The following is a 72,089-nucleotide window of genomic DNA, read 5'->3' on the forward strand; positions in this document are numbered from 1 at the left end:
AATTCATTTTTCATTTCAATCTTCAGCGATTCTTCTATCATCTGTTACAAAACAGATGGACACCAAAGGAGAAAATACACAAATCTATTTGTAAAACATTTTAAATGTTTAAAAATGCATTAATATAATCTAGGTTCTTGAATTATAGCATTTATGCTAGTGAATTAATTTTGAAAACCGAAATCAAAATAATTTGAACAGGGCAAAGTCTATGGTAGCTCAGCAAGGCCTCTTCAGGAAGACTGTATCACTAAACTCTCTTTTACCTGTGCAGGAAATCTCTGAAAACGGGCGACAGCCTGTCAGAAAATTACAAATAAATCTCTCACCTTCCTGAGAAAGACAACCTGGGAAGAGGAGCAGTTGTGGTTAGAGATTTAGCATATTTAAACATCCCTTCCTGGCAACACTAAAGAGACTATTGAGATTTTTCAGCACAGTGTTTAAATATTAATAAGAGCCAAACTGCCTCCTCTGCTGGCTTTCTGACCTCTGTGTGTCCTGACTGGGAGACACCTGCCAGGAGGGGCTGACAGACAACTCATAAAGGAGAGCTTAGATTGACATCTGATGTGTACCCTTCTGGGATGAAGATGTCAGAAAAAATAACAGGCAGCAATCTTTGCTTTTCTGCAGCACCAACTGGTGATTCCCAAGCAATAAGTGTCTGAAGTGGACCTCCAGGAAACCAGCAGCAAAGGAGCCTGACTGCTACTAGAAAAACTATCAAACAGAAAGAAATAGTTTTACCATCAACAGAAAAGGTATCCACTCAGGGTCCCCATACAAAGGTCACTAACTTCAAAGACCAGTGGTGAATAAGTCCATGAAAATCGGAAGAAACTAATGCAAAAAAGATAAAAATTCCAAAAACCGGAACACTTACTTTTCTCCAAGGGACTACAACTCCTCACAAGTAAGGGAACAAAACTAGATAGATAATAAGTTTAATGAACTGACAGAAATGGTCTTCAAAATTGAGTAATAACAAATATCTCTGAGTTAAAGTAGTATGTTCTAACCAAAAGTAGGGATGCTAACAACCTTCAACGAAGGTTAAATAAAATGCCAACTAGAATAACCAGTGTAGAGAAGAAGATATGTTACCTAATGGAACTCAAAAGAACAGAATGAGAACTTAATGAAGCATACACAAATTTTAATAGCCAAGTCAATCAAGCATAAAAAAGATATCAGAGATTGAATATTAACATAATAGCATAAAGCAAGAATACCAGATTACAAAATAAGAGAGAAAGTAAATGAACAAAGGCTCCAGGTATATGGTATTATGTAAACAGACCAAATCTACCTCTGATTGGTGTACCTGAAAGTGACAAGGATAATTAAACCAACGTGGAAAACACTCTTCAGGGAATTATCCAGAATTTCCCAACCTAAAAAGGCAATCCAACATTCAAATCCAGGAAATACACAGAATACCACAGTGATGCCTTTTGAGAAGAGCAACCCCAGGACCCATAATCATCGAATTCACCATTGTTGAATTGAAGAAAAAAATGCTAAAGGAAGCCAGAGACAAAGAAAATTTCTAATTACCACAAAGAAAAGCCTCTCAGAATCGCTGAGGAGCTCTCGACAGAAACTCTACAATCCAGGAGAGAGTGGGGTCAATATTTAACATTCTTAAAGAAAAGAATTTTCAAAACAGCCAAACAAAATGAAGGAGAAGTAAAATGCTTTATGAACAAGCAAGTGCTAAGAGATTGCCTAACCACCAGGCCAGCCTTAGAAGAGCTACGGAATGAAGAAACAAACATGGAAAGGAACAACCAGTATCAGCCATTGCAAAGAAATATCAAATTTTAAAGACCATCAACACAATGAAGAAACTGTCATCAGCTAATGAGCAAAATAACCAGCTAGCATCATAATAATAGAATCAAATTTACACATAAAAATATTAACCTTAAATGTAAATGGGTTAGATGCCCCAATTAAAATACACAAACTGACAAATTGAATAAAGTATTAATAGCCTTCAGTGTGCTTCCTTCAAAAATGCAGAAGGTACATCTCATAATTAAAGACACACATAGGCCTCAAATAAAAGAATGAAGGAAGATTTACCAAGCAAATACAAAGCAAAAACAAACAAAAGATTGCAATTCTAGTCTCTGATAAAATAGACTTTAAACTAACAAAAATCCAAAGAGACAAAAAGGTATTACATAACTGTAGAAAAATCAGTGCAACAAGAAAAGCTAATCATCAAAAATACATCTGCACCCAATACAGAAGCACCCCAATACATAAAGCAGTTCTTAAAGACCTACAAGGAGACGTAGACTTCCACACAGTAGTAATGGGAGACCTTAACACTCTACTGTTAGCATTAGACAATCAATGAGACAAAAAATGAACAAGGATATGGAGGACTTTAACTCAGATCTGAAGCAAGCAGACCTGATAGACATCTACAGGACTCTGTATCTCAAATACAGAGAATATGCATTCTTCTCAGCACTATTTGCACTTATTCTAAAATTGACCACATAATTAGAAGTAAAATAATTCTTAGCAAATGCAAAATAACAGATAATATAACAGCCTCTCAGAAAACAGTGAAATCAAATTAGAATGTAGCATTAAAAAACCTATTCAGAACTTCATAACTACATGGAAACACAACAACCTGCTCCAAAATGACAACTTGATAAATAAATGACATAAACGTAGAAATAAAGCTATTCATTAAAACCAATGAGAATTAGGACACAACATTCCAGAATTTATGGGACACATTTAAAGCAGTGACTAGAGAAAAATATATGGCACTAAGTGCTTAAATGGAAGAAGAAAAGACCTAAAGTTGACACCCTAATGTTATAATTAAAGAACTAGAGGAGAAAGAAAAAACTAATTCAAAAACTATCAGAAAACAAGAAATAATTAAGAACATAGCATAACTAACAACAAAAAACAAACAAACAAACAAAAAAAGACAACAACAACAAAAAAAAAACTTCAAAAAAAAAAAAATGAATGATTCCAGGAGTTTAATTTTTTGAAAACATCAACTTAGTAGACCGTTAGCCATAATAATGAAGACAAAAAGGGAGAACAAACAGATGTAATAAAAAATGATAAAGAGAATATCACCACTGATTCTACAGTAACCCAAACTACCATCAGAGTATACTATAAACACTTCTATGCAAAAAACAATAGTAATAATATTTTTTTTAAAAAAAAACACAGAAATTCTAGAAGCAAAATGGGTAAATTCTTTAATGTTTATACTCTCCAAAGACTAAACCAGGAAGAATTTGAACCATTCAATCAACCAATAATGAGGCCTGGAGTTCAAGCAGCAATTAATAGCCTACCAATCAAAAAACAAAAAACAAACAAAAAAAAAAAAACGGTGCAGGACTCAATGAGTTCACAGTCAAATTCTAAAGGAGATGCAAAGAAGAGCTGGTACTATTCATTCTGAAACTATTTCAAACAAAAAAAGAAGGAATCCTTTCTAACTCATTTTATGAGACAAACATCATTCTGACACCGAAACCTGGCACAGGCACAACTAAAACAAAAATGTAGGCCAATATTCATGATGAACGTTGCTGTGAAAATTTCCAATAAAAAACTGGAAAACCAAATCCGCTGTGAAAATTTCCAATAAAAAACTGGAAAACCAAATCCAACAGCACATCAAAAATTTACTTATCACAATCAAATAGGCTTCACCCCTGGGATGTGATTCTGGTTATATATATGTAAATAATATACATAAGCCATCACATAAATAGAACCAAAGACAAAAAACCGTATCATTATCTCAGTAGAATTAGAGAAGGCCTTTGACAAAATTCAGCAGTCCTTTATGCTAGTAGCTTTCAATAAACTAGGTACATATCTCTAAATAATAAGAGGAATTTATGACAAGCCCACAGCAGATATCATACTGAATGGGCAAAATCAGGAAATATTATCTTTGTAAGTCAGCACAAAAGAAAATGCCCTCTTTCAACACTGCTATGCAACATGGTATTGAAAGTTCTGGCCAGGGCAATCAGTCAAGAAAAAAGAAATAAAGTCTATTTAAATAGAAAAAAAGAAAATCAAATTATCTCTATTTGCAGATGAAATAACAGGATATAGAAGACCCCATCATTTCAATCCAAAATTTCCTTAAGGTGACAAGCAACTACTAGGAAGTCTCAGGATACAAAATCAATGTACAAAAACCACAAATATTTCTATACACCTATAGAGACAAATAGAGAGCCAAATCATGAGTAAACTCACATTAACCATTGCTACAAAGAGAATAAAATACCTAAGAATACAACTAACAAGGGATGTGAAAGATCTCTTCAAGAAGAACTACAAACCACTGCTCAAGGAAATAACAGTGGACACAAAGAGATTAAAGAACAAAACGAAACAAAAGAAAAAATTGCATGCTCGTGGTTAGGAATAATCAAGATCTTGAAAACGGTTATCCAGCCCAAAGTAAATTGTAGATTCAATGCTATTCCCATCATGCTACCAGTGACTTTCTTCACAGAATCCAAAAAAATTAAAATTAAATTAAATTAAATTAATAAATATGTCTTAAACTTCATAAGGGGACCTCAAGAAAGATGTCACATAGCCAAGACAGTCCTAAGAAAAAAAGAAATTAAAAACCTACAGGTATCACACTACCTGGCTTCAAACAATACTACAAGCCTATGGTAAACAAAACAGCATGGTTCTGGTACCAAAACAGATCTATAAACCAACAGAAAAGAACAGAGGTCTCAGAATTAATGCCACACATGTACAAACATATGATTATTGACAAGCCTGACAAAAATAAGCAATGGGGAAAGGGTTCCGTATTTAATAAATGGTGTTGAGAAAACTGGATAGCCATATGCAGAAAGCTGAAACTTGATCTTCTTCTTACACCTTTTATAGAAACTAACTCAAGATACATTAAAGATTGAAAGGTAAGACCTAGCATCAAAAAACCTTAGAATAAAACCTAGGCAATACCATTCAGGTCATAGGCATGGGTGAGAACTTCATGAAACACTAAAAGCAATGACAATAAAAGTCAAAATTGATAAATAGGATCTAATACAATGTAAGAGATTTTTCACAGTAAAAGAAATTCTCATTAGAGTGAACCAGCAATCAACAGAATGGGAAAAAAATTGCAATCTACTTATATGACAAAGAGCTAATATCCAGAATCTACAAGGGACTATGACAATTTTACAAAAACAAAATCAAAAAATGGGTGAAGGATATGAAGAGACACTTCTCAAAAGAAGACATTTATGCAGCCAACAAACATACGAACAAAATCTCATCAACAGTGGTTATTTGAGAAATTCAAATCAAAACCACAATTACATACCATTTATGACAGTTAGAATGGCAATCATTAAAAAAATCTAGAGACAGCACATGCTGGGGAGGATGTGAAGAAATAAGAATGCTTTACACTGCTGGTGAGAGTATAAATTAATTTCATCACTGTGGAAGAAATCGTGTTTTTTTTTTAAAGAATATAGAACTTCAAATACCATTTGACCCGGGAATCCCATCACTGGGTGTATATACAAAGGATTATACATTATACTATTATTTTTTTTCTTTTTTAATATTGCATTTTAGGTTTTTGTGTACATATGAAGAACATGTAAGATTGTTGCATAGGTACACACATGACAGTGTGGCTCGCTGCCTTCCTGCAATCACCCATGTTATTCCTCCCCAACTCCCCACCCCGCTCCCCCTCCCCTGTTTCCACCCTATAAACCCCAGAGTGTGATACTCCGCTCCCAGTGTCCATGTGTTCTCATTGTTCAACACCTGCCTATGAGTGAGTACATGCGGTGTTTGAATTTTTGTTCTTGTGTCAGTTTGCTGAAAATAATGTTTTCCAGGTTCATCCAAGTCTGTACAAAGAACATGAACTCATTGTTCTTTAAGGCTGCATAGAATTCCATGATGCTTATTGCAACACTGTTCACAGTAGCAAAAACTTTAAACCAACCCAAACACCCATCAACAGTAGACTGGGTAGAGGAAATGACACATGTATACACTATTGAATGCTATGCAACTATTAAAAAGAATGAATTCATTCATTTTGCTGGGACATGGATAAAGGTGGAAACCATCATTCTCAGCAAAGTGCCACAAGAACAGAAAACCAAACACCGTATGTTCTTACTCATAAGTGGGTGTTGAACAATGAGAACCCGTGGACTCAGGGAGGAGAACATCACACACCAGGGCCTGTTGTGGGATGAGGGTGCTAGGGATAGGATAGCAGGTGGTTTGGCGGGCCAGGAGAGAGATATCAATAGAAAGAATATCTAATTTAGGTGACAAGGTGATGGATGCAGCAAATCACCATGGCACATGTATGCTTATGTAACAAACTTGCACATGTACACCAGAACTTAAAATATAATAATAATAAAAACAATAAGATAAAGAAGATTTGTCGTTACTTATTTTATTTATATGGTATTTGAAACCAAACTGAATTTCCACCTCCTCCTTATGCTGAAAGTGACAAGTAGTCTACTTGCACAATGCCTTGTACCTGCTTCAAGAAAACCTACACAACCTTGTTTCTTCCACTTCTATTCCTTCCAGGAAAGACACATAATTTAATAAATTATCTGTTCTTTCTGCATGTTGACCCAGTTTTTGACACGTCAAAAGTTTAATTAAACCTCAATTTCAGAAAAAAGTAAGCTGAAATTTCTCCTCCAGCTATGACTCATAACCTATTTTGTCTTTAATCTACGTTATGCTAATCAGCAGAAAAATGCATAGGCTTAAGTGTACTCTGAAACCTTTTGCCGTGTCTTTTCTTAAAGTTGCTTCTCTTCCACTTATAAAAGTGACCAAGTCCCCTAAGGTCAAAAGGGACTGAGTTACTTTTACAAGTGGAAGAGAAGCAAAATGGTTATTTTTAATCTCTAATCATCCTTATATCTTCTCAATAATTCTCATAAAATTGAAACACCAGAGGAGTCAGTTGATAATTTCTGCAGAAAGAAATACAACTTCCTTTTTGCTACAAGAAGAAAACAGAGTTTCTCCTAAATGAGATCACTTTCTTATATGAAATAGTAATCTCAAAATAAAATTGTTGTTTAATCACCCCTTTATTAAAATATAAAGAGAAAAAGCACAATAGTTTTCTACTCTGGTGCCTAGTTTGTACCTGCATGGTAGTACACAGAAACCTCTCTGGACAGAAGTGGAAATAAAGGAAGTATGTCCACCGGACACCTCAGATCACAGACACCAAATTTCAGGCCAATGACAACAGTGATACTCACTATGGGCTTAATAATTATTTTTAATTGCATTTTAGGTTTTGGGGTAGGGCTTAATGATTTTTAAAGCCAGTATCATAATCTACATGTTATCTCAGAGGCAGAACACCAAGTTACTTCATTCATTTTCCTTGTCCTATCATACGATTCATATTTCCTTGCTCATGTCTGTGACAAATGGCTCCCTGTCAGAAACTCTCTCCTGTGGTCAAGACCCCTACTCATCTGTTGCAGCTTTTCTCTGCTGCAGTCCTGGGTAATGGTTTGCTGATCATCAGCCTTAGTGACTTGAAATCCAAAAAGACAAGTGCTTGGTTTGGTTCACTATTTTATACTTAGCTTTGAGGAAACTGCCCAGGATAAAGAGGCTCTAGATCAAGTCTCATTGAGTGTTTTCCAAAATAGATTTATTCTGGAATCAGCAAATCAAACCTGTTAAAATGAATTGCCCCTTTCAAAAATTTTATACGATGACTAAAATCAATACATTTCTAACAGATATTTGGATGTGTTTGGGGGACGATGTTTCTCCAATGTTTGGGAGGCACTAAGAAGCGGCTTTACTTGAGAAAAACTCCTTTGAGATTTGAGGATTAAGTTATTTAGTCTCAGAAGAAAAGGACTGGGCTGTTGGCTCATCACTGGAACAAACTCAAAGCTGCCACAGTTCTCTTTTTGTCTCCCTCTGCCCTCAGCAAGGACAGCGAATACTCTGGAGGAGAATACGAATGAGAAAGTGGATCAGAGAAGTGAAATCTGATGTACAGTTTTCACGAAGTGCTAAATAAATTCAGTGTCATAACTTTTCCAAAGATGAAATGAGTTTTATTGTCCTAATTTCTTAAGAGAGAAAGTATACAAATAGATAGAAAAAAGAATAATATTTCAATGTTCCAATCACATTAAATACATATGTGTGTGTATGTATATATGTATATACTTCAAATGTACCTCAAAACCTAAAATAAAATTAAATATATATATATAATTGTACTTTAAGTATAAATAAATACATATATGTATATGTATAAATGTATGTGTGTGTATGTGTGTATACATATGTGTGTGAATATATATACATATATATGTAATGAATTGTCTTCATCTTACTTTGCGGATTCCTACTTATTAGCTGCTAAACCTGTTTTCTCTTTTCTTTGTATATATACATAAATATATGTATTATACATAATGTTTACATATTTACATCTTGTATATATTTAAATTAAAGTACAGAAAGTAATATAGACATAAATATGTATATTTATTTATACTTAAAGTACAATTATGTATATATATTTAATTGTACTTTAGGTTTGGGGGTACATGTGCAGACCATGCATGACTGTTGCTTAGGTACATACATGGCAATGTGGTTTGTTAGGTTTGGGGGTACATGGGCAGATCATGCAGGATTGTTGCTTACGCACACATACGGTAAGGTGGTTTGTTGCGTCCATTCCCCTGTTGCCTATATCTGACATTTCTCTCCATGCAGGTTGTTCCACGCCCCCAACCTTCCTACCCACTGCTCTCTCTCCCCTACTTCCCCCAGCAACAGATCCCAGTATATAATGCTCCCCTCCCTGTGTCCACGTGTTCTCATTGTACAGTACCCGCCTTTGAGTGAGAACATGTGGTGTTCGATTTTCTGTTCTTGTGTCAGTTTGCTGAGAATGATGGTTTCCAGATTTGTCCATGTACATACAAAAGAACAATAAGTCATAATCTTTTATACGTGAATAGTATTCTATGGTGTATATGTGCCACATTTTCTTTGTCCAGTCTATCATGGATGGACATTTGGGTTGGTTCCAGTTCTTTGCAATAGTGAACAGTGCCACAATAAACATACTTGTGTGTGTGCATGTGTCTTTATAAAAGAACAATTTATCATCCTTTGACTATATACCCAGTAATTGGATTCCTGGGTGAAATGGAATTTCTATTTCTGGGTCCTAAGGAATTGCCACACTGTCTTCCAAAATGGTTGAATTAATTTACACTACCATCAACACTGTAAAAGTGTTATTATTTCTCCACATTCTCTCCAGCAACTGTTGTCTCCATATTTTTGAATGATCACCATTCTAATTGGTATGATATTGTATCTTGACGTATTTTTCATATGTGTTTCTCAAATGACCAGTAAGGATGAGCATTTTTTCATATGTTTGTTGGCCTCATATATGTCTTCTTTTGAAAAGTTTCTGTTTATGTCCTTTGTGCACCTTCAAATTATTTTTTAAATTTTTTTCTTGTAAATCTGTTTTAGTTCTTTGTAGATTCTGGATAGCAGCTCTTTGTTAGATGTGTAGATTGAAACTTTTTTTTTTTTTTCCCATTCTGTTGGGTGTCAGGTTACTCTAACCATTGTTTCTTTGTTTGTATAGAAGCTCTGAAGTTTAATTGGAATCAATTTGTCTATTTTGGCTTTTATTGCCAATGCTTTGGGTGTTTTAATCATGAAGCCCTTGCCTATGCCTAATATCCTGAATGGTTTTGCCTAGTTTTTCCTCTAGGGCTGTTATGGCATTAGGTCTTACATTTAAGGTTTTAGTCTATCTGGAGTGAATTTTTGTGTCAGGTGTCAGGTATGAGTCTGGTTTCTGCTTTCTGCAAATGGCTAGCCAGTTTTCTCAACTACATTTCTTAAACAGAAAATCTTTTCCCAATTTGCTTTATTTGTCAGATTTGTCAAAGATCAGATGATTGTAGATTTGTGGTCTTGCCTCTGAGGCCTCTCTTGTGTTCCGTTGGTCTATATCTCTGTTTTGGCACGAGTACCATGCTGTTCTGATTACTGTAGATTTATAGTATAATTTGTAGTCAAGAAGCCTAATGCTTTCAGCTTTGTTCTTTTTGCTTAGAATTTTCTTGGCTATGTGGGCTCTTTTGTTTCCATATAAGGTTTAAGGAGATTGTTCCAGTTCTGTGAAGAGGGTGATAGGTATCTTGATTGGGATTGCATTGAATCTATAAATTACTTTGGGCAGTATGGCCGTTTTCACAATATTAATTTTTTCTAACTCTGAGCATGGAATGTTTTTTATCTGCTTGTTGTCTCTGATTTTCTTGAGCAGTGGTTCATAGTCCTCATTGATGAAGTCCTTTATATCCTTTCTTAGTTGCATTCCTAGATATTTTATTCTTTTTGTAGCAATTGTGAATGGAAGATAGATCTTGATTTGGCTTTCTTTTAATCTGTTATTGGTATATAGGAATGCTTGTGCTCTCTGCATATTGATTTTGCTTACTGAGTATTAGCTGAATTTGCTTATCAGTTTAAGATGATTTTGGGCTGAGATGATAGGATCTTCAAATCATAAAATCATGTCTTCTGCAAATAAAGACAATTTGAATTCCTCCTTTCCTAATTGAATACGTTTTATTTAATTTTATTTTCTGACTGCTCTAGCTAGAACTTTTAATGCTATATTGAATAGGAGTGGTGAGAGAAGGCATTCTTGTCTAGTGCCAGATTTTAAAGGCAATGTTTCCAGTTTTCCCCATTCAGTATGGTACTGGCTATGGGTCTGTCACAGTTAACTTTCATTATTTTCACATACATTCCATGGATATCTAGTTTATTGTGAGTTTTTAGCATAAACAGCTGTTGAATTTTGTCAAAGGACTTCTCTGCATCTGTTGAGATAAGCAGGTTGTTTTTATCATAAGTTCTGTTTATGTAGTGGAATACATTTATAGACTTGTGTAGGTTGAACCAGCCTTGCATCTCCAGGATGAAGTCTACTTGATCATGATGGATAAGCTTTTTGATGTGCTGTTGTAATCAGTTTGCTAGTATTTATTGAAGATCTTTATGTCTGTTCATTGTGGATAGTGTTCTAAAAATTTGTTGTTGTTGTTGTTGTTCATTTCCTGAAGGGTTTTGCTATCAGGATGACATTGGTCTCATAAAAAATCTGAGAAGGATTCCCCTTTTTTGTATTGTTTGGAAGAGTTTCAGAGGAAGTGGTACCAGATTCTCCTTGCACATCTGGAAGAATTATGTTGTGAACTCATCTGAACCTGGGCTTTTCTTGGTTAGTAGGCTGTTAATTGCTGCGTCAATATCAGCCCTTGTTATTGGTCTATACAGGGTTTCAACTTCCTCCTGGTTTAGGCTGGGTAGGGTGAAAGTGTCCAGAAACTTTATCCATGCTTAGTTGTTTATGTGCATAGAGTTTGTAGTAATCTCTGATGGGTAGTTTATATTTTTGTGGAATCGGTGGTGATATCCTCTTTACGGATTTTTATTGCATCTATTTGATTCTTCTCTCTTTTCTCTCTTGTTAATCTAGCTAGCTGTCTTTCTATTTTGTTGATCTTTTCGATAAACCGTCTCCTGTGTGTATTGATTTTTGGAAGGGTTTTTTGTATCACTATCTCCTTCAGTTCTGCTGTGATCTTAGTTGTTATTTCTAGTCTTCTGCTAGTTTTTTAGTTTTATATTTTCTTTCTTTCTTTCTTTCTTTTCTTTTTTTTTTTTTTGAGATCTTGCTACTCTTTTAATTTTGATAATAGGGTTTCAATTTTAGATCTTTTCTTGCTTCTCATTTGGGCATTTATTGCTGTACATTTCTATTTAGACCCTGCTTAAATGTGTCCCAGAGAATCTGAGACATTGTGCATTTTTTCTTATTGGTTTCAAAGAACATCCTTATTTTTGTCTTTATTTCATTGTTTATCCAGTCAACATTTAGCATCCAGTTGTTCAGTTTTCATGAAGTTGTGCGATTCTGAGTTAGTTTATTAATTTTTAGCACCAATTTGATTGTACTGTGGTCTGAAAGACGATTTGTTATAAATTCCGTTCTTTTGCATTGCTGAGGATTAATTTATTTCCAATTATGTGATTAATTTTAGAGGAGGTGCAATGTGGTGTAGAAAATAATGGATATCCTGTGGATTTCGAGTGGATAGATCTGTTGATGTCTGTTAGGTTGGATCCATTGTGTGTGTGATTGCTTCCCTTTGTGAGTTACCGGACTTTTCTCTGTGACTGCCCTTAGCATTTTTTTTTCTTCAATTCAACATGGAGAATCTGATGATTATGTGCCTTTCTGTTTGTCTTCTTGTGGAATATCTTTGTGATGTTCTCTGTATTTTCTGTATTTGAATGTTGGCTTGCCTTACTGGCTTGTGGAAGTCCTCCTGGATAATATACTAAAGAGTGTTTTTCAGCTTGGATTTATTCTCTCCAACACATTAATGCACACCTATCAAACGTGAATTAATTTTTTTCACATAAGCCCATATCTCTTGGAGGATTTGTTCGTTTCTTTTCACTATTTTTTCTCTGATCTTGTTTTCTCATTTTATTTTATTGAGTTGATCTTCTATCTCTGATATCCTTATTTCTGCTTAGTCTATTCAGCTATTTAAACTTGAGGATGCTTCACAAAGTTCTTGTGTTGTGTTTTTCAGCTCCATTAAGTCATTTATATTCTTCTCTAAGCTATTTATTCTCATAAGCCTTTAGTCTAACCATTTTTCAAGGTTGTTAGTTTCTTTGCATTGAGTTAGAACATGTCATTTTAGCTTATACAAGTTCCTTATTAACCACCACCTCAAGTCTGTTTCTGTCAATTTGGCACAGAAACAGACTGTAGTTGGTGACTTTCAGGTGGGGTCTCTGAGTGGATGTTCTTATTGTTGATATTGAAGTTATTTATTTCCGTTTTTTTTTTTTTTTCCTTCTAACAGTCAGGTATCTCTGCTGTAGGACTGCTGGAGGTCCACTTCAGACCTGATTGCCTGGGAATTTCCTGCAAATGTGGCAGAACAGTAAGGGTGTCTACTGGTTTCTTTCTCTATTGTCTTTGTCCCAGAAGGTAACACACCAGATGTCAGCCTGAGTTTTCCTTTATGAGGTGTCTCTTTAGATATATGGGGGTTGTGGAGCTGCTTGAGGAGACTGTAAGTCCCTTATAGAAGCCCAACTTCCCAGATGCAATCCCAATTTTTTCATTCAGAGCTGCTAGGAAGGTGCATTTATGTCTGCTGCAGTGAAAATCACAACTATCTTTTTAACCAGATGCTCTTTCCTGGGAAGTTGGGGCTTTATTCATAAGTTCTTGATGCACTGATGACTATTTTTAGAAGTGCACTGCCCAATAGAGAGGTAATCTAGTCATAATCTGCCAGCAGAAGTGTTGTTGAGCTGCCTTGGGCTCTGTACAGCTGCTTTGTGGAATTCCTTGCAGTTTTGTTTACAGAGTTACAGTTAAAACTGCCTGACTGATGGTGGTCTGCCTCTGTAATGACGGAGTGCCTCCGTAATGGTGGACTGCCTCATAAAAGGCAGATTGCCTCAGTAATGGTTGGCTGGCTCAGTAATGGTGGACAGCCTTGGTAAAGGCTGATGCCCTTCCCACCACCGAACTGGAGTGTCCTGGGTCTAGTTGCATTTCCTGCGAAACTATCAATTGGGAGAACACCAGATTGCTCGTCTTTGTTGGGGAGGGAGCCACTGAGCCAGATCATCTGGCTCCCTGTTTTAGCCCCCCACCCCTTTTTTTTTTTCAGCTGAATGGGGAGCTTGTCTCCCAGGGGTTGCAGGGGCCAATTGAAGCAGCTACACATGACTGTGTGAGTTTTTGTGCAGGTACCCGGGGTGCTGGCTGAAACAACCATGCTGGAAACTCATGTAGATTTTCTGCCCAGGAATCTCCTGGTGTGTGGGCAGTAAAAACTCATGGAAATGCTGTGATAACTCACCTTCTGTGTTTTTCTCTCTGGGAACCACAGTCCAGAGATGTTTCTCTTTGGCCATCTTAGACCTCCATTCCTGTTTTCTGTCTTAAGGGTCAACACAGCCCTGTGTTCTCCCAGATATTTAACCCATACTTCAAAGAGGGTAATGAAGAAAATAGAACCAACTATTTCTGAAAAGCAACTATATTACATTGATCCATGGAATTGATTCAATTGTTATTTTTTTCCACCAAACACTGTCTTACAGGATTAAAAGCACAGAACTGTGCTTTCTAGAATACGTTTTTTGCTCACATATCAGGACTATTACACTCTCTCCCTGTATCCAGTTACTTACTAAGCTCATTTAGGCAAGCTGCAGACAATGCAATTAGCTTCTAGGTTAAGACCCTGATGTCATAAAAATTCCTTTGTGTCAAAAGCAATTTGAAGCAGTAATTCCCCCCTCTTTAAATCTGCAAATAGCTCTGGCTGATTACACAGGCCACATAGACCATTCATTTCTGCTGATAAACTCCTTCAGTTCTTATCTCATATTTTTGTGAACTTACATACAGAAATAGTTCACTTCCCGATACCTAATGTTTTAACAGTATTTACTGAAGGTTTACATAATCACGAAAAATCAGCTCTTTGGTGAATAGCAAGTAATTTTCTCATTTGATCTGGATTTACTGGAAATAGAAAAGCTAATATTGGGGCACTGATATTAGCCCTGGTATATTTTCCAATTAGCCTATTAACATTGTCACTGTTAGTGACTCTGTTTACTCCTCTATTGCATAACCTTGCAACAGTCCTCATAAAGACTACTCTCTAAATCACATTGTGTGCACTTTTTTTTGAACTTCAAGGATTGCTAAATCGATGCACTCCTCCTACTTTTAAAACACATATTAAAGCCCACAGCTCATTGCCTGTCACATTGGCTTATGGCAATAGACAAGCATACCTACAGGTAACAACATCACTGCATGACAAAGACAATCAGTTGCATCAGTTCATTTTTTTAATCAAAATTGAACAAACTTATCTAAACAATTTTAACATACCCAGAGACTAGCTAAGCAAATTATCCTGAAATGCCCAGATTGCCAGCTAACAGAAACATTCCGTCGTTCAACAGGTGTTAACACTAGAGGACTAGAACATAATCAGTTATGAAAAATAGATGTTACATACATTCCTGAATTGGGAAAACTAAGATATGTATATGTATCCATTAATACTAACACTCATCTAATTAATGCACATGCCCTTCCAGGGGAGTCTACCAGACACCTCATTAATCATCTTATTTTAACTTTTGCATTTATGTGGCAGCCCATAAAAATTAAAACTAATAATGGTCCAGCTTATACCAGCTCACAAATTCAGTAACTTTGTCACACTTGGAATATTTGTCATTCCACAGGCATTCTGTATAGACCTCCAAAGATGGGTCATATTAGAACGTGCTCACTCCACTCTTAGAAATATTCTCAAAGAACAAAAAAGGGTGAGTATGAGTAAGGACCTTTCAACACTACTAGCACAGGCCTTATTTACCCTTAATGTTTTAAATTTAGATGACAAATTTCAATCAGAAGTAGAAAAGTACATTACAGAAATCTCTAAAGACATAAAACGTGCAGTTTCATGGAAAGATGTAAACATCTTATTTGTGGTCTAAATAAATTGCTAACATAGAGAAGAGAATATGCTTACGTTTACACCCCCTCAGGTTATCTTTGGATTCCAGCACAACATATAAAACCACACCATGGTATGACTAGAACTCAAGCTGGTACTGGAGATGAAGAAGCTGACCCTACTGAATCTTCTGCCTCAGATAATGCAGCTTCCTCTAACAACACAGACACCATTAATTCTAGGTAATTGTTTCATTTTTACTCTCTCACTTTTCCTGCTACCTATATCTGCTACACTCTATTGAGCCCATCTTCTATATCTGCTTAATTTCTGCACTGTTACTTAGAAAAACTCCCACATCCCAGCTTCAAACAATGTGACTGTTTAGCTAAAAGGGATTAACACATACCCAGTGGGGTTCCTTAAGAAATTAACATACCCAGTGGGGTTCCTTACCAACAGCAGGCGTCAGACTAAGGTGTCAAAACACTCTTCCGTTGTAAAAGATGTCCTGTGTTGTTTTCTAGTTTGAAAATGCAAAGCCAGAATAAGAAGAAAGACAGCCTCTCCTGTTAGACCTGTTGCTGCACACATATTTACCCTTCATACAATATAGCTCAATGCAGAAAAATAAAGTGGTTGGGGGAGACATGGGGATTTAGTTAGAATGATGGAAGAAATTGTAAAATTATGTAAAATTATCATAGTCCTTCTTGGAAAGCCAGAATGTTTGAATAGCCTTTGTAAAAGATTTGGCTGAAGGCAGTCTAATCCATTTTGCCTTGAGTTGATATCAGAATAGCAAATAACAGAAAAATATGATGAAGTTTATTTAAATAACTTGTTTACCCATAGGTTATAAAATTAACCCATGGATCATTCATTAGTGGAATGGCTCTCTCAGGGGGTTGGTGACCAAGCTAATTATCCTGTAATGGTGTTGACTCAAAGCCTGTCATTTAATGTGTGCTAAAAAAATGCTGGCTGGGCCAGTTGGTCAGGGCAGCTACTAGAACTCTTTTTGGTCAGTGGTCTGGCCCCTTAGTTTGCTCTTTCACTGAATATCAGTGTCTGATTATGTTAGTCATTAGTCACGCAGCTAGGGTCTAAAGTTCACAGAGAATGTTAATTAAATGACTTTCTTAGTTTTATATTCCCATAAAATTACTTTTTATATGTTACTTCTTCAGAAGTGCCAAACAATTAATTACTTTGAAAGTTCACTCTTAAGCTTTCAGTTATAGGTCTCCTTAATACTCTATATTTGACACATGTCATTGAAATGCCCCATTTATGCATTTTATTTTTATTCTTGGAATGTATGGGTCCCGTAATTAGCAAAAATATAAAAATAAATAAACTACAATAGCTGAGGAAATAAATTTAGAAAACAGAAAATCAAGTGTTTCTATTTCCATGGACTAAAAGTGCTACATGTATTTTATTACTGGAAAGCAGAAGAAAGGGTAGAAATAATCAGTGTATTTTATGAACTGATCAACTTACAAGGTATTGAAACTACCAGAACTAGGGGACTTCTGTATCTGATTGAAAGAAATGTGAGAGTATCAAGAGGAATGTGATTTTCAATAGAAGGTAATACTTAAACAATGGTTGCAGATGGTAAAGCCCCAAATTAATTCTGAAATGAAAGAATAATCCTACTAGTTACAAAGTAATAAAAATTTATTTATGTATTTGATTGCATATAATGTTGCCTCTAAATGTAGGATTTAATTTAGCTTATAAGTATTTAACGTAGAATATTTGCTTTTGTCATTTAACAATCTAACAGATATAGCCACAATCTAACAGATATAGCCAAGGGTGGTTTCCCACATTTACAAGCAAAAAAAAAAAAAAAAGAAAAAAAAAAAGAAAAGAAAAAAAATATATTAAAAAAACACAAAAACTATTAAAACTATTAATTGAATATAGGAAAAGTACCGAAAGAGAGAGCAAAAATAAATAGATGAATCTGGACTTCCAAATCCACCCACTGCACATCAAGCTAGACCATCATACTTTCTTTTTCTTTCAGCCCAACTCTGGTAAAAGCTGTAGAGCTGGATATATGGAATTTAGTTACCATACACAAACAAAACTATCAGATGTGAAGGACTGAAATTAACTGCAAAATATATGATTTGTTAAAGTATTAATCAACCCTCCAGATTATCTGTCTGCTGTTTATCTGAGAATAACACCTCATTCTGCTTTTTATCTTACTGTTTAATATTTCAAAAGCTAACCTCTAGTGTTTGTTTCTTTTAACTTGTACCTTCTATTGCTAGGTGATATGACTTTTTAAATAGAACTCTTCTTGGAAATAAATATTAGAATATTTAGACGTATATTTAGATATTATTTTCATCTCATTATGCTGAATATCTAAAATAAACATATATTACCCACAATTAAAAATTTCAACCCTCTCATTCAGCTCCGCTTCTCTACCTCTTAACAAATCCATATCTTAAAGTTTTCTTTGAGTAAATTTTCTTTTGTTTCAATCTGTCTAAAGATTAATTTTTAGCAAGCAAGATAATAAAACCAAAATTTATTTAAATAAATATACTTCTCCCTAATTTTCAAAAAACAAAATACAGACAGAGAATATCAATTTTATCTTTAAGAGAATTAAATTTGAGAGGTTATGGTGGCTCACATTTGTAATTCCAAGACTTTGGAAGGCCAAGGTGAGTGGATCACCTGATGTCAGGAGTTTGGGACCAGCCTGGAACACATGCTGCAACTACATCTCTATCAAAAATGCAAATATTAACTGGGCAGGGTGGCAAGCATCTGTAATCCCTGCTACTCAGAAGGTTGAGGCAGGAGAATCACTTGAATCTTGGAGGTAGAGTTTATGTTGAGCTGAGATCTTGCCTCTGCACTTTAGCCTGGGTGTCAGAGTGAGACTCCATCTCAAAACAAAACAAACAAAAAAATTCAGACTTAATTTGGAATCCTCTCAATCTGTTGGAAAGCAACGTTTCAACCTTTTAAACTAAATATTCTAGCTACATAAATACTGACACCATCAATTTCTAATAAACTGCATTTCCATATATTCCTAACATTCCTTATGTGATTTATGGTATTTAGTATCAAGAGCTTCAACACCTCTCAGTTCTTTATCTAAAAAACAAAACAAAATAAAATTGGTGTTCTGCTCCATTGCCCGGGCTAGAGTGCACTGCTGTGATCTCAACTAACTTGACACTTCACCCCTTGGGCTCAAGGGTTTTTCCAACCTCAGTCTCCTGAGTAGTAGGCACACATGACCAAGTTTGGATAAGTTTTTGCATTGTTTGTAGAGATGACGTTTGCCATTCTACTCATATTGGTCTTGAACATTTGTGTTTAAATGATATGCTCACCTTGGCCTCTCAAAGTGCTGAGACTACAGGCATGAGCCACAATGTCTGACCTCATTAACTAAACTTTGGTAAATTTTTCAGAAAGAAAAAAAAAATTAATGTGCATTCAGCATTAAAATCCCCATGGCTTTTAGTGGTGGCAGTTATAATATTTTAGTTCATAGGTAATTCTGTCTCAGAATTAGCAAGCTCATGTGAAATCCTAATTGCCTAGTCCATCATTCCATTTAAGTTTGCACAGAGCAAGAATTTACTAACTACTTATCACATGATAAGAATCAAACTGGGAACTGGATCTAAAAATGTACACAGATATAAACCTAATCTCTATTGTTCTCAAAATGTGGTAAGGGAGAAATAATCACAATCAAATATAATAATTTTGCAACTGAGTTAATAAAGATTGCATGCAGGAATGAGACATAAACGAGTCATAAAGTGGCATCAGGAAAGGCATCTCAGAGGTGACATCCAAGGTGTGACTTGAAGGAGAGTATAGTTTAATCTGAGAGAGAGGGGAATTGAAAATTCCATTGAGAAAATACATACATACTGCTTTATATGTGGATGACAATCCTTTCAAAGCCTTCATCTACTCTCAGTTAAATAGAAATCTAGTCAGTCAGCCATTTTGAAGATGAAGTTATTAGTCTATAAACAATTCTATGATTTCAAAGATCTGTGCTTTCAACACTCATTTTTGTACTCAATGTAAGCCAGATTCCCAGAAATGCTATACAAGAGGGTGTCCTTACCATGAAACAACTAGGTTTTATTGAGAATCCACAAGATACAGTGGACACTTAAGAGGAAAGCCTTCCTACTTGTAACATATGACAGCAGCAGTTCTGGATGTATGTAACAAAACTGCTGTGAATCCATTCTGGTTTAAGACATATTCTTGGAATAAGAAAGTGATTTTCTAAAGGAATAGATCTAATCCAACTTGCTGACATGGACTCCCTGCCACTCCTCATCCTCATTGACTTTTGTGCAATTACTTTACCATTCACCAGGTAAAATGGCCACATGGATGATCCTTGTGACCATAGCGACTCCTTTACCCCAGGGATCTTGACCCTTGCTCATTTTCATGACTCTGTCCAATGGCAGTACCATGCATTTGGTTTTCAGTTTTCACCTGAAACCTCATCCTGCAACTCTGTACTGCTTGGCAATCCTTATTCTTCTACCTGAAAAACTCTCCATATGTAGTCCTTGATCATTGAGACTGCCATTCAACCCTCACTTTCTTCTTAGGTTGGCAGCCACTTTCCCTCTACTCTGCTACCCAAGACAGCCCCAGAATTATCAATTAAGTAGCTGCCTTTATAAATTCAAAAAAAGTGGGCTCACAAAGCTGCAATATTTAAACATCTTCATTTTTACACACTCATGGAAAGGTCCAAAGGGAGAGACACTTATAATTTATTCCCAGAGCTAGAACAGGAAACTCACCTACAAACACATGGTTTGGTTTCTCTCAATTCCAGGATCCCACAACCACAGCTGGCCCCTCAATCCAGGTTATCATGCCTCTCTGTCTTAAGGAGCTATTCTTTCCTTACACACCAGAGCTATTTTTTCCTTCCAAGCTGCTCCCTTCTAATCTTCCTGACAAAATGGAGGTTATTTAGGGTATGATTCTCATAACCCAAACATGACTCTTTACTTCTGCAATTCTTGCCTTTTCACTAAGCTCAGAGAATGCAAATCTGTGTATCCTTTTCAAAGCCCATCCCTCTATTTGCACTCTTGGTCCAAGTACGTGTTGCTCTAGTGACATGTTTCATTAATTGTGCCACTTAATGCCCGAATCTTGTGTCAAAGTAGTAGTAGCTGTAGAAAATAGCCAACCAGGAAACTATTTATAAATACCACCTCATGGTGCTTTTTACTTTTACCAAAGATACTTTTTTCCTGAATATTAAAGGCTGTCAATTTTGCTTGACAGGCTTTCTCAAAGTTGTTCTAAAATAGCTAATTCCTTCCCACATTTTGCTTTCGCTTTCATTTTAAATTTTGTTATCTCAGGGTCTTTACAACACTTCAACTGCAAATCTATCATGAACACACACAAACACACAAAAATATTCCAACTATTTTACTACAAGAACAGTAACAAATTATTTTTCTACAGCAAGGCTCAACATTAATGCTCTCCACAGATACATTATAGTTACTTGATTGTTAGTTTTATCTATTTCACTGTATTTGTAGGACCCACTCAAATCACGTAAACAAATGTTATCAGAAATAAAAATATTATGCGCAACAGTAGAGTATCCCAACATTTATTAAAAGTTCTAGACTTTTTTGATATGTTAAATATTAACCTTAGAAGACAGGTGGGTTGTGGTAGCTCGTGCCTGTAATCTGAGCACTTTGGGAGCATAGTTGGGCAGTTCACAGCAACTGAATTTAGATACTGTTAGGACCTCCTGGTCAAACACGGTCTTGACTGAAAAATACATAAAAGAGCCAGGTGTGGTGGCACGTGCCTGTAATCCCAGCTACTCAGGTGTGTGAGGCAAGAGAATCACTTGAACCTGAGAAGTGAGGTTGCAGTGAGCTGAGATCATGCCATGGACCTCTAGCCTGGGTGACAGAGCTAGAGGTGTGTAAGAAAAAAAAAAAAAAAAAGGAAAAGAAAAACAGAAGACTTTACAAAACAAACAAAAACATTACTCTTGGGATCAGTAACAAAATTAAGTGTACCAGTTTACATAAGACTGCCTGAATTTGCTTCTTTATTTCTCTCTTATATTCATGTTGCTTTACTTCTAAAGACTCGCACTTGATATGCTGAGGGTTAGCATCTTAAAACTGATCATTAGTAAGCCAAAGCTTCTCAGCTATTAAAAAATAAGCGGTCAAGTTAAGACATGGAAGGATTGTCAAGTGTGTGCTCTGGCCAGCAAAATGTTAAAAACAAAAACAAAAGTAGAAGGTAAACTCAGAGAGAGACAGTTAAACTGCTGACCTTGAAGGCAACAGAGCACAGCTGTTGTGGGAGCAGCTGACTCAAGCAGCTCAGACAGTAAACACAGTGTAAGAATAAACTGATGAGTGAAAGCTTGCAGTAAAACCACAAATGTCATCAAAGAGTAACAGAGAAAGAGAGAGAGAGCACAAATGAGATGGAGACTTAAGAGAGAGACCCAGTGTGTCTGGTAATAAAAGATTTAGGTGAAAATTGCAATAGAATTTGAGGGCAAATATGCTACTAAACTCATACAAGTGGCCAGAAATGTGTTTCACAGTCAGGAGGAAGAGGCTGAGAGAAAGGCAAGGCATAACTCACAAGACAAGATGGGGAGACAACCTGGGTTAACAAGACAGTTAGAAAGAGTTATGTCTAGACCAGCATCTAAAACCTGGCTAGAGAAAGATCAATGTGGGGTTGATAAAAAGAAAAAAGCATTAGAAGAATAAGTGTCCCAAAATAGCATTCTCTAAAGATTAGGTGGTCCCATATAGCCAATGGTTTTATCTCCATGAAATACGTAGGCCAAGAGCAGGAGCAGCAGCAGCAGCAGCAGCAGCAGCAGCAACAAGTCATAAAGTCTCAAATAATGAGGATACAGACTTACTTCCCACTGGCTGGGGTGGGAAGATATGAAGACTGACACAGGCCAAGCTCAATTTCTCTATGCCCAAAGTAGCCTATTGTCAGCATTAAGGTGATCCATAACAACAACAACAAAGAATTTTATGGTAGATACAGGGACTGAGCATTAGGTGGTAACAAAACTGGTAGGGCCACTGTTCAAAGCTTATGCTACTATCATTGAGGCTAAAGGGAATATCAAAATGAAAGACCATTTTTGCCAATCAAAAAGATGTGTCATTGGAAGATGTGAGGTACAGCACAAAATGTTATATTTTCCCAGCTGCCCTGTTCCTCTATGGAGGAGGTACCTGCTTCAAAAACTACAAGGGTAAATTTCTTTTAAGCCTGAAGGAAGCATAACTTTAGATTTTAAGCAACCAAAGGCTATGGTATTAGTACTCACCTTTCCACAAGCTGATAACTAGTGATGATCTGCTAGGGATGTGGAGGGTCCCGGAAAGCAAACTTGGAGGCCAATGAAGAAAGTCACACTGTCAGAATTAATTAGTAAATTTCCAGAGCTATGGGCTGAAGATAATCCACCCAAGCTACCCATAAAGCATGCTCAGCAGGTAAGAGGACTAAAAGTGGGAGCCAGTATCCCACACCACTGGAGGCAGTTTTAGGCTTAGAAAAGCATTTAGAACACTTAGAAAAGCAAGACATTTTTGTGCCATGCCGGTCATTCTGGAACACACCACTCTTATCAATCAATAAATTACTGCCGAGTAATAAATTATTCCACACCTGTAATGATTATAGGCCAGTACAGAACCTACAAGCTTTAAACCAAGCAACAGTAACTTGCTTTCTGTTACTTTTCCAAACCTATATATCTTGCTCCCCCTAATTTCCTCCAAAGCAGTATGGTTCACTGTTTTAGACTCAAATAATGCTTTCTCCTGCCTTTGTCTCATGCCAGTCAGTTGGCATATCTTTGGGCTTCAAAGGAGAAATCCCCAGCATATTTGGACCAGGCTTATCAAAGTGTTCAACAGCTTCTTCATGATTTTTAGTGAGGTCCTACCATCAGACCTTAATGCTTATACCCCACCAAATAAAGACTGAGCCGTTCTCCAATATGTGAATTACTTTCTCCCAGCAGCACCTTCTATAGAAGATTGTCATTAAAAAACTGTCTCCACTTTCTGTGGAAGATAGAGTAAAAGCTATGTAGAGAAAAAGCCAGATTTGCTGCACAGGATTCACATATGTGGAGTTTGTCAAAAGCCACAGATGGCACATGTTAAGTAGTGTATACAAGGATCTAACCACAACCTCACAGCAACAAGTCAGAGAGTTCTTAGGGGCAGCAGTGTTCTGACATATTAGAATTCCAAATTTTCTGCTAATAGCAAAACTATTAAATGAAGCCACAAAGGGTTCAAGGAGAAAAGACTCCTTCATCTGGGGCCCTTAACAACAGAAAGCATTTAATGTGATAAATAAGTTTCTAGTTGTGGCACCTGCTTTAGTACTGCCAGACATAACTAACTTTTCTTCTGTATGTTCATGAGTGGAGGAAAATGGCCATTAGATTTTTAACCCAATGTTAGGATAATGGCATTACTCAATGTCCTACCTATCCAAGTAGCTGAACTCAGTGGTTCCAAAAAGGCCACCCTGGTTCAGGGCTCTTGCCACTACAGCCACGCCCATGCTTGAAGCTAAGAAATGAACTCTGGGTCAGTACGTAGCTGTAAGGGTATCATGCTATGATTTAACACTAATGGATTCAGTAGGTCACCACTGGCTGTCAAATTCAAGAATAACTCAATACCAGGGACTTTTGTGTGAAAAAATTGTACATCAACTTATAAATTGTAAACACTCTCAATTCTACTACACTGCTCCCTTTGAAGGAAGAAGCTCACCTATATAACTGTATAGAAACAGTCTATTAAGTATTCTCAGGTAGGCAGGACCTTACAGATTAGCCCCTCCAAAATCCAGATGTTAAGTACTTTACTGCTGGTAGTGGCTTTGTAGCTGAAAGGGTCAATGGGCAGGATATGCAGTTGTAACTCTAGATTCAGTGATAGTGGCTCAAAGCTTACCAACACAGCCATTGCTGTTAGCAAAAGGTAAAGGAACCATGATAACATTCTAACTCAAAATATGCCTTTGCTATGCTACATGTACACGAGAGCAGACACAAGAAAAAAGGACTCCTAAGTGCCCAAGGAACAAGTGTAAAGTACACAGTAGAAATTCTACAACTTTTTGATGCAGTATAAAAGCCTAAGAAAATAGCTGTTAAACATTGTCAAGGCCATCAAAAAGGTGGAACCGTATCTGGAAATCAGATGCAGCGGCTAAGTGTGCAGTGATAAATACCCCACTTTCCAGCACAATAGCTAGAAAAGCAGCTTGTGTTATGTCTCTCCTCCCAGAGCACTTGCTTAAATAGAAGTCAAATGAGTTTCCAAATAAGAGGATTTGGTTTACTCAGGACAATGAAGTGCATTAAAAAAAAAAAAAAAAATGACATATGTTCTTACGTGGAAAATTAGCCATTTCTGAAGTTATAGCCCCCAGGTTTGTAAAACCTTTCTCCAAGAGACCCATATAGAAAAAAACAGCACTACTAATACTACTGGGGTGCCAATTCTGTATGCCATGGCTCATTGTCATCTCTTGATCCATTTGTAAACAATGCTTAACCTGTCCTATAACCCTCAACGAAGCAAATCCCATATTGGGCTAATAATAAAATAAACCGGTGTAATTATAATAAATGTATAAATAGAAAACTGAAAAAACACAGACTGTCCTCTAGAAAGATTAATTAATTATTATGGCTCAGCTATTTGGGTGCAAATTGAGCCATGGAGATATAGTCCTTTGATCGATATAATAAATAGCATCATCAGGCTGCAGAAGTTTCTAAAAATCATAACCACTGAAGCTTCCAGAGTTTCTGATTTACTAGTTGTACAAGCCACAGAGATGAGAAATGCCATTTTCCAAAAGAGACTAACATTAGATTATCTTTTAGCTCCAAAAAGAATAGTATGTGAACATTTAAGCTTATCAAATGGCCACCTGGACATTAATAATAATAGACAAACAGTCATGGAAATTACCACCAGGATTCAAAAACTAGCTCATGCTCCAGTACAAACTTGGAAAGAGTAATCAGTATACCCACTCTTTGAAGGATGGTTTGTATGTTTGGGAAGGGGAGGGTAAAACACTCAGGGGGCAGTAGTAATTATATTGAAAGGGTGTTTAATACTACCTTGTCTCTTGCTTCTCTTAATTGGTGATATTCAGTCAACTGCAGAAGCAATAACCACTAGTCAATTGATGACATTAACTAAGTATCAGCCTGTACCCCAAGAGGATGTAGCACTGCCTCAAAATAATAGGACTAATAACAGGACTAAAACAACAGGGCTAACTATGGGCTTATGTAGCATAATCATCTAACGGAACTTAATCATTGTCAAATGTCTGGATAAAATAAACTTAAGCTAAGCAAATAATATGCTAGTAGCCTAGAAAACTGCATTAATACCATATTTTCTAAGTAGGAAGCTTAGCAGAAATAATAATTAATAATAATAAAATAATAATAATTATTATTATTATTATAATGGTATCTTACAGGTGAATAACAGCCATTCCTGGAACCTCAGCACTCTGCATATCAGCCTGTGAGAACCTTCCAACTTCCAAGCTGTCACCCTGGCTGGTCCCAGGTAGATGACTGGTTAGGCAAAGCAGATAAGATTCCACAGAGGAGGGACAACTCTTAAGGCAGACACAGTTGCAAAGAGTTCATCAGGTACTAAAAGTTTAAATTTTTCCTCTTGTATCAGGAGAGAAACTCTCAACCTGGTGCTAAAGGAATCAACTCGGTGCTATAGGTTTACCATAAGATAACAGACCACCCTGCTGTCCACAAAAAGCACAAAGCCATTCCCAAGTGGTTTCTCTTAAAATGTTCTAAGCCATCCACCCTGAGGTCCAGTTTCAAAAACCAAACAGGCATAAAGGAGATCTACTAAATAAGCTCGTAAGCTCATAGAAGCACCAAGTAACATAAGCCAAATATTAACTTCTAAGTAGTAGTAAATGTGTAAAGCAATGGTGTTGCTTCCTATTACTGTATTAATAAAAAGCCACATATTAAATGTGAAATTTAATAGTAACAACGGTAGTCTGCATTCACTGCATAATAAAATATAGTTTACTGTGTTGTGTTCGATATAAAACATCACCCCAGTCTCTGTTTGAAATTAACTAACTCCCTAAAAAACCTACCTTATCTCTTCTCCCCACATTTTCAGCAAAGTTCCCAGGCATGTCTTCTTCTCTCGATGACCAGATGCAAGGTCACAGGGCAAGATAACATCCAGAAAATTCTCCCTGTGTTTCTCAAAATGCTAGTTTTAAAAATGTGGATTACAGACATCAGCCACTAGGCTGGCCGATTCTTTCTACCGTTTTTCCTCAGATACACTCAGCTTTCTCCTTGGAAAAATAGAATCAAAACCAAAATCTACTCCCAACGTGGGCATCCTCTTCAAAAAGATGAGAGAAAATGAAAACAAATTTGTTGTGAAATTATATATACACATTTAACAAGAACATAATGTGTATCAAAGGCTACCACAAAAGAGGTCAGATATCTTACTCTTTTACACAAGATAGTGGATTAAGCCCATTTTACATTCATTTTTTTAATGTAAAATTGCTTTTTTTTTTTTTCTTTGCCTCTTTATGACTAAATGTAGGCTTGCAGTTTGGAGACAGGTGACAGCTTTGTATCCCACTGAAAACATCAAGGCATTGTTCCTCTCTACACTGTCACTTGTCTTAGCTTCCCAAAATTCTCAACCACCGTTTGACGCAGATTGTCCTACATTTAATGTGGTTTCTTCTTCTGATTCTCCCATTAACTTTTTTTTTCACACTCTTGTTCCACCTTTTGGTGCTGTCAGTAATTATTCCTCCCCTCCCAACAGAGAAGAAGCCTGTACTTCAGGCAGTGCAACATAAACATTTCCCAGAAAAGCAAAAAATTAAAAAATATTTTAATTGTCCATTTTTCAAAACAAAAAGATTGTAAAAATTGAGGAACCACCTCTGGTAGAAACACCTGTTTTATCTTGAGAAGGAGTTTACTGATGTGGACATTTTTATTACATTGTGTTATATATTAAAAAGTCTGAAATAAAACTATACAAAATTACCCGCAAAACCTAAACTACATTAAACCAAGACAAACTTCTGACAATAACATCTCTTTCAAGTATGAGAGAACTGCCTCCTATGGTGTGAGAAACATAAAAATTATCATCTCTTTCCTCCACACATATTCAAAACTTGCCAATGCAAACAGTTAAAATTTTAATATACCACTTTTAAACCATGATCATACAGAAATTATTTATATCATGAATGTATAAAAATTCAATAAATATTTTATTCAACATTAAAATTACATTACAAATTCAAATCCTGTTGTGTTAGACAGTTTTGTTACAGTTATTTTAAGATGATTTCTTAAAAAATAATTTTTAATTGACATTAGGTCCTTTGAGCAAAATAAAAAATAATTAAAAATTCTGTTTGGCTACACATAAAAATTTACTTAACTTAAAAAACTTGGCTTTTGCTTTTTTTTTTTTTTTTTTTAATTTTAATCTTCCATTCTTTGGCATCTGCTTCCAAGATCGCCTGCTTTAAAATATTATATATCATTAACATTTGTCAGATATTTATAAACATAGCAAACAAAATCAATATTAATTTTAAAAATATACATAAAATGTTTTGAATGGATATGCATATAACTTACTCTTTATTCTGAAATCTAATCAGATATTTTAGTTACATTTGTTTTCATCTTAACATTTGAAGGTAAGTTTTAAATAATATAGTTACTAGACTGTGGAATTCAACAGAATTTAATATATTTATGATGTTGTACAATAATCTTTTCTCTTTTGTTCCTATATATTTCTATCCACCAATAGAAATCCCTGTATCTCCTAAAGAGCTACTTCTATTTTCCAGCCCCTAACAACCAGAAAAATACCAATACTATCTATGGGCATTTCTTTTTACCATGTACTGCATCAGTTTTCAATTCAATATGCCAAACTGACAGAGCTTTAATAATCTTTATTTTTCTCTACTGTCGAATTACCAGACTCTGTGTCCCCTGGAACCAATCTAGTGAGAGTGTGTGTGTCAGTGAGAAAATTCCATGTATTTCAGGTACTGAGGACATTATTTATTTAATTATGTATTTAAAAGATTCTGCTGGGATAAGATTTTTGCAGATTATACTGTGTAAGTAATCTGTCTATGTTTTAGTTTTACTGTATACATTTCTTGGGCTGAGAAGAAAATTCTCTTGGTAAAATTTCATGTTTGTTGCTAGGAGACCAAAGGTCTTTTGTGATGTCATAGCTACTCAGATTGAGAACCATTGTAGTGGTCTAAATTACTTTACCTGCTTAGGCCTACTGCAGCAGGTTTTCAAACCGCAGTTTTGAAAACCATGCAGGCTGGAGAAGTAGGTGAGAAAATATTTATTTGAGACGGCAGATGTTTCTTCAGAAACTCAAGATGTTTCTCCTAAAGTTAAATTGACTGGTTCAGAAGCTTCCACTAGGTTTCTGTTGGGCAAACACATATTATCTGAAGACTCAGACTTACAGTCAATAACTGAAGAAAATGCTTTTCAGGTTTTGTCACAAGGATCCTTGATAAAAAGTCCAGGTTACTCAGTTTGTGTCTCTGAGCTAGATATGGGTAATGATTTTATTTCTTGGATCTTTCCCAGAAAACTTTGGAAAATAGTTGAAAGTGACCAGTTTAAGTCCATTTCATGGGATAGGGATGGAACTAGCATAGTGATTCATGAAGAACTTTTCAAGAAAGAAATTCTGGAAAGAAAAGATCCTTACAGAATATTTAAAGCTGAGAGTATAAAAATCTTAGTTCGACAGCCCAACCTTTATGGATTCAGTAAAATTCGACAGAATTTTCAAAGATCTGCTTTTCTAGCAGACTTTCTGGAAGAAGAAAAACAAGTCCCCATTGTAAGCAAGGTATTTAAAATATTTCAGTGGCCACTTTATGTAGAGTTTATAGGTAGTTTTATTTTGTACATCAATAAATATGTTGATACATGCAGTAAGTCTAGATTTTGTAAATTATATAAATATCGAAGTAAAAATTATTTAAGTTTTTACAATCACTGAGGGCAGCTTCAGCATTAAACTTTCCAGGTTTCAAGAAATTTTGTAACAATTCTTAATCTTACCAATAAACTCCAGATAAATTTACCAAAGCCAATAATGAAATGTTACTATTATTATGTAACATGTTTTTACTTGAGGGCTTAACACTTTGAGTGCATTTTCTCCCCAGAAGGCACATTCCTGGAAAGAGTGAACAATGTTCATGCATCATTTGATGACATTAACTTTGTGTGATAAGACAGAAATCTGAGTTTTTTGTGTTATATCTGCTATTGTCACTTTTTTCGTGGTTTAAAATGACACTGAATTACTTTCTCTTTTGCGTTTAGTTAAAAACCTATTATAACCCAAATTTCAAACATGGCTGTCCTCAACTTTTAGTAAAAATGAAAAGAAGAATTGGAATTAGAAATCCTTCTCTTGTATCTACTTTATTCACTGAAGATTTCAACAAGAAGCACTTTAGAGCAGGGGCTAACACAGATAATCATAATTCTGGATTAATTGCTTAAACTAGTGGGGAAAGATCATTTTCAAACTCTACAAATTTAAATATGCCTCTAATTAGAAAAACGTCTGTCAGCCAAAGAATTGCCAGTTTGCCTGACACAACCAGAATTGGTTTTCCTCCTACTCCATCTTCAACTTCATTTGGACTAACAGAATGCATTGCAACAAATCAAAATGCTATTTTAAATCAGTTGGCCAGTGTTCATATGCAATCTCATAGCACCTACATACAAACAAATGATCACACTTTTAATTGCATTACAACCAGGACTTCTCAATACCAAATCATATCTTCCTCACAGAATAGTCTTTTGGAGTTGATAGTGAAAGCATCAACTTTTCCAAGCAGATATGTTGAGGTGTCAGTAAATGAGGCCCCTTATCCTAACCTGCTACCAGCAGGCAACCTGTGGTTGCTAGGGCCCATGAGAGCTGATATATCTGCTAACTCTCCTTTCAAGCCAGCTTTTCAACTATCTTCCCTGGGAAAATACAACCCTAATTACAACTGATATTAGAGTGATACTAAAAGAGTACCTTATAATGCACGACTATAGACACTAATATTTTCATTGAAAAAAATGCAAAAATTCTACAATTATCTTTTTTTTTATTGCATTTTAGGTTTTGGGGTACATGTGAAGAACATGCAAGAGTGTTGCATAGGTACACACATGGCAATGTGGTTTGCTGCCTTCCGTCCCCTCACCTGTATCTGTCATTTCTCTCCATGCTAACACTTCCCACCTCCCCACACCCCCATCCCTCCCCCATTTCCCCCCAACGGACCCCACTGTGTAGTGCTCCCCTCCCCGTGTCCATGTGTTCTCATTGTTCAACACCCGCCTATGAGTGAGAACATGAGGTGTTTGATTTTCTGCTCTTTTGTCAGTTTGCTGAGAATGATGGTTTCCAGGTTCATCCATGTCCCTACAAAGGATGTGAACTCATCGTTTTTGATGGCTGCGTAATATTCCATGGTGTATATGTACCACATTTTCCCTATCCAGTCTATCATCGTTGGGCATTTGGGTTGGTTCCAGGTCTTTCCTATTGTAAACAGTGCTGCAATGAACATTCGTGTGCACTTGTCTTTGTAGCAGAATGATTTATAATCCTTTGGATATATACCCAGTAATGGGATTGCTGGGTCAAATGGGATTTCTATTTTTAGGTCCTTGAGGAATCGCCACACTGTCTTCCACAATGGTTGAATTAATTTACATTCCCACCAACAGTGTAAAAGTGTTCCTATTTCTCCACATCCTCTCCAGCATCTGTTGTTTCCCGATTTTTTAATGATCACCATTCTAACTGGTGTGAGATGGTATCTTAATGTGGTTTTGATTTGCATTTCTCTAATGACCAGTGATGATGAGCATTTTTTCATATGTTTGTTGGCCTCCTGTATGTCTTCTTGTGTAAAGTATCTGTTCATATCCTTTGCCCATTTTTGAATGGGCTTGTTTGCTTTTTTCTTGTGGATCTGCTTTAGTTCTTTGTAAATTTTAGATATCAGCCCCTTGTCAGATGTGTAGACTGCAAAAATTTTTTCCCATTCTGTTGGTTGCCGATTGACTCTACTGACTGTTTCTTTTGCCATGCAGAAGCTGTGGAGTTTGATTAGGTCCCATTTGTCTATTTTGGGTTTTGTTGCCATTGCTTTTGGCGTTTTGGTCATGAAGTCCTTGCCTACGCCTATGTCCTGAATGGTTTTGCCTAGATTTTCTTCTAGGGTTTTTATGGTGTTAGGTCTGACGTTTCAGTCTTTAATCCTTCTGGAGTTAATTTTGGTATAAGGTGTCAGGAAGGGGTCCTGTTTCTGCTTTCTGCACATGGCTAGCCAGTTTTCCCAACACCATTTATTAAACAGGGAGTCCTCTCCCCATTGCTTCTTTTTGTCAGGTTTGTCGAAGATCAGATGGTTGTGGGTATGTTGTATTTCCTCTGATGCCTCTGTTCTGTTCCATTGGTCTATATCTCTGTTTTGGTACCAGTACCATGCTGTTTTGATTACTGTAGCCTTATATAGTTTGAAGTCCGGTAGTGTGATGCCTCCTGCTTTGTTCTTTTTGCTTAGAATTGACTTGGCTATGCGGGCTATCTTTTGGTTCCATATGAAGTTTAAGGTGTTTTTTTTCCAGTTCTGTGAAGAAGGTCATTGGTAGCTTGATGGGAATAGCGTTGAATCTGTAAATTACTTTGGGTAGTATGGCCATTTTCACAATGTTGATTCTTCCTTAACATGAACATGGAATGTTTCTCCATCTGTTTGTATCCTCTTTTATTTCGTTGAGCAATGGCTTGTAGTTCTCCTTGAAGAGGTCCTTTACGTTCCTTGTTTGTTGTATTCCTAGGTATTTTATTCTCTTTGTAGCAATTGTGAATGGCAGTTCGTTCTTGATTTGGCTCTCTTGAAGTCTATCACTGTTGTATAGGAATGCTTGTGATTTTTGCACATTGATTTTGTATCCTGAGACTTTGCTGAAGTTGTTTATCAGTTTCAGGAGATTTTGGGCTGAGATGATGGGGTCTTCCAGATATGCAATCATGTCATCTGCAAATAGAGACAGTTTGATTTCCTCCTTTCCAATTTGGATACCCTTTATTTCTTTTTCTTGCCTAATTGCTCTGGCTAAAACTTCCAGTACTATATTGAATAGGAGTGGTGAGAGAGGGCATCCTTGTCTAGTGCCAGATTTCAAAGGGAATGCTTCCGGTTTTTGCCCATTCAGTATGATATTGGCTGTTGTTTTGTCATAAGTAACTTTTATTGTTTTGAGATACGTTCTGTCAATACCTAGTTTATTGAGGGTTTTTAGCATAAAGGGTTGTTGAATTTTGTCAAAAGCCTTCTCTGCAACAATTGAGATAATCATGTGGTTTTTGTCTTTGGTTCTGTTTGTGTGGTGATTTACGTTTATGGACTTGTGTATGTTGAACCAGCCTTGCATCCCCGGGATGAATCCTACTTAATCATGGTGGATGAGCTTTTTGATATGCTGTTGCAATCGGTTTGCCAGTATTTTATTGAAGATTTTTGCATCTATGTTCATCATGGATATTGGCCTGAAATTTTCTTTTCTTGTTGAGTTTATGCCAGGTTTTGGTATCAGGATGATGTTGGTCTCGTAAAATGATTTGGGAAGGATTCCCTCTTTTTGGATTGTCTGGAATAGTTTCAGAAGAAATGGAATCAGCTCCTCTTTGTATGCCTGGTAGAATTCAGCTGTGAACCCATCTGGACCTGGGCTTTTTTTGGGTGGTAGGTTCTTTATTGCTGCCTTGACTTCAGACCATGTTATTGGTCTATTCAGGGTTTCAGCTTCTTCCAGATTTAGGCTTGGGGAGATGCAGGTGTCCAGGAATTTATCCATTTCTTCCAGGTTTACTAGTTTATGTGCATACAGTTGTTTGTAATAATCTCTGAAGATGGTTTGGATTTCTGTGGAATCTGTGGTGATCTCCCCTTTATCGTTTTTTATGGCATCAATTTGGTTATTCTCTCTTTTCTTTTTTATTAATCTGGCTAGTGGTCTGTCTATTGTGTTGATCTTTTCAAAAAACCAGCTCCTGGATTTATTGATTTTTTGAAGAGTTTTTTTGTGTCTCTATTTCCTTCAGTTCTGTTCTGATCTTAGTTATTTCCTGTCTTCTGCTAGGTTTTGAGTTTTTTTGATCTTGCTCCTCTAGCTCTTTCAATTTTGATGATAGGGTGTCAATTTTAGATCTCTCCTTTCTTCTCATGTGGACACTCATTGCTATATATTTTCCTCTAGAGACTGCTTTAAATGTGTCCCAGAGATTCTGGTATGTTGTGTCTTCGTTCTCATTGGTTTCAAAGAACATCTTTATTTCTGCCTTCATTTCATTGTTTATCCAGTCAACATTCAAGAGCAAGTTGTTCAATTTCCATGAAGCTGTGCGGTTCTGAGTTAGTTTCTGCATTCTGAGTTCTAACTCGATTGCACTGTTGTCTGAGAGACTGTTTGTTATGATTTCTGTTCTTTTGCATTTGCTGAGGAGTGATTTTTTTGCCAATTATGTGGTCAATTTTAGAGTAGGTGTGATATGGTGCTGAGAAGAATGTATATTCTGTGGATTTGGCATGGAGAGTTCTGTAAATGTCTGTTAAGTTTGCTTGTTCCAGGTCTGAGTTCAGGTCCTAGATATCCTTGTTGATTTTCTGTCTGGTTGATCTGTCTAATAGTGACAATGGGGTGTTAAAGTCTCCCACTATTATTGTGTGGGAGTCTAAGTCTCTTTGTAAGTCATTAAGAACTTGCCTTATGTATCTGCGTGCTCCTGTATTGGGTGCGTATATATTTAGAATCGTTAGCTCTTCTTGTTGCAGTGATCCTTTTACCATTATGTAATGTCCTTTTTTGTCTCTTTTGATCTTTGTTGCTTTAAAGTCTATTTATCAGAGATGAGAATTGCAACTCCTGCTTTTTTTTGCTCTCCATTTGCTTGGTAGATCTTCCTCCATCCCTTTATTTTGAGCCTTTGTGTATCCTCATGTAATATGGGTTTCCTGGATACAGCACACTGATGGATTTTGGCTTTTTATCCAATTTTCCAGTCTGTGTCTTTTGATTGGGGCATTTAGTCCATTGACATTTAGGGTTAGTATTGTTATGTGTGAATTTGATACTGTCATTTTGATGCTACCTGGCTGTTTTGTTGGTTAGTTGATGCAGCTTCTTGACTGTGTTGATGCTCTTTTACCATTTGGTGTGTTTTTGGAGTGGCTGGTACTGGTTGTTCCTTTATAGATGTAGAGCCTCTTTCAGGAGTTCTTGTAGTTGCTTGTTCACAAAGGATTTTATTTTTCCTTCACTTATGAAGCTTAGTTTGGCTGGATAGGAGATTCTGGGTTGAAAGTTCTTTTCTTTAAGGATGTTGAATATTGGCTCCCAATCTCTTCTGGCTTGTAGGGTTTCTGCTGAGAGATCTGCTGTGATTCTAATGGGCTTCCCTTTGTGGGTAACCCGACCTTTCTCTCTGGCTGCCCTTAGCATTTTCTCTTTCATTTCAACCCTGGTGAATCTGATGATTATGTGCCTTGGCGTTGCTCTTCTTGAGGAATATCTTTGTCGTGTTCTCTGTATTTCCTGTATTTGAATATTGGTCTACCTTGCTAGGTTGGGGAAGTTTTCCTGGATAATATCCTGAAGAGTATTTTCCAGCTTAAATTCATTCTCTTCATCACATTCAGGTACACCTATCAGACGTAGATTAGGTCTTTTCACATAGTCCCACATTTCTGGAAGATTTTGTTCATTCCTTTTTGTGTTTTTTCTCTGTTCTTGCCTTCTCTTTTTATTTCATTGAGTTGATCTTCAACCTCTGATATCCTTTCTTCTGCTTGGTCAATTTGGCTGTTGAAGCTTGTGCATGCTTCAGGAAGTTCTCATGTTGTGTTTTTCAGCTCCATCAATTTACTTATATTCCTCTCTATGCTGTCCGTTCTCGTTAGCATTTCATCCAATCTTTTTTCAAGGTTCCTATTTTCTTTGCGTTGGGTTAGAACATGTTTTTTTAGCTCACTGTAGTTTCTTACTACCCAGCTTCTAAAGCCTGATTCTGTCATTTCATCACCCTCCTTCTCCATCCGGTCTGGTTCCCTTGCTGGTGAGGAGTTGTGATCCTTTTTAGGAGGAGAGGTGTTCTGGTTTTGGGAGTTTTCATCCTTTTTGCGCTGGTTTCTTCCCATTTTAATGGGTTTATCCACCTGTTGTCTTTGTAATTACTGTCTTTCAGATTGGGTCTCTGAGTCAGCTTCTAGTTCGTGGATGCTGAAGTTACTTCTTTTTTTTTTTTTTTTTTTTTAAGCTTTCCTTCTAACAGTCTGGCCCCTCTGCTGTAGGACTGCTGAGGTCCTTTCCAGGCCATGCTTGCCTGGGGATCACCTGCAGCAGCTGCAGGACAGTAAGGGTTGCTACCAGTTTCCTCTTCTGCTATCTTTGTCCCAGAAGGATGCTCGCCTACTGTCAGTCCGTTCTCTCCTTTATGAGGTGAGTCTTTGGATCTATGGGAGTCAGGGAGCTACTCGAGGAGACAGTCTATCTTTTATTGGGGCTTAAGTCCTGAGTTGTGAGCTCCGTTGTTCATTCAGAGTTGCTGGGCAGGTATGTTTAGGTCTGCTGCAGCTGAACTCATAAAGCACTTTTTGTTCCCAGGTGCTCTGTCCCAGGGAGTTGGAGCTTTATGAGTTTCCGTTGCACTACTGCCTTTTTTGATTTTCCTTTCAGGTCTGACCTGCCCAGCTAGCAGCATGCCTAGCCAATGCCTGCCTGCAGGGACTTTGCTGAGCTGCTGTGGGCTCCGCCCAGCTGCCCTGAGCTCTTCCCTGCAGTCCTGTTTATATTGGCATAGTTAGAACTGTCTCGGCAATGGTGGCCCTGCCTCTGTTATGGCGGACTCTCTCTGTTGTGGCAGGTTGCCTCGGCAACAGCAGCCTGCCTCCGTAAAGGTGGAAAGTCTCAGTAATGGCGGAAACCCCTCCCCCACCGAGCCAGACTGTCCTGGTTCAGCTGTGCTTGGTTCAAAGGGCTCAACCCAGAGGGTTTCCAATTACTGTTTTTGTTTTCCTTGTTGTTGGGGGTGGAGGGGTGGGACCAACCGAGCCTGATCACCTGGCTCCCTGACTCAGAGTCTTTTCTTTTAAGTTGAACGACCAGGGATTCCAGTCGTTCGTTGAAAAGGCGCCGGGATTTCCCGTGCTGCGACTCACTGAATCAGCTCCAACTGTGGCACGGGCTCCTAGCGGATTTTTTGCCTAGGAATCTCCTGGCCTGGCTCGCTATTTCAGATGAATGGGCAACTCTGCCATCTCAGGGCTCTTATCACCAGCTAAGAGGGCTCCCAGACCAGTGGCTTTTGTATGGAGAACCGCAGCAACAGGGCGTGGTCACAGCAGCCGAGAGGGTGGAATTGGCCCCGCGGGGGCCAAAACAGCCGCACCGGCCAGGACTGCACCACTGGCGACCCTTCTGCCTGGTTATCTCCTGGTCTGTGGGCAATAAGAGTTTGTCTGGAAATGCGGCGTCCACTCACTCTCTGCACTTTCACTGGTAGCCGAAGTCCTGAGCTGTTCCTAGGCGGCCATTTTCCCAGCATTATATTCACACTCTGCAATTATCTTACTGAATGGTTAAGAGTGAAATCATGTCGCATTTTATTTCATTTAAACATATATATTGAACATATATTTACATATTTGCATGGCTAATATATATTATATATATATATATATATATATATATATACATATACTGTATAGCATATTTATATGTGTGTGACGTGTGTGTGTTTGTATGTGCGTGTGTGTGTGTGCTTTAAATTATTTGACAATAACTTTGCCATATCCCTTGGTAAGGTAGTTTAGCTATCTACAGAGAAAGAAATAATAGTCTTTTAGGCAATTTTCTGCTGCAATAACTGAATGTTACTGATGGAGTTATTTGGAAAAAGACTTTTTCTGCTCCTGTTTCTGAAGGCTGGAAATTCCAAGGGGCTGCATCTGGTGAGGCTTTCTTTCTATGACAGGCAATCAACATAAAGTGAAGGACATGTGATGAAGAGAAAATCAAGACCAAATTCATCCTTTGATCCAAAGTCCACTGACAAAATAATTAACGTGTTCTCCAGATAAAGTCAACAATGCCGTTGTCAAGGTGTAGACTCATGACTAATTATCTCTCAAAGGTTCTACCTCCCATCGATATCACAATGGCCAGAGACTGTCTATGTAAAATTTGGAGAGGGCATTCAAAACCACAGCAACAGGTGAGGGAAAATGAATAAAGTAGAAATAGTAAAATGTAATAAGTGACTTCTCAACTAGTCAATTTAAAAATTTTGAGACTTAATTGGAATTGCAAAGGGTCAGATGCTCACAAATGCAGACACATACACACACAGAGATGCCCCCCCACAAACAAATTAGAAATGGGTTAAAATGCACTATATAGCTTCCTATTTTCTCAATTGCTTTCCCCCATTTTCTTAAGCTTAAATTGTAGTAGACAGACTTTTTTCATTACAGTTTATATGCAGTGAGTTCAGTAATTATAATCACATTTATTTGTGTCATCACTTGATTTACTAAGTTTATGTTATATTATGCACATGAATGGCATCACTGTCAGAATATACTGAAATCTTACAGTTGGCCTTAGCCATAGACTTTTTTTATTTTTTATTTTTTATCAAAACATTCCAACAGATTTATGTCTTTAATTATCTTCTGCAGGAGTCCCTTTCATGTTTTCTAATGCACATTTTTTTTCTTCTTTCTCTTTTTCTTTCCCTTTCTGTCCCTTTTTCTCTTCCTATTCCTCTTTCTTTTCCACTTTCTCCTCTCCTTTTTCTTTTCCTCTTTCTTCTTTATTATTTTTTCTTCTTTCTTCTTCTTCTTCTTCTTCCTCTCCTTCTCCTTCTCCTCCTTCTTCTCCTTCTCCTTCTTCTCCATCTCCTTCTCCTTCTGCTTCTGCTTCTCCTTCTCCTCTTCCTCCTCCTCCCTCCTCCTCCTCCTCCTCCTTCTTCTTCTTCTTCTTCTTCTTCTTCTTCTTCTTCTTCTTCTTCCTCCTCCTCCTCCTCCTCCTCCTCCTCGTCCTCCTCCTCCTCCTCCTCCTCCTCCTCCTCCTCCTCCTCCTCCTCCTCCTTCTTCTTCTTCTTCTTCTTCTTCTTCTTCTTCTTCTTCTTCTTCTTCTTCTTCTTCTTCTGTCTTCATCTTCATCTTTGTCTTCTTCTTCCTCCTCCTCCTCTTCTTCTTCTTTCTTCTTTTTTTTTTTTTTTTTTTTTTTTTTTTTTTTTTTTTTGCCTAAGGCAGAATCTGGCTGGGTTGCTCAGGACAGAATGCAGTGGCACAATCTCAGCTCAATGTAAACTCAACCTCTGCTTTAAAGCAATTTTTGTCTGTCAGTCTGCTAAACATATGGGACTAGATGTGCATCAATCATTGGATAAATTTTAATATTGGCAAGGCTGGTCTTTAACCCTTGGATTCAGGTGATTCACCTGCCTTGGCCTTTAAAAGTGGTGAGACTACAGGTTTGAGCCACTATACCTACCCTCTAATGCACATTTGCATGACATTGGTTTCATGCTGAAAATCAGTTTGTAATTGTTTTTGTTGGTATTTAGTATCTTCTGGATTCTGAGCCTAGATCTGCAGTATGGCTGAACAAATCTCCTCCAGACCTGATATTCTCTGCCTTTCAGCTTCATGTCTTTCTGTTTCAGCATGATTTATTTGGACCCACATTCAGACAACTTTACTTTCAGCCATGAACTTTCCCATCCTGTATCTACGGTCACCTTTCTCTCCTGGAGATAAAAGTCTCTCTCCCTGTTTGACTACTTAAGATTTCTAATTCACAAACATTACCTTTCCAGGAAGTGTTTATCTATCACATTAGTTTTCTTGTCTGCCTGTCTTAAAAATTCAGCACTGATGTAACACAGTACCTAGCATACGTTAGTAGGTGAGTGTATGTGTGTGTGTGTGTGTGTATATATATATACACATATATACCGAGTATAGTAGCTGCACAACTTTTCAGAAGCAGCATTTTTTGTGCATTTGACATATTATAAAATTGTTGGTGTCACAAGCTAAGTCTTGACAAGAATCATCATTCAGTTTTCTGGGATAACTGGGATTGAAATGTGGTATGGATTTGGATGCCAGATTTCTCAGACTATAATCTTATTGCTGCCATTCTACCATATGCATATATTTTCAAGTTATGCCTAAGTATCAAGTAATTAAAATCAATGATCCACATGAGAAATTCTGATTTCTTATCCTGTAATACCATGACACAGCACAATTGTCTTTTCACCTATGTCCACACGCTATTAAGATATATACCATATTTTAGTTCTCAAGTTGTATTTTCAGAGGGTTGTCTGATAGACACGGTTAAATGCTGAACATAAAGAAGATTTAATTGAAATGTAGCCAGGTTTCACACTTTTAATGTCAGCACTTTGGATCCTAAGGTGGGTGGATCATATGAGGTCAAGAGTTTGAGACCAGCCCAGTTGAATTTTTTAAAAAGATATAAAACCCCATCCTTCTAAAAACTGTAATAATTAGTCAAGCATGGTGGTGGACCCATGTAATCCAAGCTAGTCAGGAGGCTGAGACAGGAGAGTTTCTTGAACCTCAGAGGCAGAGGTAGTAGTAAGCCAAGATATTGTCTCTGCCTTTTTGGCTGGGGGACAGGCCAAGACTATATTACAAAAGAATTAATAACAACAACAGGCTAATGATTAAAAATAATAAAACATGAAAAGATTAACTTGGGTGAACAACAGGACACCAAGAAAAAAAGAAAATGACATTTAAGAAAAGGTAGGATAAAGTAATGAAGGATAATCAGACAGGTTAAAATATGAACTACAATATCATAAGGTTAAGGCTGGAATAAGGCAAGTGTCAAACAAACAACAACAACATCATCAAGAAAAACAGCAACAAAAAAATGAGCATGGGGAGGAGGAGAGACAGGTGATGAAGGAAAAAGAAGTAAAGCAAATGCAAAACATTAAATAGTTGGCATGATTAGAATATCTGTCCCATGCTATATCTTCCTAAATAGTGTCTATTTATGTTAAACTAGCTTAAACTCTTTCAACAGCAACAATGACTTCAAGTTTGCTGCCCAAAAGGAACAACATGGATGTTCTGAATCTTGCATCATCATTTACCTAATAAAGTATATGAAGTGGATGTACTTTACCCTCTCCCATAAATACAATTAATATTCCTACATGTTATACAAGAAGCAAACATAAGTCTCTGAAAGGGGATAAACTGGAGAGAAAACTTAGGACTTAGCAAGTGATAAGATGGTTGAGTTAAGAACTTGTCTTATGTTTCTGGGGGTACTCTGTCTTGGTTGTGTATTTATTTAGAATGGTTAACTTGTCTTATTGCGTTGATCCTTTTACCATTACGTAATGCCCTTCTATGCCTCTTTTGAAATTTATTGGTTTAAGGACCATTTTATCAGAAGCTAGTATTGTAATTACTGTCTTTATTTGCTCTCCCTTTGCTGATATATCTTCCTCCATTTCTGTATTTTGATTCTATGTGAGTTCTTGCACATGAAATTGGTTTTCTAAATACAGAACACAGATGGATTTTGAGGTTTTATCCAGGTTGCTAGTCTGTGTCTTTTGATTGGGGAATTTAACCACTTTACATTTAAGGTTCATATTGTTATGTGTGAATTTGATTCCACCATTTTGATGCTAGCTGGTCGTTTTGCCCATCAGTTGACATAGTTTTTCATTATGTTGATGGCCTTTACCATTAGGTACATTTTTGTAGTGTTTTATACTGGTTGTTCCTTTTCAGGTGTGGTGCTTCTTCCAGGAGCTCTCATAAGGCAGGACTGGTAGTGATTAAATCTTTTGGCAATTACTTGTTATTAAAAGGATTTTCTTTCTCCATCACTTATGAAGCTTAGTTTGGTTTTATATAAAATTCTGGGTTAAAATATTTTTATTATTTTTTTTTAAGGACATTGAGTATTGTCCCCAACTCTCTTCTATCTTGTAGGGTTTGTGCTGAGAGGATTCTGTGTGTCTGATGGGCCTCCCTTTGTGGGTAACCCAACCTTTTTCTCTGGCTGCCTTTAGCATGTTTAACCCTGGTGAACTGGGTAATTATGTGCCTTGGTGTTGCTCTTCTTAAGAAATAGTTTCTTGTGTTTTCTGTATTTTCTGGACTTGAATGTTGACCTGCATTACTAGGTTGGGGAAGTTCTCCCAGGTAGTATCATGAAGAGTGTTTTCCGGCTTGGAATTATTCTCCCCATCGCATTTTGATACACCATTCAAACATAGATTAGGTATTTTCACATAATCCCATATTTCTTGAAGGCATTGTTCATTTATTTACACTCTTTTTTTTTTTTTTTTCTAATATTGCCTTCTTGTTTTATTCCATTGCGTTGATCTTCAGTTTCTAGTATCCTTTTTTTCTGTTTGGTCAATTCAGGTATTGAAACTTGTGTAGGCTTTGCAAAGTTCTGGTGCTGTGTTTTTCAGCTCCATCAAGTCATTTATATGCTTCTCTAAGCTGTTTATTCTCATTAGCATTTTATCTGGTCTTTTTTCACGGTTAGTTTCTTTGCATTGGGTTAGAACTTTTTTTTCCTCAGAAAATTTTGTTATTACCCACTTTCTGAGGCCTATTTCTGTCAATTTCTCATATTCATTCTCCTTCCAACTTTGTTCCCTTGCTGGTGAGGAGTTGTGATTCCTTGGAGGAAGAAAGGTGTTCTGGTTTTTTGGTGTTTTTATCCTTTCTGCACTAGCTTCTTTCAATCTTCCTGGATTTATCGACCTGTAGTTTTGCAACTGTTGACTTTCAAATGTGGTCTCTGAGTAGAGGTCCCTTTTGTTGATGTTGAATCTATTTCTTTCAGTTTTTTTAGTTTTTCTTCTGACAGTCAGGCTTCTCTGCTTCAGAGGTGCTGGAGGTCCACTCCAGACTCTTCTTGCCTGGAGATTACCTGCAAGTGATGCAGAACAGTAAGGGTGGCTGCTGATCTCTTATTCTGCTAAATGACAGCCAGAGCTCTTTTTTATGAGGTGTCTCTTTGGAATTATGAGGGTCAGGGTGACACTTGAGGAGACAATCTGTCCCTTATAAAAGCTCAAGTGCTCTGCTGGGAGCTCTGTTGTGCTCTGTTCTGGAAAGGAGGGCTTTATTTATAAGTTCCTGATGTGCTAGTGTCTATTTTCAGAGTTGCCATGCCCAATAAGGGGGTGGTCTAGTTACAGTATTCCAACAGAGGCATTGCTGAGCTGCTATGGACTCTGCCAAGCTGCTGTGTAAATTTCCTTGTGGTTTTGTTTACATAGGTACAGTTAGAAATGTGATGTTAATAGGAGTCTGCCTCAGTAATGACACAGTGCCTCAGTAATGGCTGATTGCCTGGGTAGATGTGGACTCTTTCTATAACCACAAACCCTTTTTGCCCCTCTGAGCTGAACTATATGGGGTCCAGCTATGCTTGCTGAAAAACTCTCAATCCAGAGCATTTCGGATTGCTTGTCTTTGTGGGGATGGTACCCACTGATCAGAATTGCCTGGCTACATTTTTCAGTCCCCTCTTTTTCAGTTGAATGGATGGCTCTGTCTCCCTGACATTCCAGGTACCTGCTGAAATGGTCACCTAGATTTGTGTAAGTTTTCTGTGCCAAAACCCACGATGCTGGCTAAAACAGCTGTGCTGGAAATTCATGGTGCTTTTTGGTCTGGGAATCTTCTAGTGTGTTGTCAGGAAAAACTTATTTGGAAATGCAGTGATCACTCTCTCCATATGTTGTTTTTGCTGGGAACTGTACTCCAGACCTTTTCCTATTTGGTCTTCTTAGATCTCCCTGCCAATAAATATGTATTGAGTCCTTGAAAAATGACAGGAACCCAAGTGCTAGGAATACAACCTTAAATTAAACAGCCAAAACTGCTGTCCTCCTGAAGCTTACAAATAGGGTTGGGAGACAGAAAACATACACACAACTGCATTGCCATGTAAAGATACAGTGTGCGCACTTGTGGTAAGTGCTCCAGTCTCCTCCCAGGTTGATGTACACATGTCTTTTATAGCATGGTATAATTACAAAATCTGTTAGGCACAATTTTTAAATCTATAAGCTCTGAGAAACAAATATTTTAAGTTATTTGGTGTCAAAGCCCAACCAGACAAAAACTCATCAGGTTGAAAACTTTGACCTGAACTGATATAAGCACATTTAATATCTTTCTTTATCCCAGAATAAGTATTTCTACAATTGACTGCAAAATAATTACTGGTTTTCACTAAAGGATTCAGAACTATTCCCAACTCTACAGTACATGGTGAGAGTTTTTGGACAAGGAATTGAAGTTCTGCACTCACAATAACACAGTGGTAAGGGTAATCTCACTGCTCCCCCTTTATAGATGGGGGACTAAAATTGAGTCAATCCAAGAACTCCTTGGTTTCTCCAATGCAAAGCCAGTGTGTGTTTCTCACTCTCCTGCAATGCCTCCCTATGATGCTACAAATAAATAAATAAATAAATAAATAAATAAATAAATATATAAAAGCTTTGCCTCCACAACACATACACAGAAAATAGTTCTATCTTCATTCAAATATTATTTTATTATTGTGTGAGACTGCTATAATTTCAATGTGAGAACTTTCACAAACAGAACAGAAAGAAGTGAGCAAAGGAAAAGAAAGTGTAAATGAATTAAGACATAAAAATAGGTAAATTGTTAATAGAAAAGAACAAGAGGCTGATGAAGCCAGAGTGCAAATGTAAGCAAGAAAGGTGTGGAACAAGTATGAACAACCAACTGAAGGAATAACACATGCACATTTTCTTTGAACTTTAAAACAAGTGAAGAAGAAAGCATGTAACCTTTGATATTATTTCTATGAAGTAGAAAAGGGCAGAGATGCATCCACGGTGAAGACGTAATAATAAAATAACACCAGTAACAATTTCTAGAGTGTTTTATTAATGTCCCAGGCACTGGATTGAAACAGATCTCATTTTATATATATATTTTTTTATCATGGCTCAATAGGTATTATTGCCCCAACTAGAAATGAGAAAACATACTCCCAAGGAAGTTAATATAACATGTGCAAGATCAAACAAATAACTTCAAAATTTTTGTCCAAAAGAATAACAGTTTTCTGATTCTGAGGGCAATGTTCTTTTTGGTAAACAACCCAGCTTCTTCCATGTATGTAAATATCTGCCTATCAAGGAATTCATAAAACTACTAAATTGCTTTTAACATTGGAGTAACAAATAAGAATGAAAATCTGAGGATAAATGTGGGGCTTCTAGGTCACCACCACAACTTTTTTGTTTGGGACATAAGGCTCTCCAAAACCATGAGGCACCTATTAAATAAGTCACTTTTGCTGATATTCCCGATGGTATTACAAAATAGGATAGGGAGCTTTACTTCTAACATGACATTTATTTCTATGGATTTTCTTCTAATACAATAATTACTTTGTATTCAATAAATTATGATCATTACATTTCACATGCATCATAAGCTTTATACACACAGGAATGTTTTTGGGTTAAAAAAATGACTCTAATTTGTCTGAGTTTGCTTCTGTTGCAATTTAAATCAGCAACTTGAATAGTTATATTCCTTACCAAAGGTTTTCATTCCAGTATCTAGGTCTTCAGCTGTGCAGATGTTCAATCTAAGCAGATTGAGAATAGATAAATAAGTCAATGTAAAACAAATCACAGCTTGCTTCAAAAGAAAAAGTTTTCTTATTTTGTTTGCAATCATTTTGTTCTGCCAGTTTCAAGAACATTCATGCCACTAAACAATGGGGACCCTAATTAAATAAAAAAAGGAAGGACAAACAGAACACACAGACAAGTCTTTTACCATCTGCTTCAGTAATATCAAATAATTCTAGGTCACGGAGGCAGAAGACACAGTAACTGTTTGCAATATTCTTCAGACTGAACATGAAGATATAACAGTGAGTACTATCAGGCATTCCAGAAATTTTATGTTCTGTGTGTTTACATTCTTGCCAATTTTATTATAAATATAAGGTCACATAACTGGAGAATTTTCTCAAATGAGAAAGAGTTTGTTTTGCATATTGGGGTGAGTAATGCTTGATGTTAAAATAGATTTGATTTACACTGATGTTACTTGTACCAAGTCTACATATCAATAAAGGGTACTGGTATCATACTGGAAGTGGCAAACACCAGTACTCACTTTATTTAACAGTTCTTTTTGGAGATCTTGCTTGTGGATTTCAAACTCTTCATGCTCAGCTGCAATGATATTTTCTGCAGTTCTTTCCAAAAAACTGCAACTTCATGAGCTAGATGAGCTGGGCCTAAGAAACTAACAAATAATTCTACTCATTGTCACTCTTCAGTTTTCTTACTTTATTTAACAAATACAGCTAAAAAGTTCTAATGTGTTGTTTCTATTTTTTATGGTCACACAACACGTATGATATTAATTCTATTAAATGACTGCAGAGAAATCCTGACTCTCAAATTTTAGAGCAAGAAAACAGGCTGGGAACAGTTGCTTATGCCTGTAATTCCAGCACTTTGGGAGGTGGATGTGGGTGGATCACAATGTGAAGGTATGGAGAGAATCTTGGCCAACGTGGTGAAACCCCATCTCTACTAAAAATACAAAAAGTAGTTACACGTTGTGGAATTTGCATAGTGATTCATGAAGCACTTTTCAAAAAAGAAATTCTGGAATAAAAGCATCCTTACAGAATATTTTAAACTGTCACTATAAAAAGCTGAGTTTGTCAGCTCAACTTTTATGGATTCAGTAAAATTCAACAGAATTTTCAAAGATCTGCTTTTCTAGCAGACTTTCTGGCAGAAGAAAAAGAAGTCTCTGTATTAAGCAAAGTATTTAAAATATGTCAGTGACCACTTTACATAGAGCACATATGTAATTTTAGTTTGTAAGTTAGTAAATATGTTGATACATACAGCAAGTCTAGTTTTAAAAAATTATATAAAATATTGAAGTAAAAATTATTTAAGTCTTTAAAATTATTGAAGGCAGCTCCAGCATTAAACTTGCAGAGTTTTAATAAATTTTGTAAAAACTTTGAATCTTACAGGTAAACTCCAATAAAAGTTACCAAAGCCAATAAAGAAATGTTATTATTAATATGTAATGTTTTCATTTGACGGTTTAACAGCTTGAATGTGTCTTCCCTCAAAATAGTACATTCCTACAAAGAGAAAACAACATTCATGCATTATTTGATGACATTAACTTTGTGTGATAAGACAAAAATCTGAGATTTTGTGTGTTGTATGTGCTATTGTCACTTGTCTCTTAGTTTAAAATGGCACTGAATTAACTTCTCATTTGGTTTTAGTTAAAATTCCATTGTAATACAAATTTTAAACATGGCCATCCTCAACTTTTAGCAAAAATGAAAAGAAGAATTGGGCTAAGAAATGCTTCTCTTGTATCTGCTTTATTCACTGAAGATTTCAACAAGAAGCACTTTAGAACAGGCATTAACAGAAATAATCATAATTCTGAATTAATTGCTAAAACTAGTGGAGAAAATTTATTTTCAATCTCCACAGATTTAAATCGCTTTGGGAGGCCGAGGCAGGTGGATCACGAGGTCAAGAAATCAAGACCATGTTGGTCAACGTGGTGAAACCCCGTCTTTACTAAAAATACAAATAATTAGCTGGGCATGGTGGCACGTGCCTGTAATCCCAGCTACTCAGAAGGCTGAGGCAGGAGAATTGCCTGAACCCAGTGGGCGGAGGTGCAGTGAGCCGAGATTGTGCCATTGCACTCCAGCCTGGGTAAAAAGAGCGAAACTCTAAATAAATAAATAAATAAATATATAAATATATAAATAAATAAATATTCTTCTAATAAGAAAATCTTCTGACGGCCAGAGAACTGCTAGTTCACCTGACACAATTAGAAGTGGATTTTCTCCTACTCCATCTCTAACCTCAGTTAGATCATCAGAACAAATCACAACAAATCAAATGCTATTTTAAGTCAGTTGGCCAGTATTCATATGCAATCTCATAGCACCTGTATACAAGCAAATGACCACATTTTGAATTGTGTTACAAACATAATTTCTCAATACCAAATTGATAGTCTTTTGGGGTTGATAGTGGTATCATCAACTTTTCCAAGCAAATATCCTGCCGTGTCAGTCAATGAGGCTCCTCATCCTAACCTGCTACCAGCAGGGAACCTGTGGTTGCCGGTGCCCACAATAGCAGATACATCTGCTGCCTCTTGTTTCAAGCCAGCTTTTCAACCATCGTCATTTAGCAAATATCACTCTAATCACAACTGGCATTTCACCAAAAGAGTATGATATTATGCATGACAGTAGAGACTAAAAATTTACATTGAAAAAAAATTTTTAAATTCAGGCAATTATTTTACTGAACAATAAAATTACACGTTTACCCTTATGGTTGCTTTTACTTTATTTCTGAACATAGGGTTAAGAGTGAAATTCTGTTTCATTTCAGTGGTAGACTTTTGTATTAGCTCTTGAAAATCTATTGACTATATTTTGTATGTGACACACACACGCACATGGGCTCTTTGATTATTTGACAGAAACTTTGCCCTGTTCCTTGGTAAGTTAGTTTAGTGATCGAAAGAGAAATAAATAACAAAGTGTTTTAGTCAATCTTTTGCTGCAACAACCCAATGCCACTGAGTAATTTCGAAAAAGACTTGTTTTGCTCATGGTGCTGAAGTCTGAAAAGTCCAAGAGGCTGCATCTGGTGAGGCTTTCTTTCTGTGTTTCAAGATGGCAAGCAAGCATCATACAGTGACGAGCATGTGGTGAACAGAAAATCAAGCTCAAACTCATCTTTGGTTCAAAGCCCCCTCACACAATAACTAACATGTTCTTCAGATAAAGTAAAAAATCTAGTTATGAGGGTGTATTCTCATGGCTAATCACCTCTTAAAGCTCCTACCTCACATTATTATCACAATGACCACAGAATTTCTATGTGAAACTTGGAGAGGACATTCAAAACCATGGCAGCAGGTGAGGAAAAATGAATAAAGTGTAAATAGTAAAAAGTAATAAGTAACTAACTTCTCAATTAGTCTGGCCTTAATTAAATGAGGACCTAAATTTGGATGGCACAATGGACTATATTCACAAACACAGACACAGACACACGCACACGCACACGCACACACACACACACACACACACACAGAGAGAGAGAGAGAAAATCTAGAAAATGATTAAAACACACTCTATAGTTCAGTGTGTTCCCAATTACTTTTCCCCGTTATCTTAAGCTTAGATTGTAGTAGACAAAGACATTTTTCATTACAGTTCATATCTAGCAAGTTTGGTAACTATGATCACAATTGTCTGTGTCATTGCTTGAGTAATAATTTTCACATAATATTATGAGATTATGCACATGGATGACATTACTGTCAGAATATGCTGAAATTTTACAGTTGGCATTAGTGATAGACAGTTTTTTCTTCCATCAAAGCATTCCAGCAAATTTGTGATTTTAATTTCCTCCTGCAGGAGTACCTTTTCATGTTTTTAAATGCACATTATTTTCTTCTCTACCTCCTTCTCCCTTTCCTTCTTCTTCTCCTTCTTCTCTCCTTCTTTTCTTCTTCCTCTTCTTCTTCTTCTTCTTCTTCTTCTTCTTCTTCTTCTTCTTCTTCTTCTTCTTCTTCTTCTTCTTCTTCTTCTTCTTTTCTTCTTCTTCTTCTTCTTCTTTCTGTCTTTTTTTTTTTTTTTTTTTTTTTTTTTGGACTTGGAGCCAGCAGATGGGGAAGCCACCGCTGAGACCGACATCTTTTAGAAAAGATTCCCTGGGATCTGGCACTACCCAGGACTACTGGAGGTTATCTGCCCACATCGGGCACTGGACATGAAAGCTGGGAGGGTCAGGATTGGAGTTAAGGGAGCCCTGTCTGAAGAGGGGTGAAAAGGCCAGAATGGGCTCCCTACCCTGATGTCACAGCTGTTCCTAGTTTGAGGACTGCCTCCTGAGCTCCCAATCTCAGATGCTGGTGGCCAGGGAGAATCAAACTCTCTGTCTCCTGGTCCTGCCATATTCACAGGTGTCCATGCGCACACAGTGTCCCAGATCTGGGCAGGCCTAGGATGGTGATGGCTAGGGGTCCATTGGTGGCAGGAACCCAGAGGCTGGCCTTGTGCCCTGGCTACCTGTCCCCATTCTTTTTTTTTTTTTTTTTTTTTTTTTTTCCATCAGAAAAAGAATAAAGAAGACGAAGAAAGAGATAGAAAGAGGGAGAGAGTATGGGGGTATTGCTTTATTGCCTGGGCTAGAATGCAATCCAAATATGGGTATGCCTATAATTGTCCTATAATGGAGACATAAAAGAAAATGAGGGAAGAGAATAACAAACGAGGAGCAAACCACCATTTCGTTTAAACTTCTAAGTTGATATGATGTAGTACTGATAAGAGTGTATATTTTGTATATTTAAAGTGGAGAGTTCTATAAATGTTAATTATGTTTACTTGTTCCAGATCTGAGTTCAAGTCCTGGATATCGTTGTTAATTTTCTGTCTCATAGATCTGTCTAATATTAATGTTGAAGTCTCTCACTATTATCGTGTGGGAGTCTAAGTCTCTTTATTAGTCTTGTATGTCTGGGTATTCCTGTATTGGCTGCATATATATTTAGAATCTTTAGCTCTTCTTGTTGTTGCATTGATCCTTTTATCATTATATAATGTCCTTCTTTGCTTCTTTCGATCTTTGTTGCTTTAATGACTATTTTATCAGAGGCAAAAATTGTAACTTCTGCATTTTATTTATTTATTTTAGCTCTCTGTTTGGTTGGTAAATCTTTCTCCATCCCTTGTTTTGAGTCTTTGTGTATCCTTAAATTTGAGATGGGTCTGGATGCAGCATACTGATGGGTTTTAGTTTTTTATTCAAATTGCCTGTCTGTCTTTGGATTGAGGGATTCAGTCAATTTAAATTTAGAATTAATAATGACATATGTGAGTTTAATACTGCCATTTAATATTAGCCAGCTATTTTGACCATTAGTTGATGTAAATTCTTCATTTTATTGATGCTCTTTTTAGTATATTTTAGAAAGGCTGATACTGTTTGTTCCTTTCTATGTGTAGTGGTTCTTTCAGAAGCTCTTGTAAAGCAGGTCTGGTGGTAATGAAATCTCTGAGTGCTTGTTTATTCAGAAAAAAAAACTTTATTTTTTCTTCACTTATGAAGCTTAGTTTGGCTGGATGTGAAATTCTTGGTTGAAAGTTCTTTTCTTTAAGGATGTTGGATATTGGTCCCCACTCTCTTCTGGCTTGTAGGGTTTCTTCTGAGAGATTTGCTGTAAGTCTGATAGGCTTCCCTTTGTGGTTAACCTGACCTTTCTCTCTGGCTGCCCTTAGTATTTTCTCCTTCATTTCAACCTTGGTGAATCTGACGATTATGTGCCTTGGAGTTGCTCTTCTTGAGGAATATCTTTGTGATGTTCTCTGTATTACCTGTAATTGAGTATTATCCTGCCTTACTAGGTTGGGAAAATTTTCCTGAATAATATCCTGAAGCATATTTTCCAGCTTGGATTCATTCTCTTCATTACATTCAGGTACACCTATCAAGCATAGATTAGGTCTTTTCACATAGTCCCATAATTCTTGGAGACTTTGCTCATTTGTTTTTATCCTTTTTTCTCTAATCTTGTATTCTTGTTTTATTTCACTGAGTTGGTCTTTGACCTCTGATATCCTTTCTTCTGCTTGATCAATTTGGCTGTTAAAACTTGTGCATACTTCACATAGTTCTCGTATTGTGTTTTTCAGCTCCATCAATTCACTTATATTCCTCTCTAAATTGTGTATTCTTGTTAACATTTCGTCAAACCTTTTTTTAAAGTTCTTTGTTTCTTTAGATTGAGTTAGAACAAGTTCTTTTAATTCACAGAAGTTTCTCATTATCCACATTTTGAAGTCTGCTGCTGTAATTGGAACACACTCATTCTCCATCAAGCCTTGTTCCATTGCTGATGAGAAACTGTGATCCCCTGCTGAGGGAGAGACGTTCTGATCTTGGGTATTCTCAGCCTTTTTTGGCTGTTTTCTTTCCTTCATTATAAATTTATCCATCTGTGGTCTTTGTATTTACCATCTTTGTAATTGGGTTTCTGAGTGGACATCCAACTTAATGATTCTCAGCGCCGAAATCTGAGCAACCCACTGTGCCAACCAAATCAGTGGTGTTAAGATTGATGGTGCTTTTCTGACTCTGCACCAAGAACCAATGCTCCGAGGCGCCGGCAAAACCGCCTTGCCGGTCACAAGAGTCTCATTGGCGACCCACGGAGCTCCTCCGCTGGGAATCTCCTGGTGCATGAGCAACAAGAATTCATGTGAAGGTGTGGCATCCTCTCGTTCTTTGCGCTTTCACTGGGAGCGACAATCCCGAGCTGCTAGTGATCAGCCATCTTCAATCTCTCTCTCTCTCTTTTTGTCTTCTTCTTCTTCCCTGAGACAGAGTCTTGCTGTGTTGCTTTGGCCAGAATTCAGTGGCAAAGTCTCAGCTCCCTGCAAGCTCAATCTCTGGTTTCAACCAATTGTTGTGTGTCAGTCTCCTGAGTATGTGGGACTAGATGTGCACTAACAATTGGCTAATTTTTGATATTGGCAAGGCTGGTATTAATCACTTGGACTCAGGTGATTCAGCCACCTTGACCTCTGAAAGTGCTGGGACTACAGGTTTGAGCCAGTATACCTGCCCTCTAGTGCAAATTTTCATCCAATAGTTTTCAACCTCCATTGAAAGTCAGTTTTAATTGTTTTTGTTGGCATTTAATATCTTCTAGATTCTGAGCTTAGATCTGCAGCATGGCTGAACAAATCGCTTCAAGACCTGATATTCTCTGCCTTTCAGCTTCATGTCTTTCTGTTTCAGCATGGTCCACTTGTAGCAACAGTAAATTTCACTTTCAGCCATGTCCCTCCCATCCTGTAACTATGGCCCCCTTTCTTTCCTGGAGATAAAAGTCTGTCTCCCTGTTTGCCAACTTAAGACTTCTAAGGCACAGACATTACTCTTTCCAGGAGGCGCTTATCTATCACATTAGTTTTCTTGTCTGCCTGTCTTAAACATTCAACACTGATGTAACACAGTACCTGGTATACACACACATACATATATATATATATATACACACACACATACATCCTGTGTACTTAAAATAATAAATTTATTTATTTTAATTGTCTAAAGCAAACATTTATAGTATTGTGGTATTACTTTTTACTCATTGTTCTTCAACACAGCTTCTCTTTAAAGTAAAGATAACAGTGGTGTTAACAAGAGATGCAATAATTTTATCTTACTGAAACTAGTGTCAGTGGTTATCACTTCAACTGTCACACTTTTTTTTATCTAGTTATAATTTTCTCCTGCTCATTCTAAAATTTCTTTTTTACTTTCTGCTTTGACCAGCAGGTCCTTGCCTGAATCAACTAGCTGTACAATTAGTACTCTCATATTTTTGCAGCAGAGATTTCCAGCCCTTGTGCTGAAATGAATTACAACAGGGATCCTTGCTGCACAACTTTTCAGAAACAGCGTTAATGGTGAATTGGATATATTATACAACTGCTGGTTACACAAGCTAAGGCTTGACAAGACTCACCATTTAGTTTTCTGGGATAGCTGGGGTTGAAATGGGACATGGATTTGGACAGTCAGATTCTTCAGACTAGAGACATACTGCTCTCATTCTACCATATGCATTTATTTTCAAGTGGAATCAATGATCTACATGGGAAATCCTGATTTCCTATTCTGGGATTCCCTGACACAACAAAATGGCCCATTCACCTATGTAGACATGCTGTTAAGATAGATACCACAGTTTAGTTCTCAAACTGTAATTTTAGAACATAGTCTGATAGGCATGGTTAAACACTGAACATGAATAATGTTAAAGAAATTTAGCCAGGCCTGCCTCACACCTTTAACCCCAGCACTTTGGAAGCCTGGGGCTGGTGGATCACATGAGATCAAGAGTTTGAGACCAGTCCAGTTGCATTTTTTAAAGAGTTATGAAACCCCATCCTTCTAAAAACTTCAATAATCAGTCATGCATAGAGGTGGGTCCATGTAATCCAAGCTGGTTAGGAGGCTTAGGCAGGAGAATTGTTTGAATCTTGGAGGCAGAGGTAAGAGTAAGCCAAGATATTGTGACCACACTTTTGGCTGGGGAACAAGCTAAGGCTATACCACAAAAGAATCAACAACAACAACAGGCTGATGCATAAAATAAAACATGAAAAGATTAAATTGGGCGAACAATGAGACAACAAGAAAAAAGAAAATGACATTTCAGAAAAGGTAGGATAAAGCAATGAAGGATAATCAGACAGGTTAAAATATGAACTGCAATATTGTAAGGTTAAGGCCAGAATAAGGCAAGTGTCAAATAAACAACAATGACAACAAAAACAGCAACAACAAAATGAGCATGGGGAGAAGGAGAGACAAGTGATGAAGGAAAACGAAGTAAAGCAAATGCAAAACATGAAATAGTCGGCATAATTAGAATATCTGGCTGATGCTATAGCTTCCTAAATAGTCTTAATTTATGTTAAACTAGCTTAAACTCTTTCAACAGCAAAAAAGACTTCAAATTTGCTTCCCAAAAGAAACAACATGGATGTTCTGCATCTTGAGTCATCATTTACATGATAAAGTAGATGGAGCAGATGTACTTTACCCTCTCCCATAAATACAATTAATATCCCTGCATATTATACATGCAGCAAACATAAGTCTCTGAAAGGGGATAAACTGGAGAGAAACTTAAGACTTCGCAAGTGATAAGACGTTTGAGTTTACTGGATACTCTTTGTCTGTTGATTTTACAGACTTGATCTTGAAGGAGATGGTATCCCAAAATGTAGAGTAACAGACAATAATTTTCCAAAAGAGCCCAATTTTAATTGCCACAGGAATATGAAAAGTACATAAGATAATAATATTTTATTTCATAACCATCCTACATTAGCCAAACAATACAACACAGAACAAAGCAAGACAAAAACCTAGTCAAGACAAAAAGTCCAAGTGAGAACATTGATTGCCCCAGGAAGCAATGTAGCACCCTGAGCCAGTTCTGAAATGGAATCAGAGAAGGTAGTGTATAGAGCTAGTGTTTTCAACCCTGCGATGTGGTAACAAAATAATCTTCCCCTCCTAGCCAGGGAGGTATTAGCAAGACTTAGGGTGAAGCTTGAATCTGCATATTCATTTATCAATAATGAGGAGCCATGCCCTTGGTGTCAAAGAAAATAAAGAAGGAAATTTGGAATTATGCTTGTACTTGACAAGCACACCCTTTCATCTGGCAGGCTGTCATCAGAAAAAGCTAGCTATAATGGCAAAATAAAATGTCATAATAAGGTCCAGAGCCTCCGAACAGTGCCCTGAATGTTGAACTTTAAAATAAAAATCCCTTATCTTCTCAAGGAAAAGAAAGTCTTGCCCCTTCAATGAAACAATGTAATAAATATCAACACAGAAATGTCAGTACTATTATTACAGATAACTGCAGAGTCAATATTATTTTTTGACTAAAAATATCTGTGCCCATGACACCTTTGCCTTATTTCTTGTCCTGCATGCAGGAAAAATGAGGTACACATGCAAGTGAAGAATAAAAGAAAAAAACATCTATTTAGTATTAAAAGAGCTCAGAGAAGTGGGTAGCTTTTCTATACAGGCACTTCCGTCCATGGAGTGTTCAGCTCTTAGCAGAGAGGCAGACCTGGTGAAGGTGGCTTCTCTCTGAAAGCAAAATAATTTGAATATCTCTGCAAGTCTATGAGGCTCTCTGCTACAGCTGCTTCTCTCAGCAGAGAAGGTAATGCTCTCTCTCTGCAGATGGTCTTCCCATTGTCTCCAGCTGTTATCAGGAAGGGTACTGCTTTCCACAAGAGAATTGCTTTTCAGTCTCTGCATTATTATTTCACAGTGCAGAAGTTTTTAACTTTGATTTTACAAAGTTTATCAGGTTTTATTTTATGGCATATACTTTTGATATTACACACCATAACTCATTGCTACACTTAAAACACTTAGCATTTCTTTAGGATTCATATTTTTCTTCTGAAAAAGTTTTACAGAAAGTGTTACAATTTTAGATTACACTCAAGTTTATGAGTCATTTTGAGTTAATTTCTGTGGGTAAGATTTATGTTAAGGCTTTTATTTTTTCGGGTAAGCTACTGATTTCCACTTGCTGTACCACCATCTGTTGAAAGACTATTGTTCCTCCACTGATTTGTGTTTGCCAGCTTTGTGCCCTTTCACTTGGTCATACCCATGCCAGTGTTGCTCTATATCAGGGCTTTCTCTTCTGCTACATTTTTTGTGTGTGTATGAATCAACTGCTATGTCAGTACCAAATTGTCTTGATTACTGTAGCTGTGTAATAACTCTCTGAAATATTGTTGATGGAGTCCTCATACTATAAACTCCTTGAAAATTTTCTGAGCTATCCTAGAAAGTAAGTTTGCTTTATCTGCAAAAATTCTTGCTGAGGTTTTGAGAAAAATTGCATCAAATACATAGATCAAGCTGGGGAAAAATTAACACAATATATTAAGACTTCCCATCCATGAACACAGTGCATTTCCACTTATTTGTACTTTGATTTTTTTTCACCAGTGTTTTATAGGTTTCAGCACCAAGACCCCATACCTGTATTCTTTGTTTTAATGTATATAAAAATATTCCTTGTTTTTTTAAGCAGGTGTAGATTGTACAGTTGCTAATTTGCGGTCCTGCTGACCTGTAAAGTGGGGAAATAGCAGAGTGCTAACTAGTTTAGATTGATTTCAACTATTCAATGTCTAAGAGTTTGCATGGCGGTAGCTGCTTAAGTCCCCACTGAAGCCTCCTGAGAGGATAGGGCCAGGCAGTAGAGAGGGCAGGCCAAAAGCACAGTGCAATCCATCCTACTTAGTTCTGGCTGTTTAAAAACTAATGTTGTTGTGTGGACATGGATGCTCAGCTTGCTACTGAACTGAGCGAACATTGTAAGGGTATTAGAACATGGTCCTCTGTTTTCCTCTGGGTAAGTGATAGAAAATTAGCTGCCTACTCTGTCTTCATGAGAAATAAAAGCCTCACTGGACTGAGAGAAGATTGTCCTGCACATGTTTCAACAGAATTTGCAGTAGGAGATATTTCTGTGGTGTTTATCCAGAGCAGCTTGGTTATTCCCTCTAGAAGAGTTATATGTGATTGTGTGTGATTAGCTTACCCTCTCCTTGGAGAGAACAAAACTTCAGTGAAACACTTTTTTGTCTGTGTCTCTTGGAGACTCTGCATCGAAGCTTCTACAGTCCATCACCTGGGATACATGAAAGGCAATAAGAAAACTCAGTAAACCTACCATATTATCGCTCTTCAAATCTTATATGCCCTAGACAAACTCTCTTCCTCTTTCTATCTTTGAGAGTCTGTCTTTGTTTCTTGTTGTTATATCTGTGGTGTTTTAGATGTTAAGATAAAAGACTGGGGTGCTGAATTGCAACTGGAATGTCTAGAAAGGGAAAGTTTGAAGAATGTTTCTGAAGTGTCATGCAAAAAAATTTCACAAAGCAATACCTGAGAAGATATAATTAGAGAGAAAAAAGGTGAAATTTACCTAAAGTAATTTTATAGTATAAAGCCTTCACCAAATTTAAATAATCTTAAAGATGTCTTTACAATTTATGTGAATTAGACAATGATTTATAGAATATGCATAATATAGGTGAATGAAGAAAATATAAAATACCTGCCATACATTTGGGGGAAAGAAGGTGGCAATGCTTCCAAAAAATATAAACACAAATATCTACTTCTTCAAATGCAGAAGGGATATGGTAATAGTGTCTTTCTCATTGGTTTTATTTGTTAAGTAATGAATAGCTTAATAGAAATATAGCACTTATTTCTGGATTTCTGGAGCAAAGCAAACATTTGCAAAATTGACTCTTATGAAAGCCAGAGATTATAAGTGCAAGACAAAAATTCTACTTTAAAAAATTGAGCTATGGCATCCAAGATTGCTGAATATATGCAGCTTCAGCACACAACACCCAGTGAGAGAGATACAGAAATCCAGAGATCTCCTAACTCCAACCAAGTTACCAGGTACATTTCAATGGTACAACAATGAGAAAAACCCACTCAGCACAGAGGAGGGGAGGGGTGCTGCTTTACCCAGAAAGTGCATCTGACTGGTGAGTCAGAGGCTCCCCATCTGGCACTCTGGTCCAGATACAGCCCTTCCCCCAAAGCCTCAGCAATACACAGAACAGGGGATATTTTCCAGTCAAGCACTGGGAATTACAAGGGTGGAGATGAATACTAATCCAGGATATGTTCTAGATTGGCACAAAGACCTGAACAGATGCATAAGCCCAAAGAGTGGAGGGGAGAACCTGAGGACTGAGCTATTGACCCCTATGCCTGACCAGAGAGAGAGGAAACTGTAAGTGAGAGTAGTTGTGGGTCCCTACCTCATGACTGGAGAAAGAGGAAGCTGAAAGTGGAAGATGGCAGGGTGCTGCTGAGTGGGTCCCCAGCCTCCCTCACAAACCTCAGAGGGCTAAAGCTCTGACTCTAGTGGGTTACACAGCCAGTGCCACAGTCTGAGCTGAACCCTGAATGACACAGCCCAGTGGAAGAAGGGCATAACCCAACATTAGAGGGATGGGGCTGGGCAATATTTTTTAACAACAACAACGAAAAAAAAAAAAAAAAAAAAAAAAAAAGAAGAAGCCTACTTAGGAATGGAACAGTGTTCTTGACAACTCAGCAGTGCCCACAGGTCAGCAGAAGAGGTGGGCCCAATCTCCCAGTATAAACAAAAAAGATGCAGGAAGCTTCCCTATAACCTGAAGGAGTCCCTAGAAACCCAGTAGTGTCTTCACAAGCAGACAGGCAACCTCATCAAGCAGCTCCCTGACAACACAGCCAGGTAAAACCTCAAAGATAAGGAAAAAAAAAATCAGCACAAAAAAGATGAAACCATCAAAGACCAGAAACACCTCTTCTCCTTCAAGGGATTACAACTCCTCGACAACACAGGATCACATCATGACTGAGAAGGAGTGTGACACATTGATGATACAGGCTTCAGAAGGTGGATAATAACAAGATTCTGAGCTATAGGACCACATTCTAACTTAATGCAAATAAACCAAAAACCTTGAAAAAAGATTAGACGAAATGCTAACTAGAATAACCAGCTTAGAGAAGAACATAAACTACTTGATGGAGTTGAAAAACACAGCAAGAGAACTATGTGAAGCAAACACAAGTTTTAATAGCTAAAATGATCAAGCAGTAAAAAGATATGAGAGATTGAAGATCAACTCAATGAAATAAAAAGAGAAGGCAAGACAAGAGAAAAAAGAGTGAAAAAAAATATAAACAAAGCCCTCCAAGAAATATGGGATTATGTGAAAAGACCTAACCTACTCTTGATCGGTGTACCTGAATATGATGGGGGAATAAATCCAACCTGGAAAACACACTCCAGAATATCCTCCAGGAGAACTTTCTAAGCATAGCAAGGCAGTACAATTTTCAAATTTTCTAAACCTAGTAAGGCAGTCCAATTTTCAAATTCAAGAAATGCAGATGGCTGGGTATGGTGGCTCAAGCCTGTAATCCCAGCACTTTGGGAGGCCAAGGTGTGTGGATCACAATATCAAGAGATCGAGATCATCCTGGTCAACATGGTGAAACCCTGTCTCTACTAAAAATACAAAAAATTAGCTGGGCATGGTGGTGTGTGCCTGTAATTCCAGCTACTCAGGAGGCTGAGGCAGGAGAATTGCCTGAACCCAGGAGGCAGAGGTTGCGGAGAGCCGAGATCACACCATTGCACTCCAGCTTGGGTAAGAAGAGTGAAATTCCATCTCAAAAAAAATAAAATAAAATAAATAAATAAAAAATAAAGAAAGAAAAAAAAGAAAAGAAAAAAAGAAATACAGACAACTCCCCAAAGATATTCCTCAAGAAGAATAACCCTATGGGACATAATCATCAGATTAACCAGGGTTGAAATGAAGAAAAAATGCTAAGGGCAGCCAGAGAAACCTCAGGTCACCCACAAAGGGAAGCTAATCAGACTCACAGCAGATCTCTTAGCAAAAACCTTGGCAGCTGGAACAGAGTGGGGGCCAATGTTCAACATCCTTAAAGACAAGAACTTTCAACCCAGAATATCATATCCAGCCAAAACATGCTTTGTAAGTGAAGGAGAAATAAAATCCTTTATGAACAGGCAATTATTGAGATTTTTTCACCACCAGACCTGCCCTACAAAAGCTCCTGAAAGAAACACGAAGCATGGAAAGGAACAAGTACCAGTCACTGAAAAAGCAAACCAGTGGGCAAAAACCAAAAATGCAATAAAGAAAATGAGTCAAGTAATAGGAAAGAAAACCAGCCAATAACCAAATGACAAGATTAAATTCACATATAACAATAGTAACATTGTAATGTAAACAGCCTAGAAACCACAATCAAAAGACACAGACTGGCAAACTGGATAAAAAGTCAAAACCCATCAGTATGCCATATTCAGGAAATCCATCTCACATACAAAGACACACATAGTCTCAAAATAAAGTGATGGAAGATTTACCAAGCAAATGGAGAACAAAATAAAAGCAGGGGTTTCAATCCTAGTCTCTGACAAAATGGACTTCAAACCAACAAATATTAAAAGAGACAAAGAAGGACATTACATAATGGTAAAACGATCAATCTAACAAAAAGACCTAACTATCCTAAATATATATGCACCCAACACAAGAGCATCCAGATACGTAAAACTAGTTCTTAATGAACTAAAATGAGATTTAGACTCCCACACAATAATATCAGGAGACTTCACACTCTACTTTCAATATTAGACAGATCAAGAAGACAGAAAATTATCAAGGATATCCAGGACTTTAATGCAGAGCTGGACCAAGCGGATCTAATAGACATGTACAGAACACACCACCCCAGATCCATAGATTATACATTTTCCTCAGCACCACATTGCACTTACTCTAAAATTGACCACATCATTGGAAGCAAATCACTCCTCAGCAAATGCAAAAGAACAGAAATTGTAACAAACAGTCTGCCAGACCACAGTGCAATCAGACTAGATCTCAGTATTAAGAAACACACTCAAGCCCGCACAACCACTTGGAAACTGAACAACTTGCTTCCAAGCGTTGACTGGATAAACAATGAAATGAAGACAGAAATAAAGATATTCTTTGAAATCAATGAGAATGAAGACACAACTTACCACAATCTCTGAGATACCTTTAAAGCAGTGTTAGAGGAAAATTTATAGTAATAAACGCCCACATGAGAAAAAAGAAAAGACCTAAAATTGACACCCTATCATCAAAATTAAAAGAGCTAGAGGAAGAGATGAAAAACACTCATAAGCTAGCAGAAGACAAAAGCTAACTAAGATCAAAGCCAAACTGAAGGAGATAGAGACACAAAATCCCTTCAAAAAATCAATAAATCCAGGAGCTGATTTTTTGAAAAGATCAACAAAATAGACTGACCAGTAGCCAGATAAATAAAAAAGAAAGGGGAGAAGAATCAAATAGAGGCAACTGGAGATTAGTACAAACAGCTCTAGGCACATACCAGTAAACCAAGAATAATTGGATAAATTCCTTGACAGTTGTACTCTACCAACACTAAACCACGAGGAAGTTGAAACCCCGAATAGACCAATAATAAGGGCTGAAGTAGAGGCAGCAATCAGTAGCCTAGCAAAAAAAAAAAAAAAAGAAAACTTCATGACAATATTCGTGATGAACATCGACGCAAAAATCTTCAATATAATACTGGCCAACAGATTGCAACAGTACGTCAAAATGCTTATCGATCACAACGAAGTAGGCTTCATCCTCAGGATAAAGGCTAGTTCAACATTCACAAATTCTTAAATGCAATCTGTCACATAAATGGAATCAAACACAAAAACCACATGATTATCTCCATAGATGCAGAGGAGGCCTCAACAAAATTTAATAGCCCTTCGTGCATAAAACTCTCAATAAACTAAGCATTGACAGAACGTATCATAAAATGATAAAAGCTATATATGACAAACCTGTAGACAATATCATACTGAATGGACAAAAGCTGGAAGGATTCCCTCTGAAATCAGGTGCTAGACAAGGATGATGTCTCTCACCACTCCTATTCAATACATTATTGAAGTTCTAGCCAGAACAATCAGGCAAGATAAAAAATAATAATAATAATAAAGCATATTCAATCAGGAGAAGAGGAAGTCAAACTTCCAAAGAAGACCCATTTTATTACAGAGAGCAGACAAAGCCGTTTCCTCATAGGGAAAAGTAGTTTCCCTTCTCCAGGGTAACAGATGAGCCTTTCCCGCAATTCTCAGCTTTCTCTTCTATCCATACTTCCCATGTCGGTTAAAGTGTTTGTAGAGATAGCGGATGTGTTTATTAAGGTTATGCAGGTCATCAGCGAACATTCTATGTCCGACCATTTTCTTCTTTCGGATACAGCGTTGCAATTCATTTCCTTTCCAACCTCAAAGCCATACAGGGCCCCTGATCAGTTCTTTGGGGTGCTTTTCACCGTTTCCCAGGATCCCGATGTTGTCATACACTCCGAACATGGCCCTCTTCTCGTTCCAACGATCAACCACTTTGGGGGGCGGGAGGGTGAGCCTTATACCGATCAATCTAGGAACAATCATGCAGATGACATGATTGTCTATATAGAATAACCCATCGTCTCAGGCCAAAATATTCTCAAACTGATAAGCAACTTCAGCAAAATCTCAAAATACAAAAATCAATGTGCAGAAATCACAAGCATTCCTATACATAAGTAACAGATAAACAGAGAGATGAATCAAGAGCAAATTGCTATTGACAATTGCCACAAAGAGAATAAAAACCTTGGAATACAACCAACAAAGGATGTGAAGGACTTCTTCAAGGAGAACTACAAACCACTGCTCAATAAAATAAGAGAGAACATAAACAAATAAAAAAAATTCCATGCTCATGGATAGAAAGAATTAATATTGTGAAAATGGCCATACTGCCCAAAGTTATCTATATATGCAATGCTATACCCATCAAGCCATGAATTACCTTCTTCTTGGAAAAAAGCACTTTAAACTTCATATGGGATGACAAGAGGGCCCACATAGCCAATACAATCCTAAGCAAAAGGAATAAAGCCAGAGGCATCACACTGCCAGACTTCAAACTATACTACAAGTCTACAGTAATCAAAACAGCATGGTACTGGTACCAAAACAAAGACATAGACCAACGGAGCAGAACACAGGCCCCAGAAGAATCACCACACGTCTAAAACCATCTGACCATTGACAAACCCAGCAAAAACAAGCAATGGGGAAAGGACTCCATGTTTAATAAATGCCATTGAAAAAACTGGCTAGTAGTGTGCAGAAGGCAGAAACTGGATCCCTACCTGAAACCTTAAACTAAAATTAACTCCAGATAGATTAAAGAATTAAACATAAAACCTAACATCAAAAAAACACTAGAAGGAAACGTAGGCAAAACCATCCAGGATATAGGCATAGGCAAGGACTTCACTATTAAATCACCAAAAGCAATGGCAGTAAAAGCCAGGATAGACAATTGGAATCTAATTAAACTCCAGAGCTTCTGTATAGCAAAAGAAACCATCATTAGAGCCAATCAGCAGCCAACAGAATGAAAAAAAAAAAAAAATTGCAATCTACTCATTTGAAAAAAGGCTAAAAACCAGAATTTACACACACACACACACACACACACACACACACACACACACACACAAACAGATATATGAAAAAAAGCAACCCCATTCAAAAGTAGGTGAAGGATATGAACAGACACTTTTCAAAAGACACATATATGAGGCCAACAAACATATATAAAAATACCCATCATCAGTGGTCATTAGAGAAATGCAAATCAAAACCACATTGAGATACCATCTCAAGTCACTTAGAATGATGATCATTAAAAAATCTGGAGACCATGATCTAGAGGATGTGGAGAAATAGGAACTTCCACTCTTACACAGTGAGTGGCATTGTAAATTAGTTTAACTAATGTGGAAGGCAGTGTGGTGATTCATCAAAGATCTAGAAATAGAAATTCCATTTGACCCGACAATCTCATTACTTGGCATATCCCCAAAGAACTATAAATCATTCTACTATAAAAACAAATGCACATGCATGTTCATTACACCCCTGTGAACAATAGCAAAGATCTGAAACCAACCCAAACCCTCATCAATGATAGACTGGACAAAGAAAATGCTGTACATATACAACTTGGAATACTATGCAGCCATAGCAATGAGTTTGTGTTTTTTGCAGGGACTTGGATGAAAATGGAAATCATCATTCTCAGCAAACTAACAAAAAAACAGAAAGCCAAACACCACGTTTTTACTTATAGGTGGTTGTTGAACAACGAGAACACTTGGACCCAGGGAGAAGAGCATCACTCACTGGGGGCAGCTGGGGGTGGGCAGCAGAAAGGCAGCGATGGGGTGGTTGGGAGGGGAGGATGCAGAGGGATAACATGGGTAGAAATGTCAGATATAGTAGGAGCCAAAGTTAAATAAATACATTTTTAAAAATTGAGCTATCACAAAAACAAAAATTTTATTTTGGACCCCCCAAAAATTAATTTAATATTAAACTTGGTAGTTCATTGGAATAGTCAATTGAGTAGTAAAGCTGGATACATTCTCTGGAAAGAGGCTGTTTCTGTGTCCAATGTGGCTGGGCTCCCTGCCTAAATCATTGGTTAAAGAAAGGACTGTTTAGACATTTAGCTGTAATATTTGAGTCAATACAGAAATTCATTTCACACAGAGACTAGGATCTGACACAGAATGTGGTTTTAATTAAAAATGAGGGAGGAAAGATTCAGATATCAACCTCTATCCTGTATAATATTCAAGACTCAGGTCAGACACTTCATATTATCTACAAAATATAACTAATTCAAAGGCAGAAACTGATGTAAAATTCTAGATTCAACAATTAAGTTATTGAAAACTAGAAAAGATTAACATAAAACTGCACTTTTCAGAATAACTTGTCATTTAAAAACTTAGGATTGCTGTACCACATCAGAGACAACTGTGCTAATTCATTCATAAATGTTTCATGCCTTAAGAGGTAAGACAAAAACAAAAAAAGGCACACTTAAGGATCATACTCAAGGACAAAATATTGAATCCAAAGTGTCTTAATAATAAGTAGATTTAGGTGCTCCCTGAGATGAAGGAATAAAATATAACAGCAGAAACATGAGGGTAGGAGGAGAGTAATACATTTTTAAATAGACAATCATACAACATTAAAAATATTAATTATATAGTAAATAAACCCAAAACTTTTTTTTGCTTGTTTGTTTCTTATAAGGAAGATTCAGCACAAACATAGCCAAAATATGTGAGGTCCTAATTATATCTGAAAGTAGATTTAGTGAGAAAACACAGAAATGTAAATACCACGTTACAATTTAGAATTTGATGATTTGTTCACAAAAACAAATCATTTATTTTTAGTCTGTCCCATTCAATATTGAGAATATTACTAAATAACTTGAATATTGAGAATTTTACTACAATGCTCTTTGCTGTTTATTTAAAATGAAAATGTAGCTTGGGATCATATATTGTATCTTGTGATTGTGACTATACATGAAAGGGAAGTTAATGAAAGTTGAGCACAGAGTAGGAAGATTTCACACATGTTTACAAGAAATGCCAGAAGACAAAAATGCACAGAAAAGGCAAGAGGAAAAATATAAAAATAAAATATGCACATTTTATTATTCCACATAACTTATTTAATAAAAATACATTTTTCAATTCACAATACTTAAGCAAATGTTAAATACCAAGGATAAAACCCATGAAAACTATTTCCTTCTTTTTTAAAAAAAATTTTTTTTTGGAGATGATGTAGAAATAAGTTCTGCTTTTGTAGATAAAATTCAACTGGGTGCTTCCAATTTAGAACAGAAAGTGTTAAATATGGTGGTTAATTTCAAAAGCAGGAAGAGAAATAAATGTAAGTAAGAAATCTAAATCAATACAGTTAGCAAAACAGGTGGCAAGTGGAGAGAGGGAGAGAAAAACAAAGGCAGAAAGAGAGGAGGCAAAGGCAGAAAGACAAGGAAAATCTAAGGTTAATAAAAAACTGCCTAATCAGATATTATGTAGAAAAGAGTAACCATATTTAATATAAAATGTTTAAAATCATGTCAAAATAAAAAATACTCCATTATTATATTGAGAACAATTTGTTTTTGTGGCAATACACACACTGAAATATTAAAAATGAAGCTTAGAGAAAATTAAAAAGTATTTATCAGAAAAAGATAGACCACTGATATTTTATTAGACAAAACAGAATTTTAGGAAAAATGCAAGCAACAATGTAAGACAATAACAGATAACTTAAAAGGTGATATCAATAAGTTCAAACTGATTCAAGGCCCAACACAACTCAGCAGCTGTGGGCACACTGTTTCATGAGATGTTTTTGCTGGGCAAAGCATCTCTGAACAATGGGAGTAGCCTGTCAAGGACTTAGATATAAAGCCTCCACTCCTCCCAGGAAGACATTAGTAATTTCAATTACAGAAGGTATTTCATTTTTTTGCCTCTAAATCTTAGCTTCTTAAAATAATAAAGTTTGATTTTTCAGTAAGATAATTTCTCATGTTTAAGTCATTTTCAAAAGAAATCTTCCTACTATATTGTTGTGTGGCAGACATCAAGTGACTGTAGTTACTTGGTATTAGTAATGGTAAACTCTGTCTTGTTCTGTATGAAATAATCTATATAACTGTTGGATGCCTCAGTGCTTTTCAAGTGAGCTGCTTACTATAGCGTTAATATGTATATTCATGTTAAGAGTTCACTGGTGACTTGGCTGTTTCCTGGATTTTGTAACATATATGTGTAGAAAGGTATTAAAATAAAATAAATAAATTATGGCTTTATCAGGATGCTATTAAATTTGAAAATCAAGTATCACATATCAATTGATTTTCTAAATTCATTTCTAATAATGCTTATTTAATAATTTTTTAAACAGAGAAGTGTAGAATGGCTGTTCCAAAACGGTTTAGTGGATTGTTTTCCTGTTGTATGACAGATTACCTGTTCTTTCCAGCAGTGGTGGCGTCATCAGAGTCCAGTGTTCTAATAGAGAAAGTGTGTGAAGCTTAATTTTACTTTTCTAATTCCTACAGCTATTACCAGATATTTCTGAAAAAGTTTTGTAGAAGTAGTCTAACTTTTTTTTTATGTAAAGGGCATTAAATTTTGCTATGTATAATTTTTTGTAATGTAACAGTGAATCAATATTTTGAGTAAGTACCAAAGTCTTTCTGTAGTTCTATTTAAGGATTAAAATGAACATTTGTAGATAATAGTGAGAACTTGTACATAGTGATTTTATGTGGAAATAATTGTAGATGTACTGAGTAATAAAATAAAATTTTCGCTTCATTCACTTAACTTTTTACCACACATAATTCTTATCTTACTTTGTCCTCAGTGTGGTGTCATTTTGAATGATGTGCATAATCAAGAAGTCACATTGGTATGGAAATTAAATCTATGAGTGCTAATTGCTATATTTCTGTTAAAAAGTCTCTTCAGCAATTTCAGAAAACATTATAATCCACTGAGCTGTATTGAACATTAAAGGAACACCAGCACTTCCGCAGTTCTCCGTATAAAGTAAGAATTATTTTCTGATTGGGGTTGCAACAAATAATAGCCAACTACCTATGAGATTAACAAGGTTTAAACTTAGGCAAAGTAAACACAATATGGGCCAACATGTACTTGATAATTTTGCAAACTAGGGATACAAAAGTCCATTGAAACATGTACTCAGGAATTAAAAATAAAAAGTAGTTAAAACAGTTACCTCTGGAGTCTCGTAGCTAAATATGTTATTTAGGATTTTATTTTATAATTTGTTTAAACTCCTTATCTGTCAACATAATTCTGCATTGGATTCTATGGACCTGACCTTTCTCTGTGAGGCATAGCCTTTGACAATATTGACACGTGACCATTTATAAAGGAGGTGCAGACACTGGATCACCATCCTTCATTCATTCATGGCAAGATAACAGTCAGCAGCTCAATTACGGTACTATTTGTCCACTTCTTTGTACCTTTTGTTTAAGTGGCATGTTGTCTAATTATATAAGTCACCTGAGTCAACAGAGGCAACTGTAAATAGTGAATAGATAAGATCACAAGCAGCCTCTTAATTATCACAGTGTTTCTGCCACAAAATTTAGGGCCATCTACTTAAAAAAAAAAAAAATAAAACTAGTGTTAGTGTAATGAATAAGAAATTTTATGACTGGATAAGGAATTCACTTGACTAGATCCTTTTTGGTTTTTACACCCTAAAACCAAATATACTTATGGGAAAAAAAAAATGTAAAAACCCACAGTGGAGTGTTTTCCAAATCCTGCCTTGTAAAACTTGATTTTTAAGAGATAAAAATAAAAATTATAGATGAGGAAACCTGTATTTAAAAAACAATGAAATTTTTGAAGTTCATTCATTAAATATGAGGACAAAAGTTTTCACAACAAAGATGCTATCTCAGTATGTTTCTGCTTCTATAACAAAATACCTTAGACTGGGTACCTTATAAAAACCACAACCATATTTCTTACAGGTTTAGAGTCTAGGAAGTTCAAAATTAAGGCACTGACAGGTTCACTGTCTGATGAAGGCCTGGTTTCTTCTTCCAAGATGGCACATATTGCTGTGTTCTCCAGAGAAGACCAATACAGTTTCCTCAAATGACGGAAGAACAAAAAGGCCTAGTTAGTTTTGTTGAGCCTTTTTATAAGGTTGTTAATCCTACTCTTAATCACCTCCAACATTCCCCACTTTTTAATTCTATTACAATGCTGGACTTAAATTGCAACATATGAATTCTGGAAGGACAAACACATTCAAACCACAAACATCAAATGTAAAGACTGGAGGCAATATCATAATATACCTAGAAAAATATATGCTTTTATGTTCAGGGAGAAAACCAAAATGTGCCGAAAAAATGATCTCTTGTTTTTCAGATAATAGCCCAACTCTGGACAGAGGGAAAACACAGCTTTATGTTCCAAAATGTAGGCCTGGAGTATACCAATTAGATGGGTTATACCCATTTAAATTTTTTAAGCAAAAAAAGGAGATTAAACAAAACCCAAATGCTTTTAGTGAAATAAATGAGAAATTGTATGATTGGGCAAGGGTTTCACTTGTCTAGATTATTTTTGGTTCATATACTATAGTATCAAATAAAATAATGGACAAAAATAACAGTGATGACTCAGAGATTTTTATTGAGAGTTTCTTCTGATGACAGAGAAACATTTACAATGGAGTAAAAGTCAGCTAATTCCTCCTCATATATGAGTTAGAAGCTGGGCAACAAACTTGGCTATGAAGAGTCATCTGGTTCTTCAAGAGAAAAGTCTCTTGCCTTATTAAGAGAAAGACAAAGAATTAAATGCAAATATTTAAAAATTTGTGTCATTTATTTGATATCTTTACAGTAGTCTCAATTTCTTCCCTGGGGAGTTTCTGCCTTAGCTTATAAGTTATACTAGGATAAACTTCACAAATGCAATAACTCAATCTATTGTTTTCATAAGCCAGTAATTCTGACTTAATGAATAACTTCTTACAGGTAACCTAAAATTTTTAATTGTTTCTCTTGAGCGACAAAATGAGCAATTAACAGATCATGTATGGAACACAGTGTGTGAGAAAACCTGGTACCTTTTGACTTTGTCACTAGATTGGAGCATATCTACTAGAGAGCCTTCTTGGACCATTGATCCTAAACTTTGAATACTCTGGCAGAGGGAAGATTTTTGAAATGAAGTGTGTATTAATTTTATGAAATGCTTTCCTCTGAAAACCATTTCTGAAACATATAGGTGATTAAAAATTCTAGAAAAGCAATGATTTAAGACATGAAATTTACCAAGCACATAAAAGTAAACTATAGGGTATGCATTTAACACCATAAAACTTCAGACTTATACAAAAAATTAACATAAGTACTAATGTAATTATTAATTATAATATTTTCTTTCTTGTTCCTTAAACAATGAGCCATCCCAAATTTTGCAAGCTTTGACAAATCACATCTTAAATCTTTTACCTTAAGCAAAAAGTTATTTTTTTTGTCAAAAAAGTAATATATTTAAAATACTCAAGGTTCCATCTGAAATTTTGAACTGTTTATGCTTTTGACTTTTCTGTCTTCAATGGAAAATAAAGATTTTCATTCCAATAAAATATAAGAAGCCACAGAATTCCTGAGTGTCCCAAACACACAGATTTCTCTGCCCACGGGCTTTGGGGCATTATCTCTGAACTCCCGGTTTTGCTCCCACTGGATGATTTTCATGTATTTTTCTAATGGATTTTCACTGTGAGCAGATATGTCTCTCATTACTGGGTCTCTCATTACTGTTTTTAAAAATGCGCTAATATAATCTCAGTTCTTCAAGCACAGCCCGTATGCTACCAAATTAACTTTGAAAACTGAAGTCATGGGTATCATCTAATAGACAAATAGGTGATCTAAATGAAGGGAGGTATTAATTTGCCTCTCTTGTTTTAGAGGTGAATTAACCCGGAGTCATGTTAACATTCATATGTTACAGTAATTCAAGGAAGACTTAGTAGGTGTGTTAAGTGAGCAGAGTACTCCATCTGCTAACTGTCTCAGCCAGTCTCAGTAAGCTTCAGTCTCCCATCTATGAAATGGGAGCAGTGAGATCTTCCTTACCACTGTGTTGTTGTAAGTGCAGGCTCTTCATGTACTGGTCTGAAACTCAGGCCATATGCTGTAGAATTTGCAATAGTTCTAAACACCCTCCTGTAGTGAAATGCATTAATTATTTTGCAGTGAATATATTAATATTCATGCTAGAATAAAGAAAGATCATAAATGTGTTTTCATCAGTTCAGGTCAATTTTTCAACCAGATGAGTTCAAGTCTGGTTAGGCTTTGCCACCAATAAGTGATTGATAAATTTTTGCTCTCAGAGCTTTGTGTATTTGAAAATTGTATATAATGTATTCTGTAATTGTACCATGCTTCAAAAGACATATGAAGCTGTAGCTGGAACAGTAAGCTTTCAATAACTGTTAGTGGTTATTACTATCAGAGTTCCATAAAATGTTTAGTGTGCAAGTTTGTCATTAGTATTCACTTCATTAAAAAAAAAAAAAAAAAAAAAAACTAATATTCTTAAGTATATTCATTTTCTTCTCTGGCTTTTCAACTTGCTTCCACAATTAGCTTTTTTTCTGCTCCACAGTATGAGGGAATAAAGTTTACTGCAATCCAAAGTAGTGGCTGATCAATCATTCTGTCAATGGATTAGTAAGTGGCAACAGGGGGCCCTGCAATGGTGGCATAAGTGAAAATTTATTTCACAATTCTTGCAAATAAAAACAAGGAAGGCTCAGAAAAAGTATGAAAAACAAAACAAAACAGTGAAACCGGTAACACATGCACACTTTCTTTGCACTCAGAAGCAAGTAAAATTAAAAAATAAAGATATATTCAATATCCTTCCTATGAAATAGCAGGGGATAGAGATGCATCCATACTAAAGACACAATAATAAAATCATCTCCATAAGCATTTCTACAGTGCTTTTTAAAATATGTCCCCATGCTGGACTACAAGTCATCACTTTTCATCTAATTCATCATGGTTTCATAGGTATTAATATCCCTCTTACAAACACAGAAACTGAGGTGCAAGGAAGTTAATGTAACATGCAAGTAACAAGATATAACAACTAATGTCAAAACTTGGGTCTAAAAGAAAAATAGTTCTCTGATTCTAAAGACAGTGTTATTATAGTTAAACCACCATGCTTCTTCCGTGTGTGTATATATCTGTCTATCAAGAAATCCATACAACTACTAAATTGTTGTTAACAT

The 72,089-nt window shown here is 36.5% G+C and overlaps 1 protein-coding gene across 1 annotated transcript; it reads left to right on the forward strand.

Moving 5' to 3' along the window:
• The first annotated feature begins 22,554 nt into the window (after positions 1 to 22,554).
• LOC141583055 (heat shock transcription factor, Y-linked-like) lies at positions 22,555 to 30,405 on the forward strand. The gene is made up of 3 exons (XM_074392464.1): positions 22,555 to 22,665; positions 29,228 to 29,740; positions 30,223 to 30,405. The coding sequence occupies exons 1-3, from the start codon at positions 22,555 to 22,557 to the stop codon at positions 30,403 to 30,405; spliced, it is 807 nt and encodes a 268-aa protein (XP_074248565.1).
• The last annotated feature ends 41,684 nt before the right edge of the window (positions 30,406 to 72,089 follow it).

Source organism: Saimiri boliviensis, chromosome Y (genome assembly GCF_048565385.1).
Source record: "Saimiri boliviensis isolate mSaiBol1 chromosome Y, mSaiBol1.pri, whole genome shotgun sequence".
NCBI classification, from domain to species: domain Eukaryota; kingdom Metazoa; phylum Chordata; class Mammalia; order Primates; family Cebidae; genus Saimiri; species Saimiri boliviensis.

What these genes read in the sequence shown, in the direction of transcription:
- LOC141583055 (XM_074392464.1), top strand. Translation starts at nt 22,555, where the DNA reads ATGAAATACGTAGGCCAAGAGCAGGAGCAGCAGCAGCAGCAGCAGCAG. An exon ending in CTTACTTCCCACTGGCTGGG is followed by an intron (nt 22,666 to 29,227) that starts GTGGGAAGATAT and finishes TATTTATTTGAG; the next exon opens with ACGGCAGATGTTTCTTCAGA. An exon ending in AAGTCCCCATTGTAAGCAAG is followed by an intron (nt 29,741 to 30,222) that starts GTATTTAAAATA and finishes TTTTGCGTTTAG; the next exon opens with TTAAAAACCTATTATAACCC.